Raw genomic sequence first — 72089 nt, 5'->3', positions numbered from 1 at the left:
AGGATTGTCTTATTGGTCGCCTCACGCCCGTCCGTTGCTCTGTGGGTGGCAGACGGAGGAATACGCATACTTGATGCCAAGCTCTTCTAACCGATTCATTATCGTCGCTCCAAAATTCTCGGCCGTGGTCAAATACCATGACTTGGGGCAATCCAAAACGGGTTATAACATTTTCCCGTTACCTTTCGACGGCGTGTGGTCTTTGCCGATCTGCTGCTTCAACCCATTTGGTGAAGTAATCAACGGCGACGATCAGGAACTTCCTTCCTCCGGAGGCCGTTGGAAACGGCCCTAGCATATCCATCCCCACCGTGCGAAAGGGAGGGGCTAAGCACCGGTTGTAGGTCTCGGGAAGGAGCATGTATCACCGGGCATGCATCGACGGTTCGTGCACTTCTTGGTCTTTGTTCTGAGTCTTGAAGCATGGTGGGCCATAAGTAGCCGGCTCGGAGAGCTTTGTGGGCTAGTGTTCTTGCCCCCATGTGGTGTCCGCATATGCCCTCGTGAATCTCTGTCAATATTAGCTCTGCGTCGGTCGGGCCGACACATTTCAAGAGTGGTCTTATTACGGACCTTCCATACGTTCCCCTTCGAATACCAAGTACCTGGCGGAGATCCTTTTGAGCTTAGCCGAGAGATTGCGGTTATCCCAGAACTCACTTGTGAGTTTGTATTTCATTATCGGAGTCATCCACGTCGTCTCGGTTTCCACGTCCCCTACCATGCCGATGGTCTCGGTGATGCTCTTCGCATTCCCGATGTCTACAAGCACGTTGGTGACGTTTTTGACGGTTGAGCTGGCAAGCTTTGAGAGAGCGTCGGCTCGGTTGTTCTCGGACACAGGGACACATTGGATTTGGAAAGATTTCAATTTTGCTATGTCGGTTTTTACCCTTTCCAAGTATCTCACCATCCCGTCATCCCGAGCCTCAAACTCTCCTCTGATTTGGTTAGTAACCAAAAGTGAGTCTGTCTTCAACACAATGTGTTCTGCTCCGTGCTCTTGCCATCTCGACTCCGGTTATCACGGCCCGTATTCGGACTCGTTGTTCGACGCCGAGAAGGTAAATTTCAAAGCGTACTCAAACTCGTCTCCGTTTGGGCTGATGATAAGGATGCCGGCTCCCGAGCTGTTCGTCGTGGAGGAGCCGTCGGTGTAAACCTCCCATACACCTGGGTTTGGCTCTTCTTGATATGTGCATTCGGCCAGGAAATCTGCAAGTGCTTGCCCCTTTATCGAAGGCCTTGGTTTGTACTGAATGCCGAAGCCAGAGAGTTCTACCGCCCATTTGATAAGCCTACCGGATTGTTCGAATTTCTCCAAAGCTTTTTCCAAAGGCTGGTCGGTTAGGACCGTCACGGGATGAGCGTCGAAGTAGGGTTTTAACTTCCTTGCGGCGACGACGACGGCGAAAGCTGCTTTTTCAATTAGCGGGTAATTTCTCTCGGCAGCGCGATGTATGGTGACAAAGTAGATTGGGTGTTCTTTGTTTGTCTTCTTCCCGATGATCACGGCCGACCGTGGCCGAGGTAATCGCTTATGTAAAGGTATAGCGTCTCCCCGACATCGGCCGGGACAGTTGGGAGAGTCTGAAGATGAGCTTTTAGCTGCTTGAAAGCTGTGCTTTGTTCCTCCCCCCAGCTGAAGTCTTTATTCCCTTTCAACACTTTGAAGAATGGAGTACTTTTGTCGGCTGACCGAGAGATGAAACGGGCGAGAGCCGCCATTCTCCCGGTCAGCATCATAACCTCTTTTCGATTCCTTGGTTCCGGCAGATTTAGGATTGCTTGGACTTTAACTGGATTAGCATCAATGCCTCTGGCACTGACGAGTACACCGAGGAATTTACCTGCCCGGACACCGAAGTTGCACTTCATTGGGTTGAGCTTCATCTTGTATTTCCTTAGCGAACAAAACGTTTCCCGTAAATCGGCCAGGTGCTCGCTGTCGGACTTGCTTTTCACGATAGCGTCGTCGACGTAAGCCTCAATGTTTCGCCCTTTTTGACTTTGGAATACTTTGTCCACCAGTCTGGTGTACGTTGCACCGGCGTTTTTCAAACCAAACGGCATCATTTTGTACATGTATGTGCCGTTCGCGGTGATGAATGCGCATTTAGGCATGTCCTCCTCATCCATGAATACCTGGTGATATCCTGAGAAGGCGTCTAGCAGGCTCAGCATGGTGTAGCCTGCCGTGGCGTCGATTAAGCTATCTATCCGAGGCAAAGGGTAACAATCCTTGGGGCATGCTTTATTAAGGTTGGTAAAATCTACGCACATTCTCCATGCCCCCGATGATTTCTTCACCATTACGACGTTGGCTAACCACTCAGGATAAGTACAAGGCATAATAAAGCCTGCTGCTAGTAATTTATCTACCTCGGCTTTGATGGCGTCATCTTTCTCGGCCGAGGAGTTTCTCATCCTTTGCTTGACAGGGCGAGCGGTGGGGAGTACGTTTAGCTTGTGAATGATTACCTCCCGCTCACGCCCGGCATCTCGGCCGCCGAGTAGGCGAAGACGTCTTTGTTTTCCTTCAAAAGAGATCTAGGAGAGCGGCTCACGAACTTTGGCTCCAAGTCGACACCGATAGTCACGGTGCGGCCTGGGTCAATCTCTACCTCCTCGGTCTCCGCTCCCTCTACCATGCCGACGGTGGTATCCGTGTGTTTGCCATCCTGTCGTAAGGATGGGCTCTTCCCCTTTCTCGATTTCTTCGCCGCTTTGAAGGATTGCAGGTTGCACCCCCCTGGCGGATACTTGGATATTGACCACCTCATCGGTCTCGTTCTTCGAGACGAGCTTATGCGCTTCCCCCCGGTCCGAGACATACATCAATGTCAGAGCCCGGATGGACATCACCGCGTCTACCTCACTCAGGGTGTCTCGGCCTATGAGGACGTTGTAGGCGGATGATCCGTCAATGACCACGAATTCCGACATAACGCTCTTGGCTGCACCTCGCTCTCCGAACGTTACTGGCAGCCTGATTGACCCCAGGGGTACCATGCCGGCCCCAGAGAAGCTGTACAACGGGCTGGTGCAGGGGGTCAAGTCCTCAACCTTCAGACCGAGGCTAAGAAAGCATTCCCCGTACATAATATTTGTGTAAGCGCCTGTGTCAATTAGGCACCTCTTCACCAAGTGGTTGGCTATGTCCAGGTGGACTGTCGGTGGATCGTTTGTGAGGAGCGACGACTCCTTCGTAGTCCTTCTTCCCGATTGTCATATCGGGGGCGTTGAAGCGGGGTTGCTAAGTTGGGCACAAAGTTGATGGCTTGATATAGCTCATTCAGGTGCCGTTTGTACCCACGAGTGGACTCGCCGCCCTCGTTGCCCCTGATGACGACATTAATTACTCCTTTCTGTTCTAAGACGGGTTTTTTATTTGATCCGCCGGCATCTGCTCTTCGGCCTCCGGCAATATATTTGCCTAGGCTTCCCTTCCGGATCAGTTCCTCAATGGCATTTTTCAGATGTCGGCAATCGTTTGTTAAGTGGCCGGTGTAGCCGTGGTACTCGCAATATTGGCTTGTGTCACCGTCGCCCCTTGGCTTAGGGGGCCTTTCCCACTTCTGACCTTCGCTTTGCTCGGGCGAAGACTTCTGCGGCGGATACAACCAGGGGGGTGTGATCATCGTACTGCTTTCGGTAGTGAGGTGCCGAACTCCCCCCGGCGCCCGCCGAGTTCTGTTTCCTGGCGGACTTATCGGACCGTGACCTATTGTCGCCGCGGCGTCTCTCATCCGGGCTATCATCCCGGCGGCTTTTCCTCTCTGAGGGCTCGGCGTCGCTGGGGCCTACCCAGGTCTTGTGGTAATCTTCTACCTTGATGGCCTGATCGGTCATCTTCCTGGCGGCGTCCAGGCCCAAACCCCCGTGCTTGATGAGCTCGTCTTTTAAGTTTCCCTTCGGGAGGCCCTTCATCAGTGCAAAAGCCGCAAGTTCGGGGTTGATTTCTCGAATCTGCTGGACCTTGCCGTCGAACCTCTTCATATAGCTTCGTAGAGACTCGCCCTCCTCCTGCTTGATAGTCAGGAGGTCCGACGTCTCCACGACCGTCCTTTTGTTGCAAGAGTACTGGGCTAAGAAGGCGTCTTTTAGGTCGGCGAAACAGTATACCGAACCGTCGGGAAGCCCCTTGTACCAGTTTTGAGCTATCCCATGCAGAGTCGTTGGGAAGACTCGGCACCCGGACCTCATCAGTGCTCCCATACCGACATGTAAGACTCGAAAGCCTCGGCGTGGTCGGTCGGGTCGCTGTCTCCTTTATATGTGAACGCCGACAACTTCAGCTTGGTTGGCACGGCGGTGTCTAGGACATAATCACTGAGGGGCTGTTTGACCACGTGTCGGATGACACGCGGCGACCGACTCCTCGCGTTCCTAGTCCGGCTTCTCTCCTCGTAGCGGGAAGGACTTCTTCTCCGGCTCGGGCTTCTTCTCCGGCTCTCCTGAGTCGGGCTTCGCTGTTCCCCTGGGTGTGCCTTGTCGGTGTTGCGGCGGCGATGTCCTCTCCCGAGTACGAGAAGGACTTACGTTTACCACGACCACTTTGGGCTCCTCCGGCGTCTTGGTAGGGTCCGCCTCTCCCGGTGCTCGTTCGGTTTCTTGAGTCACGCTCGAGAAATGGTGCACTCCCAATTAGGTCCAGGAGTGTCTTCAGTTTTGCTACGTCAACCACCTGTCCCATGATGGTGACCTGGTTGGCGGGCGGCGGCGTGCCCGATGTTATCGGCATTCCGAATTCCGGTTGGACTACTCCGCCGGTGGAGGGTTGCACTACTCCAGAATGGTGAAATGTATCATCTTGGTAGAATGTGGCTTCGTCGGTTGCGACTATCTCTTGTTGTTTCGACATCTTAGCTTTTTGGGTGGGTTTTTTTTGTGTTTTTGTTTTTGTTGTTTGGGAATGAATGTGACTAGCTTCTAGTGTCTTTTTCCCACAGACGGCGCCAATTGTTCCGGGTTTAATTCCAGAGCAGATGTTTGTTACCACTCGTAGCTAGTAGAATGATGTCCTTGCTTGAATCCTCCTTGCGGTCTCCTGAAACGATGAACAAACTGAGGGCTCGGCTTTGGCCGAGCGTACTCACTCCGACGCTCAAGTCAGTGAACTTGGAGAGAGGTTGTTGTAACCTGGCTAAGAGTGTATTGTAGAGAGATAAGGAAGATATTACCAGATGAATAGTGGTTATTAGGTCAATTTGTGGATCCTTTCCTCAATAAAGGTTGAGGAGTATTTATAGGCTTTCGCCTTTTGTCACGTAGTGGCCAAGTGGCTATCAGGTGAAAAGACCGTTATACCCTCGGCCGATGGACCTGTGGCAGGCTCGCCGAGGGTCTTGGATATGAGTACACGGATTTGTGTCCCGGCTGGCTAGATGTCCGGCCGAGACCAGTGTGACAGTCCGATGGGCTTCACCGGCTAGACTGTCTAAGTCGTTGACTTTGCTGTGAATACCCTTGACCTTGCTCAATGTGTTGACTTGGTCAGCGGTGCAGAATATGCCCCATCAGAAACAAACACGGGGCATGAGGTATCGAGTTCCAACCCGATATCACCTAGGTATGATTCCTGATTTCAAACTCATACCTACGCGCGAACCAAATACCCCCTAATAGTATTCCTATTAATGATTGTTGAATATCCAAATAGGTTTTTGTTGATTCATGACATGATTTTTAATTTGTAGGGATTAGTGTATCACCAGTTTTAGATTATGAATTAATACGTACTTAGATTATGTTCTTTTTGGTTGATAGAAGCTGAACTAAATTGAATGGAGTTGAACTGACCTAAACTGAATGAAGTTAAGCTAAACTGAATGAAGTTGAAATAAGGCTTTTGGACTTAATTTCAGCTAATTTCAGTTTAGCTCATCTCTTCACAAATTATCTTTTACTTTATTTCAGTTCTATTCATATCAGTTCAACTCATATCTTCACAAATTATCTCTTACTATTAAAATAATACAAGTACGTTATACGTACATATGTTTAAACGAAAGAATTTAACCGAGTTACAACATGAATTGACCCTTGACTAGAATAGCTAGCTCGAATTAAGCAAACTATATTCCTTCACTCATACAGTATAATTTTAACTATATTGATGGAAAAATTATATATTTAGAATAGAAAAACAAAAACATGGACTAATAAGTGAAGCAAAAATGAAATTAAAGGGAGGGCTTTTTGTTTTGAAGTATAGAAAGTAGTAGGACCAGTCGTATTCTTTCTCACTAAACTGGACTACTGCTGAAGGGCTTTCGGTCCCTTTGTTCTTTTAGCGACTCCGAAGTCTTGGTCATCCTGCCAAGTGCCAATAATCAATTGACCACTCACACAGTCGAATTATGCATCGGATGTATTACATCATACCCTTTTTCTGTCTGCTAAAGATCGTCAACACATTACTAATTATCGTCGATAATTATTAATGAACTTCCTAAACTACCCCCCTCTCACACTCCCCCTTATATTTTTCATATTCTCTAAAAATCACCATTTCACACTTAAAATTAAAGAAAAAAACCCGACTCACGTAACAACGAAAACACCGTCTTCAACCACATCATTTCCATCATCAAATTCAAACATTCAACAAGGTATGTGTTCTTTATTAATTTTTTTTGAATATTTTCTTAGTTTGTATGTTTGTGACGGAATTAGGATAAATGCTTTTATTGTAGACGGAATTAGGATAGATGCCTTGATTTGAGACGGATTTAGTCGTGTATTGCAACATTTGAATCAAAAAAAAAGGAAAAAAAAAACGACGAACTCGGCTTGGACGAAGAACATTTTCGTCCAAAACCAGACCCAGACGAAAATGTTCTTCGTCCAGTATGGGTCTTGGACGAAAAACATTTTCGTCTCGGCCTGGTTCTGGACGAAAATGTTCTTCGTCCAAGCCCAGTTCGTCATTTTTTTTTTGAATTTTTTCGTTTTTTTTTTTATAAAACTTATTTTTCCGTCTTGTTTTGTTTTCGTTAAAAAATAATTAATTATTAATAATAAACCCCGTACGTGCCGAATTCGTTGTATTTTATTTATTTTATTTTTTTAAACTTATTTTTCCGTCTTGTTTTGTTTTCGTAAAAAAATAATTAATTATTACTAATAAACCCAGTTTGGAGCTAATTCGTTGTATATTTATTTATTTTAATTTATTTAAACTTATTTTTCCGTTTCACGGCAAATTAAAAGAAATAGTGAAGTATAACACTATAATTAATAAATTTTTCGGTTTTATTAATTTAACTAATTAACGCCTTTTTGTTATTTTGTGAATAGATGGCCGGTGGAGGAAAAGACCGTCACGTTCGAGCTCGAAAGGGGCTCCAGTTTGAGCCTGAGGTTGGAGAGGGTAGTACCCAGTCGTGGACTGCGCAGGAGTTGGAGGAGGAGGTGGTTCGGGCTAGTGATGAGATAGGTGAGGAGGAGGCGGGTGCGGAGCGAATGCGTAGAGGGCCCCGTAGACGAGATGAGGAGGGACATTTTCACGGATGTCGGGTGGTAGTTTTAGTAGTGTTGTGGCTCCGAAGAAGAAGAAGTCGGGTAAGGATCTCTCTTGGTTGGTTTCCGATCCTGTTCCGGGTGGTCCGATGTTTCCCCACGTGATTCCCAGCTTTAGGGGCCACATTGCCCACACCTTATGGCCGACTCCTAATGAGGTCGATCGACCAGTTTTGACGGGTTACCACCGGTTTGGTAGGACGAGGTTGTTGAGTAGCTGGCGACTACCTTCGGCCGTTCGGACTATTTATGACGGTAGCGGTCTTTCCCACCTTACAGATTCCATGGCCGAGCATTTTAACATGCCCCTTATTTCCGCTTTCGTTGAGAGATGGCAACCCGACACCAACAGTTTTCACATGCCTTTTGGGGAGATGTGTAACACCCCCATACTCCAAGTGTCTTACCAGGACCACTCAAGTATAAAGATGTTACCATCCCGATTTCCCCGAGACAATGATAATCATAAGACAATAACAAAACAACATTTAAATAGTATAAGTTTAATGAATGAGTACAATCCAAACCAAATGCCCAAAATACGGGTTACAAATTCTCCAAAACAACTGTCTAATCAACTAAATGAAAATGTCTGACAAACTACTAAAGCTACAGCGGAAGACTCTATCATCTGAAGGTGACACATCCCAGCTAGCCCATGTATCTCGACTCATACTCGCTCAACAACTCGCTCACCATCCCCGAATGGATCACCACAAGTTTTAAAACAATAAACGGGGTCAGTATTAATCACACAATTTATATAACTCAACAATACAACAAACAACACAAATCAATCGTCACGGATGTACTCGAACTCCATCACCAACTCCACAATACCGACTACAAACTAAAGTGTGTAGCCTTGCCCAGTACCCATCGCAACAAAGTTACTCCTCGCCGCCGGTGGGGACCGCACCGTTCCCACCTAAGCCCCGCTCATCTCCATCGAGCGATAAACCCAAATCCATTAATGTGCACATCCCTTCTGTGGCGGGTTCCACAGAAGGCGAATAATGGGCGTGAAGCCACTCCCGCAAGTGACTCCACTCAGCTAGGGACGCACTCCGAAGAACACAGACAGATACAATCAATCACAACTACTAAACAGCAATCAAAACCAACAACCGTTACAATACTCGTATGATAACAATCAACAATCACAAATCACCACCAACACATTATGGGACTAATACTAAGTAGGGAAACCCTACCTAGATTGTAATACAGTCAGACGATCTCAACAGTTGTTATCAAAAGGCCTCCTCTACGAATCCTCCTCCTAACATAACATCACATATATCACTAACCACACAAAACTAACACAAATCCCCAATTCCCAAAATTAGGGTTTAACGAGACCTAATTAAATATAACAAATTCGGTACGTAGATCTTACCCTCGACGCAAGGATCACAAAGATGTAAAGAAAGATGAATTCCGACCTTCCAAGCTCCGAGATTTGTCAATAATGCGATGAATGCGAAGTACGTAGGTTGAAATCTCTTTTTCAAGGTAATTAGGTTTGTAAAGCGTATTATGAAAGTGACAGAAGTGTTTATATATTAATTCGCATTATTAACAAAACCCGACAAAACATTACCCGCAAACCGGGCTACTCGATCGAGTAACTGACGTACTCGATCGAGTGCCGCCTACTCGATCGAGTAACTGACGTACTCGATCGAGTGCCGCCTACTCGATCGAGTATCAAGGCTACTCGATCGAGTACTCTACAGGTCAGAAACTATTTTAAAACGCAAAACACCCTTACTCGACAGAGTAAGGCCCACTCGATAGAGTACCCAGAGACTCATAAAACCGTAGTATTACAAGATGTCCATACTCCTTCACGATGTTGCGCAGATCTTAAGTGTTCGGGTAGATGGTGACTGTTGTAAGGTGGAGAGTGCGGACGGGACGTTGGCGGATCCCCTTATGTATGTTTGTGGCTTCTTTGCGAAGTCACAAAACGAGTTGAGGTTGCCGTTAAACCCTAATAAGAAGGCCTCTATTTACAAGAGTTGGGGTATATTGGTAGATGCAGTTTGTGACATGGCGATAGCTAATTGTGATGTTGTTCATGCTCAGGGGTTCTTGGCTGCGGTGTTGGGGTCAACACTTTTCGTCGACAAATCAGGTGATAGGTTACGTCCTCAATTGTTTCCTTTAGTGACTGATACTGATTGTGTACGCCACTACGCTTGGGGAGCCGGTTCACTAGCCTTCATGTACCGACAGTTGGGTGTGGCTTCACGTGCTGGTGTGAAGACTATTGGTTTTAAGTGATTTATGTAATGTCGTTGTATTTCAAAGTAATTAAATGTTGTTGTATTTCAAAATAAGTTATATTTTAATTAAACATCGTTGTATTTCAAATTAAGGTATGTTTTAATTAAATATCGTTGTTTTTTAATTTAAGCTACTAAAATATAAAGTACAATAATCGGACAAATAAAATATAAAGAAACTATTCGATAAAAGTTCGAATAAAAAGCTAACATCCGGTCTCGAAGCTGCGCCACAAAGAAAGTTGATGTCGATACATGCCTCTATAATTAAAGCATCAGCATCATTATTTACGGGACATCTTCCACCCATCCGATAAACAAAATAATCCTGTTTCAAACTCGTGTGACGACCAACTCTCTTGTTACTTGCTCTTTTTATACCAAACCCGAGTTTAAGTCCGGTCTCAAATGCCCAAGTAAACCCTTCCATACTTGACGAAAAAAATTTTGAGGTCATAAAATGATTAAAGTAATCAATACCGTCGCCACCGATATTATCGTCATACACCTGCACACGCATTTCGATAAATTAGTTAATAATAATAATTAATTATTTTATACGAAAACAAAACGAGTCGGAAAGAATTAAAAAAAAATAAAAATAATACAACGTATGAAAACTAAAAAAGACGGAAAAAAAAATATACAAAATGGGCTGGACGAAGAACTTTTTCGTCCAAACCTGAGTTCCGACAAAAAAGTTCCTTCGTCCGATGGGTCTTGGACGGAGAACTTTTTCGTCCAGATCCATGCCCAGACGAAAAAGTTCTTCGTCCAAGACCCATACTGGACGAAGGAACTTTTTGTCCGGGTTTGGGTTTGGACGAAAAAGTTCTTCGTCCAGCCCATTTCCTATATATATATTTTTTTTCGAATCCATTTTTGACTAATTCCGTCAACAATCTAAACTAATTCCGTCTGAAATCAAGGCATCTATTCTAATTCGGGAATCGATCGCTAATAAAACATAAATTTGAAACAAAATTAAATCGTAAACTCACCTCGTTACTAGCTTCATTGTTGAAATCGTTGTTAAAATCGTTCTCGTTCATGTTGTTAAATACAAAACCCACTCTTTTTTTTTTTTTTTGAGAAACCGTCTTTTTTTTGGAGAGATTTTAGTGAGACGGAAATTGAATTGTGTTAATTGCAAAACCCGCTGTTTTTTTAGAGAGATTTTAGTGAGACGGAAATTGAGTTGTGTTATGGAGGGCAAACATGGAAATTTACATTAAATGTCGACGATAATTAGTAAAAGTGTCGACGATCTTTAGCAGCATCCTTTTTAGTAATTGAGTTTACATGTATTTTTTCTGAGTATTTAAAATTTCTAAGAGATATAATAATTTTTAATAGCAAATATCAAAATTAATTAAATTTATAAGTACTGTTTTTTAGCAATGTTATATTTTTTTAGTTTAATAGTAAACGAGCTCAAAAACATTAGAGTAATAAAACTCATATTCTTTAAAATAAAACTCGAAATGTTTATCATAAAACTCAGAATGTACACAATCAGATATATTATCTCTGATGTATAATCTATGAATAGCATTGCTTTTATGTCCTCTATAGTTTAAATTAATTAATATTAAAAATTACAAAGATCGTATTTGCATAGGAGAATTCAAATTAAACTAAACCGAAAAAAATGGATGATTAATGTTTATATTAATAGTATTTGGTTTATATGTTATTAGATATCCATTTTCCTTATTACGGTCAAATCGATATTAGTTTAGATTTGAAAGAAATACGATATTTCTACTTATATCTAAAAAACGGTTTGATTTCATTATTATTAGTAGTGAAATGTCATGATTGTTAAAAGCACCCTTCATATATTGTATTTAAACAGTTAGTAAGAAAAAATAATACCATAGTAATTTTCAAGCACGGTAATATTTCTTATTACTTATGTGTTTGCTAAAATGTTTGAAGGTTATAACTTATAAGTATTTACTAACAAGCTTATATTAAGACTTATTTTTCTCTATAATAAATGCGTTTAGATTTTGCTAGTCGGTCTTGACTCTTGAGTAGTCGCTATAATTATCCTTCTTACTTGTAAAAGGTCTTGTACGTATAAATGTGTAATAAACATTGTCTCTTTTGTAGCTTGGTAAACCCACACACGTACTTTAAACAGGTTATAAAATACGATATTGATGTATTTTTATAGTTTGTGTTGAAACTCGGTAACATTTGTGCTTAAGCCTCAACTTTAATTCTTAAATCATGTCAACACATACAAAGTGTGTGGATAAATGTTAATAGCAAATACTCCAATGGAGATTAAAAAATACACAATTTCGACATTGCATTAATTTCGACATTCAACAACAATTATAAAACCCCAATATTCCCCAATGTAGTAGTACCTCTTATTCAAGAATTAAGTTATTACTCAAAAAGTATTGCGGCAGTCAAAGGATGAGATCTATTCTAAAGCACTTTTCTATTATCGCAGACAGAATTCCATTGGTTTAATTCCAGAGCTTTCGGTTTATTTTTACTTTATCTATCCTACAACGATATCCGTAAAGAATATCGAATCAATCCTTAGATTTATTTATGGCTCTCGAGGAGCCGTATGAGGTGATTTTATTGTGTTTTGATAGGGAGAAAATAGTAGTAGGCGTTTTGCAAAGTGGGAAAAAGCAAGAGTTTATCCCACATCGGTACTATATACCAAAGCATCATCATTTATAAACAACTAAAAACTTATAGATCTTGTGTTCATAGAAAGGAGAGATGGTTGGCATCTCCCCTGACAGGGACGGGAACAGCTTTCGAGCTTACCTGTTAACACATCGGTTAAGGCTACCCACCCTTCAGGGTGGATCTAACCCAATTTTTTTTAACCTCAATGTTTCCAAGTTTTGATAATCTTTTCGGATACATGATACCAAAACCTCTATATGTTGGTTTCGACTTTCGAGTCGAGATTGCGTTCTCTAGCCATTCAAATGCTTTATGTTACTCAGATTCCGGAAAAGTGTAGTATCAAGTACATATTTAAGACTGTTAAAACTCGAAACAAGGCGAATTTTGAGACAATGTGTACCAGGTATCTGCCGACTGCCATACTGTCAAGATGGTATGGAAATATGAAAATGAGTTGGAAAATATCGAGGTTTCGCCATGAAATTTCCATGTATAAACTTTAAGCTGTATATTGCATTGATGGAAATCCACCCTTGAAATTACAGACTTTGTAAACCCCCTTTTTTTACCACCAATTTTCACTACACCTACTTTTTTTTTTCCTTTTCTTTTCCACCATTTTCTGCCTCTAAACATAAAAAAAAAAAAGGAAAATAAATAAAGATACAAAAATGAAATGAAGAGCCTCAACCTAGACTACCTAAGCAAAATCCCAAAAGGGAGAGAAGAGAAATGAAGCATAAAAGACTCTTGCTGCCCCTAAAATTACAATCCCAATCCCCTTTTTACAGAGTCTCCTACCTTCCCATTGCTTCCCTAAAACCGAGTTTTCACCAGGCCAAAAGACCGACTTCTCAGCACGAGAAAACTGCATCTGTTTCCCAGTACCAGAGCACCAGTAGATGTTAGATCAACATCAACCTAGATAATTCTCAAAGAAGCCCATCTTCACTTTGGAGCTCGGGTAGCAAATCTTTGTTATACGAACTTTTAAGGGTATTTTCCTGATGATTTCCAAATTCTACCTTCAAGAGATATCACCATGACGGTTACATCATCATGGTACTTCCGACGATCGCCTTGTGGAATATCCAACAAGTCATGAAAATCCATACCTATATGCATATTTTAAAGAATTAGTCATTTTGAAATCCAGATGTTGAGATGCAAAATCACACAACTAACTACAGAGTACATTACAAATACAAGTAGGGTAACATAAATAATGAGAAGCTGAAGTTCAGTAGCCATGGTCCATAGACTCCCAAAAATGACTCGCCAAATTGACCAAAACAGGACCTGAACCAGAAGAGAACCAAAATTGACAGATCCGAAACAACCTAGTCCAAAAATGAATCAATCTAAAGCGAGACCAAAACCACCCAAAAATGACAAGTTTGAAACAAAATCTTGAAAGTGATAGACCTGAAATTCTGAAAATGACCTGATTGACCCAACCTTTAACTACTTGCTCGAAAAATGGCCCAAAAGAATTACAACACTAAAATGTTAGAAGCAGAGGTCTAAAACTTAAATCAGGAAAAAAAAATGTGTACCTGCTTTCTTGGCAGCTCGATTGAGAAGCTCCTCAATTAAATGTTGAGCCGGATCTCCATCAGGGTACTTCTCCAAGAAGTTCTCGACAAAAGAAACCACTTCCTGATTGCTGAGATACTGGTATAACCCATCGGATGAGAGAACCAAAAATTGATCTCTAGGGCCAAGTGGATGGTGACGAAGAGACGGGATGCATGATACATATGGTGCATCACCAATGAACTCGTTTCTAAACATCTCCAGTAAGGAATCATTAAACTTAGCCTACAACATTACACAGATCATATCAGCATAAGGTCTCAATCACGTAGAAGCACAAAGCTGCATAAGCTAAACAAATAATGAGTAATCCTTTGTCTATGAATAAGCTTCTTGGTTTCTATTTACTGGGGTCAATCAGTAAACTATCAACTTGAAATCTTCATTTCTTGTAAGTTATTTGTGGTCAGTATGTGTCTGTAACCCCACAAATTCCATAAACTTGCAGTTTCATCAACATATTACTATGTTCCTTTAGCTATAAAGTCATGAGAGGTGGTACTCATGACCTGGGTTTAGATCACGTCAGTATATTAAAAAAACCTTGTGTAGCTCTCTTTTTGCTCTTAATTTTTGTGCAGAACAATCAGAAAGCTTAATCATGAACATAGGGACTATATGCAGAAGGCTTTATGGCCTGCTCTAAAATTCTTTTAGAATAAAACAGTTGCCAGAGGAAAAGGGAACTTTTTTTTAGGAATTTCCAAGAGTTTTACAACCTAAGCTTAAGAAGCACTATAAGAACACATGTAATGTGAGATCAGGAGAAGTAACATTCTAAAGAAGACTTGAGGAAACGAGGGATAATTTAAGTAGAATCATAGATCACAAACCTGTTTGAGAAATCCAGCTCCAAAAGCCCGAGTAACCTTAAGACGACCTTTTACTCTATCATTTACAATGCAATGCTTATCATCTGGATGTTCCCTTTTAATTCTTTTAACTTCCTGCAGAATGGATGAAATAATAGACTTTTAACAAAAGATTCAATAAGCCACAGAAAGAAAAGCTGCAAGCAACAACCAATCATATTTATGATAGCTGATAAATTCTTTACAGTATGACCTTACCATCACATAAAAGCCACAGTTACACGTAATATTAAAAGCCACTTCATCCCAATAGTTGAATGAACGTAAAATAGCCGGCAAGTTTTTTTTTTTTTTTAAATGTACAAATTCCTAACATGTTATAGTAACATTGGCAACAAGGCATTTACAGGAGTCACAGAAAACAAAGTTTAAAGTGTAATACTTCGTATATCATAAAAACAAGTGCTACAATAGCTAGATCTCATATGCTAGAAAGCACCAATATTATTATACAGTATATTCTTAGAAAGAATTTTATGCCAGAACACATGACTAGTTTTAATGTAACCAGAAATTACCAAAATTGCAAAAGATACTTAGCTGAACACCAAATTGTGTCTCCCTAAGAGAGGGAAAGACTAGAAGAATTGTTGTCATTAACTCAATAACCCTAGTCCACATTACATGAGGACGCAATGTTTTAACATGTTTCTAGTTTGTTGAAATTGGTCAAGCTCAAATTGGTTAGCAAGACTGTGAATTTCTTCTATTCGTGACGAATTAAGGAATTCATCCATTCTCAAGCAAGGCTCAACATGAACAGCACTTTTGGAATGTATCCCAACAGGCATGAACCACGCTTCGTTGGACTTGGACATACTCAGAGATAAAAATGTCTTACCAAGCACACCATGTTTACTAGCGAGTAGGAGGATTTTTACCACTCTTTCAAATGCACGATGAAAAGGTTCTTACAATGAAAATTTCGATAAGTCCTGCCATGCAAATTACACCACATAGTTCGCCATTTTTTTGTAAGAGGTTATGTATCTCCTTAATCATCCATATTAGGGAATAAAAAGCATCTGACGAAGAGAGATGCACACTAGACATCAGATCAAAAGTCAAAACAGTAGCCCTTACAAGGAGTTAAGTACAACCTCTGAACACCCAACAAAAGAACATCAAAGAACATCTACTTTACTCATTATGGCATATATCTGTGTCTCACTCCAACAAAAAATGCGAGCATTTCGCTCCTACTAGACATGATAAACAGCAGCTAAACCACTAGGCCTTCACCATTGATATCCACAAGTTCTTGTAATGATGATCATATCCTAAAAACAAAAAAAATTGCACCGTCGCCCGACACCTTATATTATTTACAACATTAGACAATAACATTTAAAAATAAATGTGAGATTACTTGAACTTAAAAGCCTGCCTACAACCCCCACCAATCTCATAAATCTAGTGCCACCCATATGGAAGCATACAATCAAAATTTTGTCACTTTACCTACAAATAGCATCGCGTATATACCATGTCAAGTGCCAACAACCTCTGAAGGCTCCAGCTTAATGACCATACATTACTTACAAGTTACAACAGGTCAACAGCCACCGGTGACAGAGCGAGAGAGGGCTAGTATGAGCTGACAATCCTTTGACTAATTACTATGTATGCCTAATTAGAATCACAAATGAGGCTTGTCAGAGTGGCCTTCTAACCCTTCATAAGCCCATAACCCAATACTGCTTTATGCAGGATAAGGTGGATAAAAAACGTAGCTTTTGCATACAATTAAAAAATGTGGTTTTCACCTTAACCCCTTGACTGAAGACGGGGGAACCCTCACATCCCAAAACCACAATAGCAATTTTCTACTCCATTGGGAATTTGATATGGAAATAACCAGTCAGACAATAGTGGCAGGAAAATTCTACATTGCTACCTTAAGTTAATTCCCAGAACAAGATGAGCAAGTGACAGTATGTTTCCACTTCATAAAAAGAACTCCTATCGAACAAGCATATATATATGTGGTTCCTTCTTCGTTCAAATCAAATACTCCGTAGTTAATAGGCAGGCAAGAATACTTTGCTATTCAGAGTCTAGGATCTAGCAATCGAAGCAAATGGGAGCAGAAAGTAGAGTAACAGCCCTTCACTTGACATTTTAATACTAAAAGAACTTGCTTGGTATTTGCCTAGCTCACTGGTTCTCTTTAAACTAACCTCCTCTGTCCGAGATAGTTTAAGGAAAATTAAGTGAAGTTACTCTCGAGTTCACGAGAATACCAAGTTATAAAATCAGCTTTATTTAATTTTAGAGTCTATAAAAAGTTCTTAAACGTATAGCTTGTATAGATTTTGAGCTTTTAAACATTTTTTTTATCATTAAGACAAACAGACAGCTTTCGAGCTTGTATAAATTGTTTTTGAACACGTATAGATTTTATATGAGAGATAATTATTGAGCTTCAAAGTTTAAACTTTAAACACAGTTTCTGATCTTTTTAGGAAAGATTTGAAGTTTGGACCGGCTGTTTAAATCCTTTTTTCCCTCTCAAGTAAACCAGCTGGACATTTTCTTATGGCACTATAAAGTTCACTCCATCATCCTACTTTGTTTCCATATTTAACATTTTACATAGTGCAAACCAACTACAACGACCAAATAAATTAGATTTGCTACCATATATTTCGAGCCTCGCCAAAGAAAACCATGATAATTCAGTTTTGGAAGCATCCAATTCAGAATAAAGACCAAATGCATAAAAGGCTTGAAATAAACGAAATATGGAAGGCATCAGATATAGCATGTATAATATCTTAATATGGTAAAACAACAAATAAGAGCCTTACTTCATCAATGCTTGTACTATGGTCAGTAGAGAGCTGCAAAGCCGCCAGTTTAATCGCTTCTGAAGAACACTCTTGTGCAACACTTGCCTTGTCACCTCTAGATGTGCATTCCTCGACAATGCCTTCTGTACTGGAGCCACTCTCAGTCTTCTCCTTTGATCTCACATGAGAGCAACTCTCTTCAGGCTGAAATTGTGCAACAATAGCTCTGCTATCACCCAAATTCATCACATACACATCCTCGTCTCTCATCAATACAACCAATAAACACGAACCCATGAGCGCTAGCTCAGGGTACCGATCAATAACCCTATCCGTCAAATCCAAATAAGCATTCTCCGTCTTCTCCAATGCCTGTTCCAACGCCCTCAAAACTAAATCATGGTCAACATGCCCCGTCTTCCTCCTCCTACCATTCCTACCCACTCTCCCCTCCTCATCCCCCTCCTCCTCGACCCTATGGCTATTCTCGACATCGACCTTATCCTTCTCCTCCACCCCAAACCTCCAATGAAACAACCCACCTTTACTATGCCCATCCTTACTCCTACTCCACCCTTGCTTCAACTTCGACAACAACGACCTCCTAGTCAGTGCTGAACCTACATTGCTAACATGAACTGCATCATCCACAGAAAACGCAAACCTATCCGACCCCGACAAATCAAGTCCATCATCCATCTCATCCTCAGCCAAAAACTCCCACAACTTTCTCCTCGCATCCTTCTTCTCATCCTCCTGCAAAAACGTCACTCTCTTATTTGCATTTGCCCCAACTCCACGATTTCCTTCCCCCTCAACCTCGACCTCAATTTCCTCACAACCCGCATTCCTCCCTTGCCCTTGCACCTCAACATTACAATCACCATTATCACTAGGACCAGCATTGTTACTACTAACACCCGCGGCATCATCCTCATTATCCCAAAACAAACCCTTGAGCTCATGAAACAAAGCCCGGTACAAATGACCCATCAAAAACTCCGGTGCATCGGGACCATTAAACCCGTCATAAATCCCAACAAACAACCACCCATGTTCTTCAGACACAACCACATGAACCCTATCCTCACCCGCCTTCCCCAACGCCCACTGCACATTACTCCCATCCATCTCCTCCTCCCTTCTCACCACCACCTCCCCGCCCCCGCCACCGCCTCCATCCCCTCCCCCGTCTTTCCTCCCCACCGGAACAACCCAAGGCCGCTTCTTCTCCGAAAAACTCCTCACCAAACTATTCTTAATCCCAGCAAAACTCTTCTTCCTCCTCTTCTTATAATAACCCCTACTACTACCCCCACCCCCAACCCCACCGCCTCCGACGCTTAACGGGGCGGAGAAGGGAACCCGCCCAGCGTCGGACACAAGGGCAGTCGAATCAAGCGGGCCAGACATGGCGCCCCGCTCGATAGGGCCGGACAAAAAATGTCCAGCCGTGCGGTCCCCCCGCGGCACAGGCTGCAAGGGAACCGCAGAAAACGAAGACGTACAATCAAACCCGTTAACCACTACCGACGCCGACGAATCCTCCTCATCGTACACGGTCCTCGGCGTAGCCGTATTCGCCGAAACCGCCGCACCAGAAATCGCACGAAACACGGCGGACCTCTGGACCGGCGGATCGTCGAACCGGAGTGACTCCGAAAACCGGTCCGAACCGGTCGGAGATAGAAACCTAGCCGACGAACGAACGTAGCAGAAAGAATGTCCTAGGGTTTCATCTAAGGGTTGTTCGGAAGTAAAAACGACGTCGTTATGGTGGTGATGCGGAGGCGCGTGAGGGTGTTGTTTATTAGCGCGTGGGTCCCTCAGTTCAGGGTTAAGACATGGAATGAGGTGAGAGATTGCGCCTCCCATCACATTTGACACCAATCAGCGCCGTGTACGCCGCCGTCAATACGACGTCGTTTTATGTTTTAGTTTAATTTAATTTGAATTTGTTGGGTTTTTGTAAGAAGACTATGAGTAGGAGTAGCAGTAGTTGGAAGTTTGTTTGTCTGAAATAAAACAAGCGTGTGAGTCACACTTACTTGCTTACTTACTCGTACTTGTTAGTGAGAGAGAAAAGAAGGAAAGAAAGAGATTTGTAAATAATGATTTGATGATATGATATAGCGGAAAAAAAGAGAGTCAAATTTGATTCAAAATTTCCACATTTTTACACTTCATACCTGGATTAGAGGGTTGGGTTTGAGAGGACTCACAAAGGTAGAGAGGATGGATTTAGGATTTTCATTACTTTTTGTTATGTTGTTCAAAGTAGTTGAGTGGGTGGGTTAGGGTTACTACTTACTAGACTTCCTACTTACTTGTTACTACCTTTTTTTTAAAATTAATGTATAAAAGGGGTTAAGATGCAGTTAGTCGCCGACGGCTGACTCAAGTGGCCCCTGAATCGTGCGAAATGATCGCCTATTACACGGCTCACTAACTCTGTCTGGGGTGTGGGTAGCAAAGGTTGTTTACACCTTCACTTGTCAGGTAAATTTTACAATTTTTTTACCGTATTTTTATTATAGAATCGATGAAATACGGGAAAAAGATTACTTATTTAAAGTTGATTCATGGCTTCGCAGATGTTGTTGATTTGTTTAGAGGTAAGAGAGCGAGAGAAGAGATCGATATGATAGGTATGATGGAAAAGGCCGGGTTTATGAATCTTTGAATGAGATGTGAAGAAATTTGATGGGATTTAATTCATCTTAATGTTTTAAGGTTAACTATTTTTGTTGTTGGGGGGGGGGGGGTGTGGGGGGTTATGAGTGAAATTGGAGTGAATGTTTATGGTGAAAAGATGGCAAGAATGAGACTGCATTTATAGAATGATTCTGGGAAAGTGAATGCTGAATGTTGTGACAGATGGTGATTAACGCTGAGGGTTAGAGTTCCCGTTGAGTGTAACGGCTATATGAGATTAGACATGCATGTTCATCTCGTGAGATTTGTTCTTTATTGTTGAAAAAGTGTAAAATCCTGTCAAATTTGGTTGTTTCTTACGTTTATTCAGGGTGAGATATGGAGGATTAATAAGAATGGGAGTACAACTATAGAATGATGTCGCTAAAGAGAATGATGAAAACTGTGACAACTGGAGATTAAAGTTGAGGCTATTGCGTTCCTTTTGAAAGAGTCAACTCTATGAGAGTGGACATGCATGTTGATCTCGTGAGATTTGTTCTTTTAAAAAAAATCGTTGAAAAAGTGTGAAATTTTGTCAGTTTTTCCTATAGTTTCTTACGTTTAATCAGGGTGGGTGATCAATATAATTTAGGTGAGTAGTTTAACATATGATAAGAGATGAATTGTGCTAATGCTAATGTAGGTAGTAAAGCCATATAAAAAATAATTTTATCCATGTTTCTTACCTCTTAGTACATTAGATATATGTTTAGATTTTTAATATTTATTGATGTGACTGAAACTAGAAATTAATTGATGGCTCAAACTAGAAATAAATTGGTTGTTAATATTATGTCAAACACAAGTAGAGAGGAAAGGTTATCTTTGGTAAGTTTAGAAAAAGGAAACAAAAAATTAATGAAAGTGATTTATTTAACTTAATTATTGTGTTTTGTCTTTTCTATTAAGCTTGAACATAAAATCAAAATAATAATAAATTCATAATATAGCAACTTTATGCAGGTTTCTTAATTACCTTTTACCCGTTTTTTTTTTTTTGAGGAAATTACCTTTTACCCTTAACGGTAATGTGTAAGGGTCTTGCGTAAATTTATACATAACTTTTTTTTTTATAAAAACATATATCTTAAGAAGTAAAATAAGACTAAATACCGTAAATTGTGGATATAACAGTCAAGTAATGAGCAAATATACAAACTATGCATGTTCATCTCGTGAGTATAGTTTTTTTCCGCTGAAAAAGTGTGCAATCTTGTTAGATTTTGTTTGAGTACCATTATTCTAATAAAATAATGTCTAAAATTACAAATATAAATATATCATTTATAGTAGTGGCAAAATAATAAAGGGTGAATGTAATTTATGGAGTATTAATTTGTTAAGCATTTGAAGATATTGTTAGTGAATTATTGGAACTTCGCTTCTACTATTGAATTGTTTCTCACTCTACTATATTACTCCTAGAACAATAGGTCTTGTCCAACACCGTTTTAAGTAAAAATGTCTAAAAAATCTCCTTATTGTTTGTGAGCGTCATCTTAACTTATTACGACACTCTAAACCAATAACTCGTGTTATTAGAAATGAGTTAAGAAGAGTAAAAATAGCGATTCACATTGAAGAAATCTAAATTTATAAATTAGAGGTTTAAGAGTGAAAAATAATTAAATGGGTTTGTATCCTTTAATTAAGAAGACAAATTTTCCTTTATACCCTTAGCTAGCTGTTAGTTACCCATTTTCGAAAACAAATATATATTAAAAAATTGTATTTATGCCTTTTATTTTTTGAAAGTATATTTATACCTTTTTTTAGTACAGAGTATTATTTAATGCAGTCATCTCATTTTCTTTTCATACACATCAAGCTTCATGCATTCCTAAGAACTTCTCAAACACCCATATTTATATTCTTTACATGAATTGATGGTTTAAATAAGATAAGATAGGGAAAAAAAATACATGATAAGTCTATTTTATATAGAATTTATCTCCTTATTTTGGCTCTAATTTATATGATTATTGCATTAACCTTAGTGATTTTATGAGCTAATATTATATTCTAGTTGTCTTTGCATGTTTTGTCACATTTTGTAGAAAGTTGAGCTTTTAGAAGCTTATTCCATCACTTGTGCAAGTAACTAGAATCAAGGCTAAGTGTGGAAGCAAGATGGACCATGGTAGGATATTATGGAAATGACAAGTCCAATCATGAAGAATTGTGAAGTGGGTTGATGCACAAATGAAATCACAAATGAAGTCCAAATTAAGAAGTCCACACAAACTCAACATGGGATGCTCAACTTTGGATGCTCATGGGATGCTAAATTGTGTGATTAACCGAAGATTAAAGACGTATTAAGAGCTCACAATGGATCCTCAAGCATTTTAATCAAACCTTTAATCAAATATGCCTGGATTTCCACGGCCCCGATCGGGGCTTGGGAACCCCGATCGGGGTTTCCCCTCTCTAGTTGTATACGTTACACCCCCTCTTTACTATATAAGGGAGGTGTTAGTAGGACTTTGGGGGCATCTCTCTTACACACATTTTCCACATAGAATTCTCTCTAAACTCCAGTAGTTGGATTAGCTTAGTGTAGTTTATTAGTTTTCATTAGTTTCTTATCATTTCCTTTAAGTATTACAAATTACAATTTCATTTCCAAGTTTTCCTTTTGCATTGCTCTTCAATTCCATTTCCATTTCCATTGTTGAGGTAATTTATTTCTAATATTATTTATTTATCATCTTGTTCATCATTAGCTTAATTTACATAATGCAAGAGTAGTATATCTTGTCTATGGAATAAAGGGAGTCATGCATAAAAAGTATTTGTAACATGATAAATTAGGATGCTTAGTGATCACATAATAGTTTCTATAACATGCTTTTACGTTATTGTTAATCTTTGATTATTGGCCGTTGTCTTAGATTAAATTTGTTAATTCGTTTTTATAAGTCGAGAAGCACGAAAATGAATTAGACTAAGTATGTTTTAGTAGACGACCTAGCCATATCGAGAGATCATTAGGACCCGTTATATGGTTGACACAAATATCGAGAGGTGGGTGTCTTTAAGCCTAAACAATTATCATTACTATCTAATCCGAGTTTGACATGAAGCATTTACATATATTTGCATGTGTGACCCGGCTTTCCTAGACTCTTCCTTTATTATTGTTTTTACATCTACATAAATCAAATCAATTAACCGCATCGACTCAAGATAGAATTCAATCCATAGCAACTAATTAACAACTACCGTCTCCTTGTGGATTCGACCCCTACGTACTACATTAATTTATATCTAGGGAATTTATTTTTGCATGGTGTGCGATAGCCTATCAATACAAATTAAAATCGGTTGATTTAATATGTTAAATAATTATACAGAGGAAAAATTTGAAAAACTGGAACTGAAGGATGTCTAATTTAATTCAAATAAACAAAATTAAAAACGACTTTAACATATGAAAATTTGGAGGATAATTTTGGTACAAATATTAAGCAAAGCCCAAGATATCATTTTTTCTCAAACTAGAACACGCACGTTGTAACACTCCCATCTATCAAAGTGCCTTACCAAGGCCTACCTTAGCAAATGGAAGCGCTACCATTTCGGTTGCCCGAGGTAAAGTATATCAAATGGACCATAATAGAACGTTTATTAAAAGTACAAACTGTTTAACCAAACTCAAACTGAAAACCAAACCAAAACTGTTTACAATTCCGAAAAGAAACCAAAAGAAAGGCTAATGTATAAGACAACAGCTAAAGTTAGCTAAAGAACATGTGATGACTCTGCCCCGTCCATATCCCGCGAGCTACATCCACATCCAATACCGTAAACCAATCACGCACCATCCCCGAATGGATTACCACAGTTTTAAAAATAATCAACGGGGTCAGTTAACTGCATAACCAAAATAAGAAATCATCAATACACAATCCAATACACAATCCAATCCAAACTGTAATAACCATTCTCCAAACTCCAATAGTAACCATTAACCGCCTACACACCGAAATGTGTAGCCCTGCCTGGTTTCCATCGCAACAGGAAACCCACACCGCCAGTGGGAGACCGCAACCTTGCCCACCTAATCCCCGCTCATCGCAACGAGCGAATCCAGATCATTAATATGCACATCCCCCTTGTGACGGGAGCTACAAAAGGCGAACATGGGATTGAAACCATCTCCCGAAAATGGTCCCATAACAATAACCAATCAGCAGTACAATCTCAATCACAATGATAACAATACCAAACAATCAACCACAATCATATCTTTTAATTAATTATACAACCAACTGAAAACCTTACCTTTTCGCCATCCGTTGCACTGCAGCCAATCATACAAATGCACAACGAGTACCACATCGTCACCTACAACAATGGTAAACAAACATTACTAATCATAACCAATACAATCAATCACTACCCCCAATCCAACCCAAATTAGGGTTTGCATCATCTCTAAATAACAACCATAAACTGAAATAAGAAATACTAGAGACTTACCCACGCTATCGACACGGAAACTGTGGGAAATAATCTGTATACTTCCCTTTAACATGAAGGATTATAAAGATTTAATAAAGATGATCTAAGGTCATAAAATAAAATACATAAACAAAAGTAAAAGGATTTAGAATTAACCTTAGATCCTAGCAAATATGGCCTAAGAACAATATCAAAATTGATATTCGCCTATTAGTTGCACCCAAGACGATCTGAGATATACCCTTTGATTATGCTAGAAATCAATCTAAAATTTTCTGTAAAATTTTATTGTCTTTGTGTTTTTGTGATGAGAAAGAGGAGGCTAGGTCAAGAAAAAGCATTAGGTTAGAAATAATTCTCTACCTTTCTTTTTATATAGACCGAAATCCGAAATCAATTAGGAAAGAAAATTACTTCCCTAATTTTCGGCCATCAGACCGAATTATGGAGCAAAATTCTCCTTATTTTGGTCTTTCCAAAAATATATAATATGTGTTGAATTGTCATCTAGTGAGGATCGAACACATGACCTCTTGGTATGTGTACCCTCACTATTACCACTATGACACATTCAACTTGTTGATATTAAATACAACTGATTATATTTAACTACGAATTAACAGATTAATTCGTCCAAACTAACCTTATATATATTTAATTTAAATATAACTTATTATATTTAATTTACGAATTGACAGTTAATTCGTCTCAACTTAATATTATTTAATTTTCATTAAATAATTATCTCATCAACACATTGACTAACTTTTTAGTCATTTTGGGCATCAATGTAATTATATTTCTATAATCACATTTCTCAAATATGTCCTATAGGTGTGACCTTTAGGGACCAGTTGATCACCGCCATCTGTATGATAATAACGTCAAACTTTCTAGCAAGCCAACCGTTATTAGGTAAACGTTAATCAACTGATTAAATATACGAAGTATACCTTTGTGAACCTGTAAGAGATTTACAAATGTTATCACACTAATTTGTGGAGGACACCACCTCCAACAAACTCCCACTTGTCCTCACAAGTGTATGTGCGATAACCGATTCTCATATCCTATAAAATTTCTCCCACTCAATGTAAAACAATTTGCAAATCCGAATTCACAAAGGTCGTATTTTACAAGCGATCAGTATCAAGAGTGGTTTTCCCGACTAGAGAGTAACTTAACTGATAAACGAATCAACATTCGAGCATGGCCATGCATTTCAGCTTACAACTCCTCGAGTGGCCCCGAGAAATAACTATACCGATAAGGGTTGGATATTTTCTTCAACTCGAATCCTCGCAGATGTAAGCACGCGATTATGAAATGACCCGAAAAAAATCTACTTAGCCCCATTCATTGAGACCGTGAGAAAGAAACCAAAGTCACCCAAAAACTGCCTTAATCTCAAGAGACAGTTGATAGTCAAAAGAATCGACTCTAGGAACACAATGGATGTCCTATCCACGACCTGGAACCGAATGTTTTTAAACATTTAGGACTCCATTACGTTGTCACAAAAAGTTGTCCTACGAGGTATCGTCATAATCTCGTATCTGTGATCGATTAGTCAACCGTTTAACTTATGGCTCGTTGAACCCACCATAAATCGACTGCACAATATAATAGCCGGAGTTATAAGTTCACATTGGCGATTACGGACCAAAACAAATATAATGTAATTCAGTTCACTTTGTGGCGTTCAATGTTGTCAGTACAATCCACATGAAAAAACAAAATATTATATATAAAACGATGAAATTATAGTATATGAAAAAGATAACGTATCGAATTCATAATCAACTACTATAACTCAGGTACACGTTTAATTCTCATGGAGAAAACATGCCCTCCTTGCTTATCATATTTCTATGGCTCGAGTGTAGAATCTGCTACAACTTCCTGTTTGGAACTATTCCACTGACCGCAAAGACCATTAAGAGTAAGAACGAATCTAGAATGAGATTTCTAATCATCTCGGTCCGTTTGGAAGCTAGCCTCACAGAATCGATTGCGCATAGCTTAGTATCTCCTCCATAAGTCAATACCCAATCCTTAGTCCTCCGTAGGTACTTGAGGATGTTTTTAACAGCTATCCAGTGTGTTTCACCTGGAGTCTTTTGGTACCGACTTGTCATACTCAATGCATATGGCACGTCTGGACGTGTGCATATCATGGCATACATGATCGATCCTATTGCAGATGCATAAGGAACACGACTCATGCGCTCAATCCCTTCAGGGCGTCGGGTGGGTGATCGAGACTTGCTCAACTGCATCCCAGTCGTCATAGGAAGGTTCCCCTTCTTGGAGTTGGTCATGCTGAACCTCTCAAGAACCTTATCCAAATAAGACTCCTGACTAAGTGATAACGTCCGTCGTGATCTATCTCGGTAGATACGGATTCCTAAAATGCGCTGTGCCTCACCCAGATCTTTCATCTGGAAATGGTTCTTCAACCATTCTTTAACCGAAGATAGGAGAGGAATGTCATTCCCAATCAAGAGTATGTCATCGACATACAATATTAAGAACACAATCTTGCTCCCACTCGACTTGATATATAAGCATGGTTCTTCGACTGATCGAGTGAAACCATACTCTTTTATCACTTGGTCGAAACGATGATTCCAACTCCGAGAAGCTTGCTTAAGTCCATAAATGGAACGCTTAAGCTTGCATACCTTCTTAGGATGTTTAGGATCTATGAAACCTTCGGGTTGCACCATGTACAACTCTTCCTCCAAATAACCGTTTAAGAAGGCGGTTTTCACATCCATTTGCCAAATCTCATAATCAAGAAATGCGGCAATCGCTAAGATTATCCGAATGGAACGTAGCATGACTACAGGTGCAAAAATCTCATCATAATGCAATCCTTGCACTTGAGTGAAACCTTTTGCCACAAGTCGTGCCTTATAGATATCTGGTTGCGTGTCTACAGAACGCTTTATTTTGTAAAGCTATTTGCACTGTAGAGGTTTTACCTTATTAGGTAAATCAACTAGATCCCATACGTTATTCTCATACATGGAGTCCATCTCGGATTGCATGGCTTCAAGCCATAACTTTGAGTTGGAACAGGCCATAACACCTTTATAGGTAGCGGGTTCATTACTTTCTAGAAGTAAAACGTCATTCTCCTCGACCATACCAATGTATCTGTCCGGAGGATGAGAGACTCTACCCGACCTCCTAGGTTCCTCAGGAATATTAACCGTATCATCAGTTGGAGGTACAGCTTCCTCCATCTGTTTCTCAGTTGTTGGTTCTGGAATCTCCGACAGCTCGAAGGTTCTATTACTCGACTTGTTCTCGAGAAATTTTTTCTCTAAGAACGTCGTACTAGCCGCAACTAAAACTCGATGTTCGGTAGGCGAGTAGAAGTAATGACCAAATGTTCCTTTTGGGTAACCTATAAAGTATGTCTTGACCGATCGCGGGCCGAGCTTATCCTCGTGTCTCCACTTGACATAAGCCTCGCAGCCCCAAACCCGAATAAAGGACAAGTTAGGTACCGTTCCCTTCCACATTTCATATGGAGTCTTGTCGACAGCTTTAGACGGACTTCGCTTAAGTATAAGAGCGGCTGGCAAAAGAGCATAACCCCATAATGAATCAGGCACTATGGTGTGACTCATCATGGATCGAACCATATCAAGTAAGGTTCGATTTCTCCGTTCGGACACAACATTCAATTGAGGTGTTCCAGGTGGAGTTAACTGCAAAACGATTCCACAGTCTTTTAGGTGTTGATCAAACTCATTTGAAAGATATTCGCCACCACGATCTGAACGGAGTGCTTTAATCTTTCTACCCAGTTGGTTCTGTACTGCTTCCGGTATTCCTTGAATTTCTCAAAGGACTCACTTTTATGCTTCATTAAGTAGACATATCCGTATCTACTCAAATCGTCCGTGAAAGTGATAAAATATCTATAGCCATCTCTAGCGGTAATTTACATAGGTCCACATACGTCCGTATGTATGAGTCTTAATAGGTCACTAGCGCGCATTCCAACACCTTTGAAGGAAATTCGAGTCATCTTGCCAATGAGACATGATTTACACGTGCCATATGCAGAAAATCCGAATGAGGGAATAGTCCCATTATCGACGAGTTTCTTTACGCATTTCTCATTTATGTGTCCCATTCGACAATGCCATAGATAGGTTTGATCTTTGTCACCAACCTTTAATTTCTTATTATTCATGTGTAATACTTCCGTGGTTTGATCTAAGATATAAATTCCATTCATGGAAACTGCTTTGCCATAAATCATTTCATTAAAAGAGAAAATACAACTATTATCCTTTATTGAAAATGTAAAACCGTCTTTAGCAAGTACGGAAACAGAAATAATGTTCTTAGATAAACTGGGTACATAGTAACATTTATTTAAAGATAACTCAAAACCACTAGGGAGTTGGATTACATATGTTCCCTTCGAGGCAGCAGCTACTCGTGCTCCATTCCCGACTCGCAGGTCCACATCACCTTTTTCGAGAGGTATGATGTTCTTTAGGCCCTGCAAATGATTACACAGATGAGAACCACAACCAGTATCTAGTACCCAAGTTCCGAAACTTTCATGGTAAATCTCAATCATATGAATATAAGATGACATACCAACAGGAACGACGCGGCCTGCCTTGATGTCCTCACGGTAGACGGGACAATTTCTCCTCCAATGTCCAGTCTTGTGACAATGGTGACACTCTATGTCACCGCTCTTGCTCTTTGTCTTGCCCTGTGAGCCACTAGTCTCACCAGGCGCACTCTTACCGTTTCCTGGCTTCTTAAACTTTGGCTTACCTACAGCTAGGTCGCCATGAGCCTTGCCCTTACCTTTACTCTTGTTGTGAATCGTGAGAACATCCTGCTTCATGCTCCCACTCAATTTCATATCCTTCTCGGTCTGTACGAGAAGGGAGTGTAGCTCATGAGGACTCTTTTTCAAGTCATTCATGTAGTAGTTCGCCTTGAAAAGGGCAAAACCATCGTGAATAGAATGAAGCATTCGGTCAATGACAATGCTCTCACTGATTCTACAATTCAGTGACTCCAGTTTCTCGACATTCTCAATCATGTGAAGAATGTATCGGCTAACCGGTTGGCCCTTCTGGAGTTTCGCATCAAAGAAGCGACAGGTATGCTCATATGTGATGATTCTCGGTGCCTTTGAGAACTCATTAGTGAGCGTGGTGAAAATCTTGTTTGCACCTTGGGCAATGAAGCGTCTCTGCAAATTGGTTTCCATTGCAAAGATGAGTACGTTCTTTATCGCACCCGCTTCCATAACGAAATCACTATAAGCAAGTGACTCGTTGGCTCCTGCATTTGGGCCTGGGTTGACCGGTATTGGCTCGATTAAATACCCGAGCTTACCGTCGAATGGCAAAGCATTCCGTAGTGCCGCCTCCCAGTCCGCAAAGTTGGACCCATCATTCTTCAGTCGCGTGGACTGATTCATTTGGTCCATGAATACTTTTAGCCAGGATGAACGATCTAGTGTGGCACTAGGCATTGGGATTGCGTTATTTCCAGCCATTTGTTGTAACAGTATTATTGATAATAAGCGTGTTCTACATCGAAAAGAAGAATAAAATAATAAGCATGCATCGTTTTTATTTTAAGTCTTAATGAACTAATGTCATAACGCGAAGACTCAAAAAAACATTTATACAATTGACCTTCCTCAAGAATTATATAAATGACCCCAAGACTCAATTCTCTCAAATTGATAAGCTAACCTTTGTTAGCTAATTCTACCGTTAAATTCCCGGTCGATAAATTTCTGCAAATTCTATCTTTAGTCCATCATAATCACGAGAAACTCTTCGGACTATGATGTTGAGGTAAACTAAGTCAACACAACTACTTACCCAACGTAGAAGGGGTCATATTAGGCCTACCGACGAAGAAGGGACTCATAGATGTTTGCCCTTATAAAGACTAATCTCAATTTCCGTTTTAGAGGAAGATCCCATCAACTATTTTTAATTCATTTTAAGTGAACTATAATTTAGCATGCGAGAATGATTTATTCTAAAGTGATGGCTTATAGACAGTGACATCTGCATGTTCATGAAAACTAACATACAACTATATGAGTCAATTTTCATGCATTTTAGTAGTAGGTGGTTTGGTTTTAGGCGCAATATGATGCAATTACTAGCATATGAATGAAAAGCAATAAAATGAAAAAACGTAAAAAAAACAGTAAAGATCCTAGTGTGGCCTATCCTATCAAAATGAACAATAAATACAAGTTTGGAATCCATCCTTGGACCCGAGAAGCTTGTCTTGATGTTCCATCTTGATCCATGTAGCGGGAGTGAGCTTGAATCTTCATCTTTAGTCTTCTTTGAAATTACAATAATTAAAATTACATAATTGACCTATTAATTACATTCTAATTTCAAAACCCAAAACTAAAATAAAGGAGATTCGAGATCTCATAATTACATAAAAATCATGTTTCCTTCAATACGAAAACATAATTGACGAAGGCCACACTAAGTATTACAAATTACAACCGATTGCAAAATTAAATACGTAAATAAAATTCATTCATTCGATTCATTCAACATAATTAAAAGCATCAACTAAAATAAATTAAACATACATAATACAATAAATTAATTATGTTGATTAATTTATCCAAACCACCTATTTAAATTAAATTAAGTGACAATTCCGCAATTTAATCACATTAATTTCATTTTCAATCCATATTAAACTTGTAATATGAATTCTATCCGTCAAAATTTTAAACTGCTTTAAAATAACTCGGTATCTTTAAATTGTGAACCGATTCACAATAACTAATTGGCCAAAAAAAAAAAAAAAAAAAAACCAATTAAAATTGGTTCGGCTGGAAAAATAAACAAAATTTTTTTTTATTATTTTTAACAGCTACTACACAGCTGATCATAAAAAAAAAAAAAGCAGCCCCTTCCCCCTTTTTTTTATTCGGCAATTAAGAAAAAAAACTTCCATAATTTTTTCCCGGAAAAAAATCTTTCCTTCTTTTTTTTTTGTTTTTTTTCTGATTCGGTAATAGAGAAAAAAATAACCTAAAAACGTTTTTTTTCTTTCACGGCATACCTAAAAAAAATTGAGCCGTCAAAATTATTTTCCTTTTGCGGCAAAAAGCCCTAATACAAAAATTGATGAAGAACAAAGTTTATAGTTGCTAATAGAACATGGTTTAGCAAATGAATTAACAATCATGATTAATCTTATATGCTAAAACTATATAGCAAAAACAAGTTCTTGTATCAATGACATGATGATACTATATTTATTTTAACTTAATCTGCATTAAATCAAAATCTACCAATTCTCATATGATAATTTTAACCGATTAAAACAATGATATGATCTAAAGAAATTGGATATAAATCATCAAACAAAAAGAAAAACGAAAGAAGAAAAAAACAGGCCGAAAGATAAAAAACTCGGCCAAAAATTTTTTTTTTTTTTTTTTTTTCGGCTAAAAAAAAAACGAAACCCTAATTTTTTTTCTCGAAAATTAGGTTATAGTTTACATACAAATTTTATGAAAATCATCAAAATTAAAATCGTAGCCTATTGCTCTGATACCACTTGTGGGAAATAATCTGTGTACTCCCCTTTAACATGAAGGATTATAACGATTTAATAAAGATGATCTAAGGTCATAAAATAAAATACATAAACAAAAGTAAAAGGATTTAGAATTAACCTTAGATCCTAGCAAATATGGCCTAAGAACAATATCAAAATTGATATTCGCCTATTAGTTGCACCCAAGACGATCTGAGATATACCATTTGATTATGCTAGAAATCAATCTAAAATTTTCTATAAAATTTTATTGTCTTTGTGTTTTTGTGATGAGAAAGAGGAGGCTAGGTCAAGAAAAAACATTAGGTTAGAAATAATTCTCTACCTTTCTTTTTATATAGACCGAAATCCGAAATCAATTAGGAAAGAAAATTACTTCCCTAATTTTCGGCCATGACCTCTTGGTATGTGTACCCTCACTATTACCACTATGACACATTCAACTTGTTGATATTAAATACAACTGATTATATTTAACTACGAATTAACAGATTAATTCGTCCAAACTAACCTTATATATATTTAATTTAAATATAACTTATTATATTTAATTTACGAATTGACAGTTAATTCGTCTCAACTTAATATTATTTAATTTTCATTAAATAATTATCTCATCAACACATTGACTAACTTTTTAGTCATTTTGGGCATCAATGTAATTATATTTCTATAATCACATTTCTCAAATAAGTCCTATAGGTGTGACCTTTAGGGACCAGTTGATCACCGCCATCTGTATGATAATAACGTCAAACTTTCTAGCAAGCCAACCGTTATTAGGTAAACGTTAATCAACTGATTAAATATACGAAGTATACCCTTGTGAACCTGTAAGAGATTTACAAATGTTATCACACTAATTTGTGGAGGACACCAGCTCCAACAGAAACGAGATGAAAGAACCCACAATTGATCAATCTAGGCTTAGGAGATGATGAGGATAATTAGAGAAGAATGAAACGTAGCTTAGGCTTGTGAAAAAAGATTTTAGAAACTGATTACACTATATTTATACTTCTCTAATCACCTTGACCAAGACCGCGGAAAATAACGTAACCGAATCGAGCACTCGATCGAGTACCTGACATACTCGACTGAGTACGTCATACTCGACCGAGTACCAACAAGCTCGATCGAGTGCTAATACTCCAGAAGCCAAACTTTAATCACCCGATGACCTACTCGGTCGAGTATCCCCCACTCGACCGAGTTCCCTACTCAGAAACCTGTGGTATTACACACGTCATTCTTAAATTTGTAACTAACCCTAAAATATTTGGACGCATAAAAATTGAGTATTCCTACCACCAATGACATCGCTTCTCATATGCGACGAGATTTTCACAAATTTTTCATGTCATGTAACGGCCTTTGTGTGTCGAAGTAGCTAAATGGAAGTGATATAAAATAACCACGAGTTTTACCAAATTGATGTAAAACTACTCGATTATTTATGTTTGTTTTAGTTTAATGAAAATACACAGTGAAAATAAAGTGTTTATTTTTTTCTTTATATGTGAATAACGAAAATAACAAGATATGAAGCGAATTGTTCTCCTTCCTCGCAAGAAATTCGATTCAACTCACAACTAGCACTCAATCTCGCAAGACTGAATGTGTATTATCTCACCCTCAGAGGAACGAAATAATAAATCTAATAACTCGCAAGCAATTAGAACTAACAAGAACTTCTTGTATTAATCTCTCAACTTCAATGAATAAAACTGAATACAATGACCCCTATTGATACTAATTAAATAGACCGACTTCTAGCAGCTCTAAAGCCGTCCTAAAACGTCCTAAACTGATTAGGAAAGATGAAAAAACGTCCTAAAACAGTTCTAAGAGATTTGGCAAAAATTGCCTTATTACAACTTGCTAGGATTAGGAAATAAAACAATACTACCTTAAATTTATTAGCTAAATAAAATAAGGAAACTAAGTTTAGGAAACTAAGATGATCATATAAGCACCACCAACTATTACATGGTTTTGGAAACCGTAAGCAACAGCTCCAATTCCTTGCGCTCCAAGTAACTTGATGACTAAGTAATAGTAGCGTGTTGACCATTCTTGGAAACCGTGTTGCCAACTCCTAATCATTATTCTTCCATGTTATCATTTCAGTAAACTAGAGCTCATTTTAAACCTTCAAAATATTTGGGACACATTTCGACTTCATTTTCATTGTACTCTAATGCTCCCGCATCAGGAAGGTATGGTTGTCAATTGCGATAAATTTAATAGCAATATACGTTTTTCCTTGTGCGATGCTTGTGCTAACGCAGAAGAAACCTCACTTTAGATAATATGGGATTTTCTTAAACTTTGGAAAGTGCGGAAAAACTTTTTGATGTCTTATGGCTTCTATAATGTTTAAAACTAATGATTAACTAATAACAATTAGAGCGAGAAGAGATATAGTGTGGAAATGTAGTATTTGGTTTACACAGTTTGCGCTAGAGCGAACGAGGTCTCCACACACCTTTCTTTTTTCGCAAGAAACAAAAGATGTACAGTCCGTTTTTCTTAAGACCATTGCTTTTGGTCTGAAATAAGACGGGTAACATGTCATCATTTTACAATAAAATAATGTTGTTATTTTTGATAAAATGTTACCATTATTGTTCACATCATTTTCAGGGTAAAAAATGACACTTCTAGTCATAACATTTTGTGAATTAATTGGTTACATTTTCTTAAAAAATGGCAACATTTTATTCGTCTGACAAATAAGACCAAAAGTGTCGGTCTGAAACAAGAATTTGTGAAAGATGTAAAATAGCAAGAGATGGAGAAGGGCTATTATAAGGTACTTCTTCCAACACATTTGTCCTTCCTATTTGCTTTTACATGGTCTTAAAGACTAGTTTGACCGCATTTTTTGACATGTATACATATATATAAGTTTTTTTGTTGAAAAATATATTTTGTGAATTTTTTTTTATGACTAATCTAAATATATTTCAACTTATTTATGGTCAAAGTATGATAACTTTAACCCTAAAAATAGAAGTGGGAAGAACATTAAAGATGGAAGGGAGTAACAAAAAGCATAAGAAGACATTGGCTAACGCTTTTATGTTTGTTGACCCCTCTAACAAACTGGTTTTCACTAAACGTAATTGGGGATCTTGTAGCGAACTGAGCTAGTCGATTTTCCAAGACTTGTTAGAAATGTTATAGTTCAGTTGGTTGTTGAGCTTTTGATTATTTTTCTTTTTAGAATTGGGCATTCTAACTGTTATGAGAGTTGGTCTAATAACTTTAAATTGGAATTTAATTGTAGCACAAGATCAATTCATCTCCAATTTGAAATATCAATTGGATTCTCATGTGTTGAATATTGAATTGGTAGATCTCTTGAAAGGTTAAACACAATACGTTGCTCGTTTCAAAGATTATATCTGGTACTTTGTGGTTCGACAAAATGTTCACTATCGATACATAAAGAAGCACATTGTGTATCGCTTTATTGTAAAAAAAATAAAGAAGCACTGTAATACCCAAGATGTTTTAGGACTCTTGTGACCGACCCTTTGACCAAGAAAGACCTTAGGAAGGAATAGGTGAGAGACTAGGTTGGAATAGGTACCTTACCAGAGTGTTTACTCGACCTAGCAGAGGCTACTCGGCCGAGTATTGTTTATACTCGACCGAGTAGAGCCTACTCGGCCGACTATGCCAGTACTCGACCGAGTATGGCTGTTGTTGACGTGTTAATATAAAAATGCAAGTTCGCGAGACTCATTTCATTTCTCATTTTCTCGACAGTTCCTCTTTCTCAAACCTTAACCTACCACTCTCTTCTATCACCCTTACCTCCACACACTCTCATGTTTATAACCTACACCTCAACCACGGGAAGGTCGGGATTTGCTTAGGAAGGATGCGTGTGTGGTCATCGTCCGTGTCACCGTCAATTCGCGTTATTAGGATGCATGGCGGAGTCTTGCTTGGCTATATGTGGATGCTTTTCGTGGTTGTTCAATGAGGTAGAGTTTCCCTACTCAGTTACTGTTAATTGATTTAAGATTGTGTTTGTATTGTAATTGTTGTTATCTGCTGATCATCGGAGTATGGGTGTGTGGTGATGATGGTGATGTGGTTGTGTTGTGACGGTGGTGGTGTTGTGACAGCTGTGATGCTGTGGTACTGTGATATGTGTGTTAATTGTGGTGAAGTCATTTGCGGGAGTGGCTTCACACTCTAGTTCGCCCTCCGTGGAACCCGTCACGGGAGGGGATGTGCACATTAAGGGACAAGGTTGTCGCTCGTTGATGAGCGGGATTTAGGTGGGGATGGGCTGTGGTCCCCCACCGGCGGAGTGGATTACCTGTTGCGATGGGTAATCCGGCAGGGCTGCACACTTCGGTGTGTAGTCAGTTACTATGGAGGATGATCAGCCGATTACATTGTTTGTTTGTCTTATCTTGATTAGACAGTTCTGACCCCGTGGTTGTTGTTTTGTGGTATCTGTTGTGATCCATTCGGGGATGGTGAGCAGTTGGCTTAGTAGGTACTGTTGGTTTGTGGCTGCTGGGTTTGGAGGGATCGAGTCATCACGCTACCGGTTTAAAAGTACAGAATCACGAGCTATAGTAGTTTCTATCATCATATGTAATTAGATTTGTACCGAGTTGTAAAGAGTATGGTAATGTATTATAAATGTTCTTTCATTGTCTATTTGATCTACTACCTCGGGTAACCGAGATGGTAACACTTTCATATACTGGGACGGTCCTTGGTAAGGCATCCTGGTGTACGGGGGTGTGTATGGTAATGTATTATAAATGTTCTTTCATTGTCTATTTGATCTACTATCTCGGGTAACCGAGATGGTAACACCTTCATATACTGGGACGGTACTTGGTAAGACATCCTGGTGTATGGGAGTGTTACAAGCACACTGTGCGTGGATTGGCTATCGAACTTGGGAGTATATCACTACTTTCATGCGTGTCCATTTTATCTCATATAACAAGATATGCTCCCTTGGTCCCGGTTATTTGTTATCTTTACTTTTGGCACAAAGATTAAGGAGAGAAGAAAGCTCTATTTGTGGTTGTGAATGATGGATGACAAGTGGAAAATGGTATAATTGGATTATTAAATTATCCATGAAAATCTTCCTGATATAGGTAACAAATGTCGGGATGGAGGGAGTATTGTCAACACTTGATATGGAAATATGTGTATATCTATTTTATAGTTACTTTAGTTATGTTTTATTTTTGGTTATTAAAAACATATATTGAAATTGAAAGTTAATCAATTTGGGCCTTATTTTTTTTTTTAATTTCAATTATTATAAGTTCAGTTCATCTAAAGTTCATTAACTTTAGTTCAGTTTTCACTAATTTTAGTTCAGTTCACCTTAGACAATTCGAGTTCAAAGATAGGCGTTAAACATGCATATAATTTAGACTATCATGTTGCCAATTAAAAAATCTATGAAATTGTGTTGTAATATAAACTGCACAAATTTTCAATTTAGACAGACATTATTCGTCTAAAATTGTAGATGGATAGTGTCACTCTTACAAAATGAGAGTGGATAGTGCAAGTGGGTGGAAAACAGATATCCCCACTTGCCTTCCCACTTCCATTTTGTAAAAGGGCCATTATCCATATAGAGTTTTAAACGGATAGTATCCGTCTACAATGACACGGGTTGTATAACAAAATTGCTAAATGCCGCCCCTATTTTACTCATGTCGCCCCTAATTTCATTTCCATCTTGACAACTTTGCCCTTCTCTCTCTAAAAAATATTCTTTACATTTTTTTTCGATAAGTCGGAAATGGGTGACGATAACCCATTTTTCCGATACATGTGTGAATCGTATACTAATGAAATTTCGTACAATTACGACGCAAAGCAATTCGAAAATGATTGGAATGTCGAAAAACATTATCGATATTACAATGAGTATGATAGTTATGATCAAGGCGAGGGAAGCGGTTATGGTTACGATGACAACAACACGGGTAACACGGAAAAGGGAAGCAGTTTTGAAATGCCGAACAACATTATCGAAATTAGATATGAATTATCGTATTAATTACCGATGAATTAACAAAAAAAATATTGAACTAATGGATTAATGAACTTTTTGCCTATGTTAGACGATGATTGATAACATAAACGATAAATAATGACGATTTAAATTGGATAAAAATTGACTATTAAGAGCGAAAAACTTTAATCGGCCATAACTTTATGCTCTGGTGTCCGATTTTGCCGATTTTTTTTTTCAAATCGCATAACTTTTCGATACGAACACAATGGTAAAAAAATAATAATAATAATAATTGGAAAGTGGCCCATTCGTGTGAAAAACACGAATTGGCCTGAGCTTGTTCATGTGATTTACACGAATCGACCTAGGCCAGTCCATGTGGATTACACGAACTGGCCTAGGCTTGTTCGTGTAAATCACATAAAACGGCCCAGGTCAGTTCGTGTTTTTCACACGAATGAGCCACTTTCCAAATTTTTTTATATACCATTGTGTTTGTCTCGAAAAGTTATGCGATTTAAAAAAAATCGTCAAAATCGGACTCCTGAGCATAAAGTTATGGCCGTTTGAAATTCTGTTCTTTTCTAATCGTCAATTTTGTTTTTAATTTAATCGTTTTTGGTTATTAATTATCGTTGTTATTTAATTATCATTTATTAATACATGAAAATCAACGCTACTAAAATATGTAAAAAAACGAAAAGTGATATGTGGTGTTTTTATTTTTTTAAGCGGTTTTGATTTTGTTAATTTTTGAAGCGGGTTTATTAAATTTTGAAATCGGAATTCGAAAATGAGAAAAAAAACAAGGACATAGTGTATAAAAGAGTTTTAATAACTCAAGGACAATATTAGGGACGATATGAGTAAAACTAGAGGCATCATTTAGTAAATTCTGGCTAACACAATTTGTTAAATGTTGGAAATGGATACACCAACAATGGTGGGCCATGATAGTTGACTTGACAGGACCCAAAAGCAGCATTGAAAAACAAGAGTAAACAATTTGAAACAAATAAATAATCAGTGAAAATACCAAAACATTCAAATCACAGGACTTTCACGGATCACGGTCAGGTTTCTTTTCCGCTTTAATTTTGAACCTTTTCCTTTCTAAAATCTACTCCGTATGTATGTGGCCTCATCATTCCAACAACCGATCCAAAATACCACAAATTCTCGTTGAATACATGACATATCCGTCACAAGCTTATGATGGATACCACTTTACCTCATAATGTACCCACTTTTTCTCTCTCTGCAACACTATTCATGTGGTCCCATTTCTCCACTAATCCATTTTGTTACCATTTTATCTCACAAAATATCCGCCACAAATGGTAACCCATCACAAGGGAGACCAATTGCCAAAATTCCCACAAATCATACATCAACTTTTTTTTTTAATTCTTACTTAGTCTCTTCCAATTATTTATTCACCTATTTTAATTTGGATGTCTTATTTATTTATTTGTTTATCTTTTTTATATTAAGAATGTTTATTTTTCGCATCATTTATTGTCCACTTATCATTCTCTAACAATATCCACAAATGGTCAACTCTTCTTTCTTTTGTCTTTGTGTCAAAATAAAAGGTAAATAAGTGACCGGGACAAAGTGAGTATTTCATACTACCTCATTTCCACTTTTTTGTTTACCATTTTATTTTATTTTTATAAAAAATATTTTAATCAAAGTTAAATAAACGAATGTGATAGAAGGAGTATCCATTACTTATTGTTATTCTCTACTTGGGATATATATTCTCGATCTATCTTTCAGATTCCATGAAACAACAAGCGTTTCTTTGGAAAAAAAAAATTAATTATGGTCTAAATTTGGGGTAATATGTGATCTAAAACTTAGAATGTTACTTTTTTTAATAAAAAAATAATGAAATTTAGTAATTTGGAACCGTGTGATTTTATGGGCCCCGGTTCTGAGAACCTCCCGGAATCTCCCTTTAGACGGCCCTGAAAACACGGTAATCTTATCTGGAGTAGTCAAAATAGTGAATGAAGGCACAAAATTTGCAATTTTAATCTCATTATTTTTCTCCCCATTTACTCTCTAATACGCTCATATTTTAAACTGTCTTTGTTTGTCGAGTCCACCCAAGCAAAAAAAAAGCATTGCCCATATTCTACGTTATGTGGTTTATTCTTAGGATCAGTAATATTTTTTTATTCATGCTGTTTCATGAAGCATATGTGTTTAAGGGTAAAGGAATTTACAAGAATATTAAAATATTCGTCTAGAAAAGAATACGGAGTATAAAAGTATTGCATAGCTTTATTAGTGATTCATTGTTAGTGTACAGTTGTTAGTAACATCATGGTCTATTTCCTCTTTTTTTTAGTCTTTGACTTGAGTATCCCTCCGACAAGCAATTTGAGGCAATCTCCTTCGAGTGTCTTCAAGGCAATTTAATGGGTTGATCCCTCCCAAGTTTGGCTTTTTCATTCGCAAGAGTCAGGAATCGAACCCCTGACCACTTGTTTAAGAGATGAGAGTCCTTACCACTCACGCCAGCCAACTTTGGTACTTTAGAACGTATTTATCATGTTTATACTTCATATATTTGGATTATTTATTCTAAATACTCAACTTTAGATATATCATGTCTTTGACTTTCTATTTTGAAAATGTTTTTAATATATAATTTGATCATGTATATAGAATTAGTTCAAAATTGTTGAGTATAACTGACTTGAATGGATCTAAGTTGAATTGAATTGAACTGAGTAAAATTGCGCTGAACTTAATGGAGCTGAATTAAGTAAAAAAGTTAATTTGAATAGAGCTGAGTTGAATTAAATAAAATTGAGTTGAACTAAACTGAACTGAATGAAGGAGCCTAGTAGAATTAAAATGAGCTGAAATTAAGCAACAGAAAACACGGCCTAAAGCTCCTACAAGACAGTCTCATATTAAGTGTATTGTGAGATAAACATAAGAGTAATAAGACACACTAATAAGTACTCCATAGTAACTATAAGAGTAATAAGACACACTAATAAAGACAGTCTCACTATTAGAGTTAATGGGAAATTAACGGAGGAGTTCAAGCCGAGCAGGGGTCTTCGCCAGGGTGATCCATTATCACCGTATCTTTTCATCTTGTGTGCTGAGGTGCTCTCGGGTTTAGTGAGGAAAGCTATGGAGGATGGGGCTATACGGGGTGTTAGGGTGGCAGCCGACTCACCAATGGTATCGCATCTTTTGTTCGTTGACGATAGCATTCTCTTCGTGCGTGCTAGGGAGGCCGAGGTTCGAAAAGTGAAGGAAATATTGTCTTGTTACGAGAAAGCTTCGGGCCAATTGGTCAATTACAGCAAGACAACGGTTTCTTTTAGTCGGAGTACAAAGCCGACAAGAAGAGCCCAGATTGAGGAATGGTTAGGGGTTAGTGTTGTAGACGAACAAGAAAAATACCTTGGTTTGCCGACCATTGTAGGTCATTCGAAACAGGTGATTGCGAAGGTGATCCGTGACAAGTTGAATAGGAAATTACAAGGATGGCGAGGCATGCTCTTATCGAAGGCAAGGAGGGAAGTATTGATAAAGGCCGTGGCCCAATCTATTCCCACCTACGCTATGAGTGTCTTCAAGCTCCCCGCTAATTTTTGTGACGAACTTCACTCTCTTGTTTCTCGGTTTTGGTGGGGATCTGAGAATGGTAAGAGGAAAATATCTTGGATTTCGTGGGCAAATTTGTGTAAACCTAAAAGCTTGTGAAGGCTGGGTTTCCGTAATTTCACTGAGTTCAATATCGCCCTCCTAGGGAAGCAAGCTTGGAGAATGATCACGGATCGGGACTGTTTGATGGTGCGGGTTTTGGGAGGCAAATATTTTCCAAATAGGTCCTTTATGTCTGCGGCATTAGGCTCAAATCCAAGTTACACCTGGCGCGGAATTTTCGAAGCTAGGACGGTCCTTTTGCAGGGTATGAGACGAAGGATAGGCAATGGGTTAAGCACTAAGGTGTGACACGACCCCTGGATTGCGGGCTCGCCGTCGAGGAGAGTGATCACGTCCCATTGTACCAATGAGGAGGATATGGTGGTAGCGGATTTGTTAGCAGCTGGCGGAGGTGGATGGGACAATAGCAAGGTACGCTCTATTTTCTTACCTATCGACCAACAAAGAATCTTGAATATGCGGGTTGGACGAGCTGAGACAGAGGATATATGGCTTTGGGATCTTGAAAGAAACGGAGAGTACTCGGTAAAATCCGCCTATAAGGCTCTTGTTGGTCTTGGGGAAGGGGACGAAGGTTCGTCAGATAGAACGACGGAGAAGCGGCTTTGGAATCAGATATGGAGTATGCGAATCCTTCCATGTGTGAAAATCTTCTTTTGGCAATTCTGTTGTGAAGCTATCGCTGTAAGGCGGAATTTAGCATCCCGAGTAAGGTCCATTAATGTGACCTACCCGGTTTGCTTATGCGAGGTGGAGACTTGTCTCCATCTTGTACGAGGTTGCGGGTGGGTGGCCGGGTTATGGGTGGGGTTGGGTCTGGAGATAAGATCGCACCTGGGGTTTGAGAGGGTGAGGGAGTGAGTGGAAGCGGTTTGCCGGAGCTAGATAACAGGGAGGCAGAGAAGTTCGTAGTTGGCATATGGGCGGTGTGGGAGGCGCGTAATGAGGCAGTTTTTGAGGGGAAGGAGGTGCACGTGGGTAAGGTAGTGGCGAGAGTGCTTTACTTGCTGAAGGAAATGGAGGAGAGCGAAGTGGTTGTGGTTGGAAAGGGGGACAAGCAAGATGAGAGGACGGGATTTAGGAGGGATGGTAAGGAGGCTAAATGGCAGAAACCGAGGCAAGGGATAGTTAAAATCAATGTTGATGCCGGGGTCAAGGAGGGAGAAGGGATGGGGATTGGTGTCATTTGCCGGGACGAGGAGGGAGTTATCAAATGGGGATGGGCAGAGCGGCGGAGGGGCGAGTTTGATGCACAAGTAGCGGAAGTAGAGGCCATGCTAATTGGCCTGCAATGGGCAAAGAGGAGGTTAGTGCGAGAGGTATGCATGGAGGGAGATTGCAAAGCTCTTATTGAAGCTCTCAAACACCGTCAGGCCCTACGAAGCGAGTTCCACGCAATTATCGAAGAAATTCTATCTTTATGTCACTTTTTTAAATCTTGTACTTGGTCGTCTAGCAGTAGAAAGTCTAATACTGTTGCTCATGAACTAGCACACTTATGTAAGGTTGGAGGCAGTCTGCTCTTCGACGATTAGACGGTTTTGGGTCGTATCGCTGAGTTAACCGCTGCTGATTTATATGATAGTCGATAAACCCGCTCTAGGTCTTTTCAAAAAAAAAAAAAAAAAAGGAAAAAATGAAATCGAAAAATTAACTAACTCATATATGGGAGATCTCAGAAAATAATTATTGTGAGACCGTCTCAAGAATTAATGATTAAGAAAGTAGGCAGGTGTATAAGGGAAGAAAATCCTCTCCAATAGGCAGCTCTCTCCAGTACTGATGTCCAATACTTTTTGAGGGTCCGGATGTTTTTCGGAACGATCTAATAGTTAACTGTTTTGAAGAGGTAGAAAGGTAATAATGATTTTATATTGTTGTATTAGAGGTAATGTAGATGATTCATCCCCGTGTATAAGGATTAAGAATAAACATGTACTTGAGGACCGTTGAGGTGATATTGTTCACTAATTCAGTAACTAGTGTTATGTAATTTATGTTCATAGGTTCAATTGTTATCAAATGTGAAATGTAGTACTCCGTAACAATGATCGACTCAAAGGCTACTTCACGTAGTTAACTAGTCATACACATATATATTTGATGAAGTTAATTTAGAAAAGCATATCTCAATAACTAACTAGTCATATAAATAAGGTGACTTGCATATTAGCGTCGCAGAATTTAATTAAAATTGGGTGATAACTTGAAATTAATGTGAAGAGCACCCTTGATTTTACAAGGATTTACTTAGATTGATTAATATGAGTGTTGAGTTGGTCAAATTGGCCGGTCTAGTACAACGAGATGGGTACCACGATAAGAATCGGGCTTACGTGGTCGATTGATCAAGCACGTGGATGTCGGTGAGTAGTAACGAAGTCTAGAATGTAAGAGAGAAGAGAAGAGGAGGAAAATCAACTCTAGATATGTCAAAATATGGAGACCTAAGGTCTTTAGTTATAGCAAAAGAAGGGAAGAAATGGAGACAAACACGCAATAACGAGTTCTAAGCCACTTAGAAGAGGAGCATCACTATATGCATCTCTTTAAAACGGCGATGCGTTTCTTTGTTGGAGGTTTCCTTGTGACACAAATAAATGTCGATTCGGGGGGGGGGGGGGGGATAGGCTTCTATCTTATTTGATAGACTTTGGGTATACGACCTAAACACTGATATCTCAAATAAAATATTTTGACAGATTCTAGAATATTCCGTCTCGGACGAGATGGGATATGAAAATGGAGACGAATTGACACACACTCTAAATCGACTCTAATTACTGTTAAAACGACCGTATTGACAAGTACATGAGGGCTTAGGGGTTGCCCAAGATGTTCAAGTAACCTTTCATTAACCGATTTACGAAATGTCATAAAATCACGATATAAGCTGAACATGTCGTCCGATCATCATCGGGTTAATCTCAATAGAGTTTTATTTCATTATAGTGTTATATATTTATGAAACTCTTTAACGAAATAGTGTTTGTTTCAAACTGATTAATCCCAATAGGTCCGTGTTAACTTTTGTTTTTCTTTCTGTAATTTTATAAGTTGTTATCCCACAGCTCTGGTGTTTGTGTTATGTCAGAACATGCCAATAAAGAAGATATAAAAGAAAGATATATAACACTATAACGAAATAAATTCTAAATATATAAGAAGATATTAGTTTAAACTAAAGTTAAATAAAATGATTTACTCCGTAACAATTATAACCCATTTATAGTAAAAGAATATGTGATTATGTTGTTTGCCATTTACTAGGTGTGGAAGAAGTCTTAGCATATCATCTTAAGGTTCTGCTTGGTAAAACTAGCTGAAAAGGTACCTGAAACCTGAAAAGATAGCTGAAAACTGAAAAGCTAACTGAAACGTGAAAAAGTATTCGATAAGATAGCTGAAACCTAAGAGCTTATAATGTATCTGATTATATAAAAAACTAGCTTAAAACCCGTACAAAGTTGTACGGACATGTATAAAAAATATATAAATAGTCATTTAAATTTTATAGTTAGAATATTATTCAATATTAGTATGAATGTACAATATCTTACACATACAAATTAAAGTACAATATTGAATCGAGATTGAACATTTATAATACCCCTAACAATCAGACCAAATGACATATAATTCGTATAATAATCGATGAAAACTTATTTATGTTCGTGTCTCATATATTCACGTAATCATTCATAGCTCAGAAGCCATCGTACTTCTATTTCATTTCTTATCGATGATAACTTCGAATGTAAGCTAATTACACCCGTCCCATAAGTTTTAAAAAATATTAACTAGTTTTGTGACCCGCGAAACTCGCGGGTGTGGTCTATCAAACTAATTATACTCTCACTAAGTTACTCAGTAACAATAAGTTTTCCATCAACACCGGACCATTATGGGGAAAAATGTAAAGTTCACACGATTTGATTTTTAAAAATTGGTGCAGACATATATATCTACATCTTAAACACCCGACACATCTTTTCTTCTTTCACCGTTCTTGAATAACGGAAAACAAAAAGATGAAACAAACAAAACATGCGCTTTAGATTCAACTAACTATGCGAATATCGGAAGATTTGCTATTTCGATCAAAAGTTCTAAACTATTATAATAGTGGCATAAAGATAGGCGTCATTCATCATTTATCTTACAATGGGAGAGCAGGCAAAGTATTACGTAATAGTACTATCTTAACTCTTAAGACACAATATATACCATAATTATGTTCCCAAATGAGACATGAATACACCATGTTAAAAGAAAGGGTTTTTCTAACGTGTGTCCTTATGACACACATTAAGAGTATAAATAAAGAAACAAACAAAAGGAATATAACATGAGAATTGTAAATATCAATTCATTTTTTCCATATTTAGTAAAATATTCCTCTGATCCTTTCTTTATTTAGGATCTTAATGTGCGTGTATGCCCTTAGGATACACGTTAGAAAAACCTTTTTTTCCTCGAAAATTGCAATAGCTTAGGAAGAATGAATGGGAGTGAAATCCTGAATTGAAGTTATCATAAGATAAAATTATATAGAAGTTGAAACTATCTGTTTCTAAAGAGTAATCGAGTTTTCTTATTCCATATACATGAAGGACATAAATTCACTTGAAATAAGCATAAATTAAAAAATTAAAAAATATAAAAATAAAAATAGTAATATCTAAACTGAAATATGACGACTTTATTGACTTAAGACATTAAAATAGTGAGAGAGCAAGTAGAAGAGGATTGTATGAGGTCACAACTCACAAGCTTGTGGTCGTCACAAATAAGACTAACTAAAAATAGATTCAATCTGCTACACTTCTCAAAAGTACTTCAAGTACTTCATAGTTTGTTATGTTTCTCTCATGTCCCGTCTCGTTAATTATTTGATTCACATTTGGTTTGTTCATAGTAGAAACAATATAAGAATGGAATACGTCCTGCAATAGCAATATTAACCTTTTAGGATCCTTACTAAAAAGAAAACCAAGCAAGGTGCATGCATGTAAAAGGATAAAATATGGTGGAAAAATGAAATTAACCTCCAATTTATTGACTTTTAAAAGCTCGAGTTCAAATTGACCATAAACATCCTCCTATTCTCCAATCTCAATTGGTTACATGCAAACATGAAAACAAAAAACATAGCTCATCAAATGTGTGAAAATAAATACCACTCTCTTCATCCGATCTTTTGTTTATCTATTTTATTTTTGTTTGTCTCAGTCAATTGTTTACCTTTCTATTTTGGAAATCCCTTTGATGAGCAATTTGATCCTCTACACTCAATTTAGTCCAATTAGCCCTTTCCTCTTTCTTTGGTCTTTGTGCCAAAATCAAAGGTAAATAAATGACCGAAACGGAAAAAGTAACTATTTGACAAAATTGTAAGAGTAAAATAATTGCAAGGTCTAAGATGTACCTCGTTCCTCGTCTAACCGAGTTAAGAAATCTGCAATAAAGCCAAATGAACACCCATAAACAAATTAAAAATATAGTAACAAATTAATAACCCCACCATATAACATTTTCACAGGTATAATGAATGACTAATAGTACACAATTAGGGTAAATATGCAATTGGAATAACATTCCATGAGACGATGGTTTAGTGACCTTAATCATAATCTATAACCTCTTAAAATGCATCAACATCTAAAAATCATTCCTTAGGAATAGTGGTAGACTATTCAAAAGCATGCCTTGCACATGACTCCTAAAATTTTCTTTAAAAAATGCCTTCTACCGTGTTCTCCTCTCCGCTCATTCTCATCTCTTCATTTTTCGTGTAAGACCTTTGCTCTCCCTTCCTCCTCTCTTCAATTGTTTACCCTTTCGATTATTCTATCTGTTTTCGATGTCCCGCCGACTCTCAAGCAACCCGGTTTGGCAATTTAGGGGTTCTTTGCTAGAGTGTTTCTATTTTCGATGATAATTTTGGGGTTGAATTTGTTGATTCGGGTCATGATTTGTTTCTGCTTGCTGTACAATAACACCCCCGATAAACCGTAAAGGGTGTATTATTGGTTGTGAACTGGTGAGTTTGGGGTTGATAATTGATTATTTGCCCAGGGTCGACATACCTCCATAAGCTTTCCGTACTTCGACACTTTAGAAATCCAAGCAAATCATAGATGAAAATGCAAACTAATTAGCCCAGGTCAAACGAAATTCGATGAATTAAGGAAAGAAACAAAGCTTCGATAACCGAACTTGTTATGCTAAGCCTCGATATGGACAATGCTTTTTTTTGTGTTTTATTTTTTGTTTTTTACAGGTCTATTTGTATTTAAAGACTGTAGCTTATTGATCTGTCTACCTTTACTTATAACTGGTTGTGGGCTGGTACATTTGTAGTTGATGATTGGTAATTTTGCAGAGGTAAACAACTAATCGAGATTAATTGGTTAGTTTGAACTAATATACAGTGTGGCTCGCGAACTTTGTTATTTGGTTAATTTGGGTGCTCCATACTTTTGTTGGCTCCGGCTTTTAGTTAGTTGGTTAATTGTAGTTTTTCCTCTATCTACCTCTGATTATATCATGGTTTCTTTGAGCTGCCTCATCTCATGATTGCTCCGTGCTTTCATAGGAATTCCCAACTGTTGACGACCCCCCCAACCTCTCCAGCTTTAGGGTTGTCCTACCCTTTTCCTTTATCTGGCTTGCTTGTTCTTGCTATTGCTCCCGGGCTTTGTATGTGAAAGCATCTTCTGCTTGCCCTGTACCAGTTGATATCGATTAGACTCTGCAGATCAACTTTTGAACTTGGTAGGTGGCGCCCCTAGCTGTTTTAATGGTGCTAACTACCGTTACGCTTTATAATGCTCGTATGCCTTTTATAATGTGTGCTCTAATTACCGTGTTAACTTGTAGTAATTGTATCCACCTGATGTGCGTCTTTTGAGTTTTATGTTTTACTAAGACAACCCTATGACCTATGCTTAGTGGTTATGGTTTTGTGGGTTTGTACCAGTACGTATGGTTTTGTGATGAATCAGTCCTAATTCGTGGTGCTTCCCATATGATATTACAGACGTTCGCCTAGGATCTAAGCCAAGTGATTATGGTTGTTCGTTTCTCAGGGCTGGTTTATGCTTGTTGCTTAGAGAGATAGCCGGTCTAAGCTGTGGGCAATTAATTTTATGTGACTGTTTGCTTCCCGCGGCTGGTTTATGCTTGCTCCTTAGGGAGATCGCTGGTCTAAGTTGTGGGCAATTAATTTTATGCTTATCTTAGATTAACCTTTGACCTTGCATTTAACTTACTTCAGGACACTTAGGTGCTTTCACATGCCACCTCGCTAGATAGTGTCTTGCCTATAAATATTGGCGTAGTTTGCATTGGACCACCCAATCATAGCTCAACCTTCATACCCTATGTTCCCATCTAATCAATACAAAAAAAAAAGGAAAGAGCACCATACATATCATAATCGACTTTACTAATGGCTACTAGATTTGCCAAGACCTACACCTGTGTCATCATGCACGTGCCCATCCAAACTGTTGTGAAATAGAACTAAAAGCTTAAGCTAACAAGGTAAGACGAGAAATTACGGACCTTGTAGATTAGCGCCCACGTATGGATTTTGTGGGGGCGACTGGTTATTGTATGTCTCAGAACTGACGATGGAACACAGTAATTGAAGTCGATTAGATATTATGTTATTAGGTTTTTAAATAAGGGGGAGGGGGAGGTTATTAGACGTAGAGAATATGTAAAATCAAAGACAACTCTTAGAGAAATAAGAGAAAGATTCGTGTTTTCGAATTAAGGAATGCAAACGTTGATACATTTATTCAGTTCTTGTATTGTATTGTATTGTATTGTATTGTGTTGTTTAATTACCGAGGTTATTTAACATGATGATTTGGTAATTGAGGAGTCCAGTATGACAAAATTGACCATTCAGGAACGCTTAATAGTGGAAGTTAGTTTGGAATTTAAGTTTACAATGGATTATGTAGATCTCTACTGTAGGTCGTGTAATACTGAAAAAAGAGTTTATTTACTATTTTTAGGCAACCTTTTCATTTTGCAGTAATTTGCCTATCAATGAAAATTGATGCGGTCTTTTAAAGTACAAAGGAATCTAGGCGAAAACTGCATTCTTGTGATGTTCACCAACTATGTGGCCAGACTAAACAGAAATTTGATAGCTTTTCCAGTCATATTTATTGTTGTTTGTATTGATTCCGTAGATTTAGTTTTCATGTTAAAATCTCTGCTAAAGGAATAGTTTAACCTGAGTCTAATTGACAAATATCATCAGTATTATTGTTTTTTCCCCTGCTGTCTGGCTGCAGAGGCTAGAAGAAACAATGGACATCAACAACTCTGTTCCCCAGGGATTTAGTGCACATGAAGAACTCGTAGCTTAAGAGCAACGATGGTCTCAAGATACAATACAGCAACTGCAATTGAGGAGCCTATCGCTCAACCCATGAAAGTTGAATATACAAGCTTCTTATATATCAATGGGACAAGCGGAGGGATTTAGAGTCACGTGAGTTTAGAAATAAGAGTTCAGAGTAGGAGAAGAAACGAAATATGGGTCATGTATCAGACTCTTTGTTGTCTTCATAGTGATTCTCATAACCAAGGTTGGAACAATCAGGCATCGGGATTAAAATTACCCTTCTACTCCATGTACAACAACAACAACAACAACAACAACAACAACAACAACAACAACAACAACAACAACAACAACAACAACAACAACAACAACAACAACAACAACAACAACAACAAAACCGCCGAAGTCAAACCCATAATACGGGACCTTAAACCTTAGACAAAGCGAAGGGACCTCGAATCGGCTTAGGAAAAGCTTATTAGCAGTGCATTATTTCAGGTAAAAAGTTGAAAATATTTGACACGAGACTCACCCGACAACTTAATTTGAAGGTGATGCAAGGATATCAATTAAGCAGTAGCTCGTTCGACACTCAATGAGGGCCTTGGCCAAAGATGATTGCTCACCTAACTAACTAACTGCCTGCTTTTAGATGCATTTCATTCTACAAGTTTCTTCTGTTGTTCCTCAAAAGTCTTGTCCGTAATTTCTAATTTCATAACTTTGTGCTTACCTCTTGTTCAATAGGAAAGATATACCTCGTATCTGAACTATGTTTAAATTAGTGATACACATGCGTAATATTTATTGTTGATTTTCTGACAAAATTTTGTACTTTCATGATTCATGGACTAATTGCACTCTCTGATGGACCATGTCATATGCAAACAGTCCATGAACCCATTGGTGTTGTCGGGCAACAATCCCATGGAATTTTCCTATCCTCACTTTTAATGGCAACTTGTGAGAGCTAAATCTACAATGCCATGAATGAAATAGTTGGACATGTCAAACCAATGTCTTTTGTTATCACCAGAGGTAATCTACTTGTGAATCTTCTTAAAAATGCCTCTGGACTCGGGAGTCTTAATTGTGAAACTTAAAAAATTGAATTTACTAGACGAAAAAATAAAATTTACTAAACTTGTTGAACATCTTTCTCAATGAAAAGCAACGACGCTTTCCCAAGCTTATGCTAATGTCGAGAACTCCTTTTGCGCACTTTGCCCATAAATTGTTTACGAGACATGTCGGGCAGCAGCGCATAAGATTATGTCTTCTCGTATTGTTAACGGGTTCTTTAGGTTGGTTTGCCCAAAAGAAACTGCCTATGCTTTAGTGGCGCTGTCATTTGCCTTCTATCCGACGATTATTCTCTAATAGCTGGCACAAGACAACGTATTTTCAAAAAAATCCGCCAGTTATGTAATACTCCTACTTACGCTTAACATTTCGACAAATTGGGGCACCGCGCCCAATAGGGCGTGGTGCAACAACTAGTTAAGATTAATATGTAAACATTGTTTATGCTTAACCAACCACAATTATGAAGCAAAATAAAATAGAAATTTTGAGTAAAAAAAAAGCTAAAATTGCTCACCTTCCACCAGAATCAGCAAAATTTGCAATCTTGGTTCCACTAAAAGTCAATCTCAGCCCTACAATTAGTGAAACCAATAACCCATTGTGCTCAATTAACCCGTCAAGTGTATAGTGAATCATGATCACGTAAATAACTACAGTTCATCACCATTATTAAACAATTAACGAACGTAATTGAAAGAATTCTCTTGTATAATTAGACTTCAGACCACATAAAGTTTTGGCAATTTTAAAACTAATATGACTAATGAGAGCTAAGAATGTCTAATAATAAAGAATAAAGAAAGATTCATACTTTTGAACAAAATTATGTGCCAATCATTTTCATCTTGCAGGTGCGTATTTCATCATGTAGAATTAGACGACTTGCTCCATGTTGAGTGTTGAGATGACTGTCAGAAACAATTAAGCAAAAAATCAGAGCTATCCAACAATACCCACATAAACCTTACATGAGTCTAGTTTACTAAACTCAAGATCTAAAATTACAGCCGCTAGAAAAACAATAAATCGAAAAAATCAGAAATCACCAAAAAAAAAAACAATGTTTCGTATGAAGATTATCGTTGTTGGTACATACAATCAATCAAACAATAATTATTCAATGACGCATGAACATGAGATGAATCAAATCAAATGAATAGAGGCATACCTGTTTGTTAACCTTGACAATAAAATAATATCAGAACATGAGACAGATTTTGTCAAATTATTATAGACACTGGTTGCGGACTTTAGGAGAAGAGTGTATGTTATCATTAAGAGCAAAAACCGTCAATTATATTGATTGTTGGAAGATAAATTGTACTGAGAGTAATGATGTGACACGATTGAATGTTGATTAATGGTGGTGGCGGTTTTTAAAGGTGAAGATGATAAGTATTCGATTAATGGTAGTGACGGTTTTTTCTGTAAGATTAAAGCGAGTCTTCAATTGGAAAAATTGAGTATTCAATAAGGGGAAACCAAAAGGTTGTTACTGTTTTATCAATAATAAGGTGTAGAGCCGTAGAGGTATAATATACTCATATACTCATGTGTACGTATTGATATAGACTTTGGACGCTGACACGTGGCAATCTAACACTATTCAAATTACGCTTTGTATAAATTTTATAGATTAGAGTGACACGCGGATTAAGAAGTGGCATCGCAAATACATACGTGGCTTTTTCTTATCCTACTTGGCATTGTCTGCGTGACATTTTAAGGCTAGTCTTTTAATAAGATTTTATAGATTAGGGTGGGCGATATTAAGTTGGCTTTTATTGTGAGCATTAACAGATAATTTGTGGGAGATGAAAAGGAAGAAACAAAGAAAGGAAGAAACAAATGGACGGTGTCAATGATATAATTGATTGCAAATTTAATTGAGATGTTTGGTTAAGGCTGAACTGATTTGTAGATAAAATTTCAAACATGACAAACGTGGCATTTCTAAATCCTGCGTGACATTTCTAAATCCTATGTGGATTTGTCTACATGGAGTTTATGGATCATTAGGCTTTTAATAGTATTTTATAGATTAGAAAATATCAGCAAAATTCTTAAATAATGAAACCTTGAAACATATTTGGTGTAGGCGGGCATTAGGTGAGTATGCCGTAAACTCTACCCCCGTCCCACGACCCATCACTGGTGGAATTTTTGTACTCGTACCCCTTCGTGAATGCTCTCTCCATACCCACCCCCAACAGGAGCAGGTGTAGTGCGACACCCATTGTACCCGTCCCACTAAGATCCTTAATTACTTATTCTTCACCAATAATCACAGTTGCAAAATAAGTATCGTATTGCTTAAGGCCTGTACACCTTCACGATTTTTTCCATATGTTTTTAACACAAATACACAATAATCTTCTTGCAATTTTTAAAAGCGATAAGGACCATATGAAGTTAAGTTATTAAAGACGTAGTACGAATGGACCATATGAAAGGATTTTTTTTTAAAATTTAAAATTTAATCGTCATGTAATCTGCTAATTATTAAACGTTTTTTTTCTAGTTCTACTGATTTAGTTTGATATTAGATCTTGCTAATTATGACATTCAGAACTGCTAATATATACCCTCGTAAAAAAAAAAAAAAACATAAAGTTACTAATGTGGGAAGACCTAGTATAATAGTAGAAGTTACTATTAATTCAAATTAAAAGTACAAAAACATGTGAGTTATTCCTTTTCACTTATTGTTATTGTAAGACAGTCTTGTACATACAGAGAAAAATAATTTGTATGGTCAATATTAATTTATGTCATATATAAGGAACTTTTAATAACTTCTAAGCTAACATAGATAAATTAGAATATTAGGTCTTACTTAAAACCGTCTTAAATTAAGACCTTTCACATCCTACCTTTTAATTTTGTCTTATTTAAACCGGTTGTGAGTGTCGACGGTCTTTATTAAGAATTTGTGAAATAAGAAACTCGTTTATGAAAGGTTTGCAATTTGTGAAGTTAATCAATGCTTCAGGTAAAAGTAATATATTAAAAAAAAAAGAAATGATTGTAAAAAATTTAAGTGCATCTTATAATGTAATTCTTTTTTTAGGTAAATTAAAAGGGTAGTATTATTTGATAGTGTTAATAGATTATTTGGCTTGTGTTATTTCTTTGATCATATCGTGATTTGTGCATTCAGCCATTATTTTTTTGCTCAAGTAGTTTTTTCTTTTTCCCAAATGATTGTAATGTGTAAATGGTAGTATTATTTATGAGTGCTTTGTAATATCTCAATTGGTGGTAAAAGTAAAACATTTGCCGTTTGGCAGTGTATTTCAAGATAGGGGCGGACCTAGGAGTTATATTTTGGTGTAGCAAAAAAATATTGTGCTAAAAAACGATTAATATGTCCCGATTTTATGTATGCTTTATATATACTATCCATTAAATTTTAGGTTCCTTGAGATTTATTTCAAGTAAAAACTTTGCCATTGTTATTCATATTACTTGTAAATTTATGATGTTTTAGTAGAAAATTAACATTATCTCAAACTCGATACTCCCTCTGTCTCAATCGTTTGTTTGCCTTTGATTCAAATATCCTTCACAAAGAGCAAAAAAGCAAACAAATAATTAGGACAAAGAGATTACAAAACAATTTAAGTTTATGAAGAAAAAAAAGAAGCAAACAAACAATAACTATTAGAAATCACTTATTAATCACAAATCAACTAATAAACCATAGAGTAATAATTAGAATACTTACATATGACTACTATTTATCATTTTCTTTCCTTATAATTTGTAAGTATGGAGTAATTAAGATGGTGACATTTTGTGAAGATTAATGAAGAAATAATTGAGATATGAAAAGGATGACATTAATAGTAATAATTAATACGGAGTACTCAGTAATATCCTATGGGATTTGAGATTTAGATTAAATGAGAATATGGTGAGAAAAAAAGAAGGATTACGGAAATTTAACGTTATTTATTGACTAATAAATACATAATTTTTGGTGTAGCAATATTTTTTCTCTCACTAATTTCTTGGGCTTTGGTGTAGCAATTGCTACACTATCCATGTATGTGAGTCCGCCCCTGTTTCAAGATCGTTTAAGGAAACAAATATTCATTGTCATGTCATATTGGCAATTAGAATATTAAGTGGGCATGTTACATGTATATGGATATGAATGTAACGTATAATCTTTATGATTTTTTGTTTGTATTCAATATAATTTTTTTAGGGTGTTTATTTCCGCAGTACACATTTTACTCTTTACAGTACGCTTATGACCGATATACCCCTTCCCTTCCCTTATTTTCATCTCCCTCCCCTTTCCCCTCTATGACTAAATGTATTGTGCATACCGTAAGAGAACAATTTGATTAATTGCGTAACTGAAAATTTGATGTGTTGCATACAGTAACGAGAACTTATTCTACGTACTTGATACTATGATGATATTCTTATGTTCTATTTACTGCAACATCTAACGACAATTTAATGTGCTTTTTTTAATACGTACGAAAAGTTAAATCAATTGTACTGCAATTACAAAAATTACATCTCCCCTGACCACCGACTAACAAACACAACAACCACCGCTTCCCTGACCACCTACTGTCCTACTGATATCCTCGACGATCGCCAATACCCACCACCTTCCATTAAACGCCTGCTCGCCTTGATGCCACATGACCCTCCTGTCGAGCCACCCCCTTACCACCATCCAACCGCTAATCCAAATTATAATAACCCTAAAACAATTATAAAACACTAATTTGTTCGATAAATTTACAATTAACGAAATCTATATCTATTCTACGGTTCTACCTTCAATTTAGGTTTATAATTGATAGAATTTGATTTATTTATAAGGTTGAATTATTATGAAAGAAGAAAATGAGATTTAGAGTTTTTTTGAGTTAAGGGTATAATATGGAAAATATTGCGCAAAAAGTACTGTGATGAGTAAAAAAATGTACTGCGAAAATAAATTACGTTTTTTACGAGTATTCTTTTTTTTATATAAGTGATGTTATCTTGTAGTAGAAGATTGATTTTTATATATGACAAAGATTATCGAAAGATAATCGAAATGTAGTAATTTTTATGACAGTGATTTTTTCGGACAAGTATCTTATCATAATTATTTAGTTGGGTTATTTTATGCTTAAATTTTCCAAAATAGTTTGGATTATTTTTGGGTAGTACTATAAGATAATCAATAATTGCCAATTGCCTTATATGTCGTTGATAGTGATAATTTAGTATACTATAATCAAATCAATCATTGCCAATTGTCTTATATAAATATATATATATATATATATATATATATATATATATATATATATATATATATATATATATATATATATATGTTGTTGATAGTGTAAATTATATAGATTTTCTTCTTCTTATGTTTACTTAGGCGAGAAAAACATATGTGAGAGTGAATATGGGATTGCCACGTGTCAAGTGGTTCCTGTATTATACTTTTATATATATAAACTTTTATATAGATATAGATATATAGATGTTTGCCAAACTAGCAGAAAAACTAGCTGTTTTTTTTGGGTGAAATAAGTAAAAGGATAAAATAATTATTCAATATTACAGATTGAAAGAATAAAAAAGGAAGATAAAATAAGATCACGTACCTTATTTCACAAACACAAATTCTTACTTTAGACGGACATTATTCGTCTAAAGCTGTAGACAGATAGTGTCTCTCTCACAAAATGAGAGTGGATAATGCAAGTGGGTGGGAAATGGATACCCCCACTTACCCTCTCACTTGCATTTTGTGAGAGGGCCACTATCCGTCTACAGCTTTAGACGGATAATGTCCGTTTACAATGAGACGAATTATTTCTCAAATGCTATCCTAGCCCCTAAGTAGCGTTACATAAACTACTTGACAAACACTTGCAAAAAAATAAGGTAGCTGAAATTTTGGTCAAATAAGTTACCTAAAATGTCCTATCAATCTTAGGCTCTGTTTGGCAAAACTAGGTGAAAAGATATCTGAAACCTGAAAAAGTAGCTGAAACTTAGGAGATGATAAGGTAGCTGATTTTTATTAAAAGTGTTTGGAAACTAGCCGAAAAGTTAGCTGATATTTGATCAAATGACGTAAACGGGCATGGTTATTATTGTTATCGTTTATGTTTTTGTAATAAAGTCATAATGTAATTTTTTCAATATATTTGAGCAAGTTTCCAACATGTTTCAAAGAGAATGAGAACAATAATTAATATATCACGATTAGGTAAAGAAAATAAATCAAACAATAATATATCATCGAAAAATGTATTCTATAAATACAAAATTAGTTCTCTATTAAACTCATACACCAAAAAAAAAAATCAATTTTTTTCGGGAAAAATATTAATTTTTCGATTTTGTTCGGTGAAGTGTATTGAAGAATTTTATTTAATGGTTGTTTGTGTTATTTGGGAGAAGTATTAAATGAGGTTTTAATTGACAACTTAAAAAATAAATAAGGGTAAAATAGATAGACAAAAAAGAATTAGGTACCTGATTTTTCAAATGGTGCATGAGGTAGCATTTCATTTTAGGTACTTTTTTTTGGTAAAAAAAGGTAGTTGCCAAACACCCTAAAAAAAATAAGGTACCTGATTTTTTTGACAAAAAAACTACTTAAGGCAAATCAAATACCTGAAGTGTATTGTCAAATGGAGCCTTAATAATTTATGAAACAATTGCATTATATAGGATTACTGACCCGACTTGACAAGTATTGAACTAGATAGATCTGAATTTGACACAAAGACAAGTTGTTCCACCCCATATGCATTATTTGAACTAAATGTTTCTTGCGTCATATGAACCCGTATTATTGAATAACTTAATAACAACACATCTAAATATACTTAAACTTCTACTGTTTCAACCTAACTAATATGTGCATTTTATAAAGTCTTTTTAGTCTTATTTTGCACGTATTTCTATGCACTTTTATACTGTTTTGTATTGCAATATGCCCCGAATTGGCTACTTTGGGTTGTTTTGTCTATTTTGTAGGAATGAGCCTGAAAGTGGTGAAACCGTACACTTTTCGTCCTGTTTTGCATGCATTTTGAGGAGACAGGAATGTTAGAGCGAGACTTATGCATTGGGATGCGTGAAGGATGGTTAACGAAGCAGTCAACGACGAGTTTGAAGCTGACTTGGAGGAAGAACACTCGATCGAATGGTTTATTTGGTCGATCGAGTGGTTTGAAGTGCTGAAGAGTTCAATCGAAGGCTTTGCCATACTCGATCGAAATGCTGTTTTCTGGGTTTCCTCGATCGAGTGGAATTATTGCTCGATTAAGAGGATTAGCTGCTGAAGTCCTCGATCGAGTGGTTTTACATTGCTCGATCGAGAGGTTTTGAGTTTTCACGGGCTTAATTAACCCGTGTTGCCTTTTTTCGTTGATGGAGTTTGTTTTTCTATTTAAGCATTCATAATTAGGTTATTAATGACGTTTTGACTCATCTTAGAACGCCACTCATTACTTTTAATCTCCCCCTTAAACTTTTCTACTGTAACTTTGCTCTCAGATTTATTTGCTTGGATCTTGGTTGTTCTTTACTCCGGAATTCTTGTGATTGTAATCTCTCTTCTCTTTATTAATCTAAATCTCGTTTTTATTGCTTTAATCTCTTGTTTCTCTCATCATTAATTTCTGCCCTAATTTCATTTATGCAATTTTATTGTTATTCCATCATGTTTTCTATTAGTTCATTCATTATTGTTATTATTGACATCATTAACGATATGAGTAGCTAAATTCATTCATGTTGGGATTAGGGAATCCATGGTAGGATTGTGACGATGTAGCGAATAGGCTAGATGATTTATTTGTGAGAATCTGTATCCATGGCAATTTAATTATAATACCGACTTAGTTGAGTGCACGCTTCTAAGTTACTTTTAATCTGGTTAAATTTACTCCTGGATCGGAATATTGCACTAAATAGACCTGCTACGAACAGTACACTACCCTGACGAGGACGGAAGTTAAGTTAGTGGACATATAGGATATAAAGTGGACCGGAAGGACCTTTCCTGTATCCGTCTCACAGTAAATTATCTAGGCTATTTGCAGTTGAGTCGCTAGACTACCATGGTGAACCGAAATCCTGACATGTTCTCTCTCATTTGATCACCTGTATTATATTTTCTGTCTTTTATTGCTCTCTCTTTACTGCTCTTTCCTTTAAGCTTTTATTAGTTTAGAAACAAAATTCAAACCCCCATTTAGTGACTTAAATAGACGGACCTTAACAGATATTTTGCCTCCCTGTGGAGATCAACCCGACTCCCCTAACTATATTAGTTAGTGCCAGTTGGTTATTTTTGGTAGGTACGCGACTAGCCTGTCAAATTTTGGCGCCGTTGCCGGGGAGGCAATTGGCCTATTTATCTGTTTATTTTAGTCTGTCTTCCGCCTCAAGGGATTTATTCCTTGAGGCATTTTTTATCTTTTTCCTTCAGTGTTGTTTTGATAAGTCCTACAGGTCCTACCTAGACAGGATTCTAGGAGAAAGATCGTCAAAGGGAAGGCTTGAGTACCTTTGACCCTTCTACCAAGATGTCTAGTGTCTCCCGAATTATAGCACAGTTTGAAGCTCAGAATGCAAGATCTGGCAAGCTGGAGAGTAGACAGTCTTGGAGTGGTTCACCTCAGCTCCATACTACGACACAACAGGTGGTCCACTGTAAGAGATGTGGTACTGCGGGGCACGAATCTGTCATTTGTCTAGCAGATTATGATGTAGTCTATGCGTTTAGGCGGCGTAGACAGGCCAGTCATTCTTCTGCACATGTGCCGCCACATCCATTTCAGCAACGAGGCTACCAAGAGTCTCCATTTGTTTGGCCGACGTCACAACAAACTCCTCCTAATAAACAGAAAGAAGAAATTGCTGAGTTGACGTCTATAGTGAAGTCACTTGCTCTTCAATTGAAATAAGTTATGCAGACTAAAGACGCCACTATCAAGTAACTTCAAGCTCAGTTGGCTCAAGTATTGTCGAGAAAATTTCTAGGCGGCCCGAGACTGTCTGTGCTGTCCACGCCCGGACTGAGACTCCCTGCAAAGGGCCGGTTTTGCATACTAATGTTGCAAACACTGTTCAAGAGGAAGGATACAAAGCAGTCTCGCCTGCCACTGTTAAAACACTCGATCGAGAGCTTTACTCTACTCGATCGAGTGAAATGCCTGAGGAAGTATTTGATCGAGAGGATAAAAGCTTTCGATCGAGCAATGAGGAAAACAGGGCCTTCGATCGAGTGACATAAGTTGCTCGATCGAGTAAAATTGTTGAAGAAATGCCTCGATCGAGTAACTTAAGTGCTCGATCGAGTAATTTCTTTGCTGATAATAATAAATGGTCGTCTAAATTTATTTCGGACGATGATTATGCAATTAAGGTTAAATCCTTTGTTACTTCTTCTGCAGGTAGTGATGGGTTGACAGATCCAGAAGCTGGGCATCATGCGTTGATTTTGGAGACTGGAATAGTGTGGATTGATGACCCGGGCGGGGGGAATGGATGAGGCTAGGCCGTACAAGAAGAAAGCGCGCAAGAGGGTCAAAAGTGGAGGCCAATATGCTGCGATAAGTTGTTGTTCTCCTGTTGATGCGATGATATGGAGGCCTAAAGTCAAGCTGATGGATGCTGAGGGAACCTCATTCAGTCAACAGCCTTGTCGTGGGCCGCTGATTTGCGTGGGTGGATGAAGAAAAGAAGGTACCGCTCGATCGAGTGGTTTCTCTCCCTTCGTTCGACCACTTTCGCAGCTTCTGTTCCTCGATCGAGCGCTATATCTTCTCGATCAAGTTTCCCTGCTTTGATTTGTTTCCTGTAACGCTGTTATGGAGTTTTTAGCGACCTCCCATGTTGCTGGCTGGTTTGGGGAGGTCCTTGCTTCGCGTTATCTTGTAAGTTTTACGCATCTACACTCTCTCTCCTTTTTAGTTTGCATTTCTTTCCTTATTTTTAGGTACAATGAGGGTATTGTACGGTTTGGTTTGGGGAGGTTATGCATCCATATCTGTGTCTGCATCTTGTTTTTATTTGCATTTCTGTTATCACGTTTAATTTCTGTATGTAATTGCTTGTTTATTTCCATAAAAATCAAAATCCCATAAAAATTAAAAAATTTCAAAAAATTAATAAAATATTCACGTTTCATTTTGCATATAGGTTGAGTCGGAACGGTAGATTTCCGTGATGAAACTGCACTTTAACTTGTCATTTTTACTTGATCCTTGCATCTAATTGACAGTTATTAGTTTAGCCATGCGCATATCTACGAGTTTTTGTTCAAATTTAGTTGACCGTGTAGACTTGACCTGAGAAATTGGCAACCTACTTTACAATTTTTGAGATTTAGAGCCATATAACTGGTGACATTCATGACCGGTTTACATAGGAATTGAGAGTAGTACTCCTTGCATAGCATGTTCATCTTTTTGCACATTTATGACATTCGATTTCTTGTCAAATGCATACATTCGGGTTTGTGGTCGGTGTCACATGCAGGGAGGTGCTTGCAAATTTCCCCTTCTTTCATTTTACCCATTTAGCTCCACTTTAGCCAAATATAGCCTGCCCTGTCAAGCTAGTTTAGTGTGACTTTTATGGTATGTTCATCCTTGTGCAAGTTTGGCTCATTTTTATTGTTTGGAGTTGTGGAAATGAGAAGGAATGAGAAAAAGAATAAGAAAAGAAACGTGAAAGAAAGAAAAAAAAATGAAAAAAAGAAGAAGTGAATTTCACGTGAAACAGGAAGAAGAAAAGAAAGAAAAAAAAGAAAAAAATTGAGTTGTTTGAATAAAAGAGACCGACTGTGTATATTTCTACCTTGTGACGGTCTTACTCCTCTATTTTATTTACATCTTTTTGAGGAGATAGTGTTTTGGGTAGTGAGATTTGTGCCAATGAAGGGCACTTGTGATTCATTTTCTAGTCAGTTGAGATTCGGATGATTTTACATGGTCCTGTTTAGGAGCTAGCTTGACGCTTTACCTCTACATTTCCATAATCTGTTTTGCCTTTCTCACCTGTAACCTCACTTTCCCATATCTTTTGTAAGCCCTCGGCTGTGACGGACATTGTTGGTTGAAATGTGTGCATAGTACTTGAATCGTCTTTCATTTTTATTGCATGCATGCTATGTAGGTCGCAGTTTAGGTGACCGACTGTTTCTCTTTCTCTCTTATACACATATAATTCACCCTTTGCCTCATGAGAGAAGAGTGACCACGTGAGAGTCCGATTTTGTTGGTCTTGCAAGGTCGATAGGTCAGCTTTATTTCTGGACATCTTATAATTCGTTTGCGTATTGACTGCTGTAGCTGTAACTGTTGATTTCTGTTGCATTAAATTGGTTCAAGTAGACAAGTTATAGCTAGCTCTGAGTTTTCATTTCCGTATTAATTTGCATTTATCTTACTCGAGGACGAGTAAAGGTTTGGTTTAGGAAGATTTGATACGTGCATTTTATATAGTCTTTTTAGTCTTATTTTGCACATATTTCTATGCACTTTTATACTGTTTTGTATTGCAATATGCCCCGAATTGGCTACTTTGGGTTATTTTGTCTATTTTGTAGGAATGAGCCTGAAAGTGGTGAAACCGTACTCTTTTCGTCCTGTTTTGCATGCATTTTGAGGAGACGGGAATATTAGAGCGAGACTTATGCATTGGGATGCGTGAAGGATGGTCAACGAAGCAGTCAACGACGAGTTTGAAGCTGACTTGGAGGAAGAACACTTGATCGAATGGTTTATTTGGTCGATCGAGTGGTTTGAAGTGCTGAAGAGTTCGATCGAAGGCTTTGCCATACTCGATCGAAATGCTGTTTTCTGGGTTTCCTCGATTGAGTGGAATTATTGCTCGATCGAGAGGATTAGCTGCTGAAGTCCTCGATCGAGTGGTTTTACACTGTTCGATCGAGAGGTTTTGAGTTTTCACGGGCTTAATTAACCTGTGTTGCCTTTTTTCGTTGATGGACTTTGTTTTTCTATTTAAGCATTCATAATTAGGTTATTAATGACGTTTTGACTCATCTTAGAACGCCACTCATTACTCTTAATCTCCCCCTTAAACTTTTCTACTGTAACTTTGCTCTCAGATTTATTTACTTGGATCTTGGTTGTTCTTTACGCCGGAATTCTTGTGATTGTAATCTCTCTTCTCTTTATTAATCTTAATCTCGTTTTTATTGCTTTAATCTCTTGTTTCTCTCATCATTAATTTCTGTCCTAATTTCATTTATGCAATTTTATTGTTATTCCATCATGTTTTCTATTAGTTCATTCATTATTGTTATTATTGACATCATTAACGATATGAGTAGCTAAATCCATTCATGTTGGGATTAGGGAATCCATGGTAGGATTGTGACGATGTAGCGAATAGGCTAGATGATTTATTTGTGAGAATCTGTACCCATGGCAATTTAATTATAATACCGACTTAGTTGAGTGCACGCTTCTAAGTTACTTTTAGTCTGGTTAAATTTACTCCTGGATCGAAAGATTGGACTAAATAGACCTTCTATGAACATTAGATTACCCTGACGAGGACGAAAGTTAAGTTAGTGGAAATCTAGGATAGAAAGTGGACCGGAAGGACCTTTCCTGTATCCGTCTCACAGTAAATTATCTAGGCTATTTGCAGTCGAGTCGCTAGACTACCATGGTGAACCGAAATCCTGACATGTTCTCTCTCATTTGATCACCTCTATTATATTTCTATCTTTTATTGCTCTCTCTTTACTGCTCTTTCCTTTAAGCTTTTATTAGTTTAGAAACCAAATTCAAACCCCCATTTAGTGACTTAAATAGACGGACCTTAACAGATATCTTGCCTCCCTGTGGAGATCGACCCGACTTCACTAGCTATATTAGTTAGTACCAGTTGGTTATTTTTGGTAGGTACACGACTAGTCTGTCACTAACTGCATGCATAATCGAAACGACTCTATCTATACGCAACCTATATATCTAATTGTGACAACTGATCAAATATCGATGCTACAAGCCTATAATCCATGATTCCATGGTGTATCTATATTCAATATTGCTAATAATATACATCAGTAAAATTTTCGAGCCTAAGGCCCTGTTCTTTTGGACTGAATTTGTCTGAACTGAACTTAATGGAGCTGACTAAACTTAATGGATCTGAACTGAACTTTGATAATGATAATGATAATGATAATGATAATGATAATGATAATAATAATAATGATAATGATAATGATAATGATAATGATATTAATAATAATAATAATAATAAATATTATAATAATATATTCATTAATAATAATATAATAATAATCTAATTAGATATATATAATTAATAAAATAATATCATAATAATAATAAAGATACTACTACTACTACTACTACTAATAATAATAATAATAATAATAATAATAACAATAATGATAAAATAGATTTATTAATATAAACGATAACATTATAAATCATAATATAATATAATAATAATGCCAATAACAATAACAATAACAATAATAATAATAATAATAATAATAATAATAATAATAATAATAATAATATCATTTAAATATCATTTAAATATTATAAATAATAATAATAATAATAATAATAATATAATTTAAATATTATAAATAATAATAATAATAATAATAATAATAATAAGAATAATAAGAGGAAGAAGAATAAGAATAAATATATTATTAATAATATGAATAAAATAATAATTATAATATAACAATATAATAATAATAATAATAATAAATATTAATACTACTAATATTATTATTAATCATAATAATAAATAAATATATTAAATATAAATATAAATATAATAACAATAATATGTATAATAATATAATAAATATATACTAATATTATACTAACTATAATAATAATAAAAATTATTATAATAATAAAAATAAAAATAAGAGTAATAATTTATAATGTTGAACTGAACTGAACTGAACTGAATGGAGCTGAACTGAACTGAACTTAATAGAGCAGGGCAGAACTGAACTGAACTTATTAGAGCTGAACTGAACTTATTAAAACTGAAATTAAGTCCAAAAGAAGAGGGCCTAATTAATTAATTAAGTAAGTTTCTTAAGACGAAGTATCCATTGTGTTTGTTAAATAGATCCAAGTATTACCACATGATGGTAATAAGGACAAAACTTTTGATATTTGCTAGACAACCTTTCATATAATTTAGTATTTATTTACCCCGTCTTAAATAAAACTTTGTTAATTTTAATGTTACTGGTATAACACACAACTAGACTAGGAGTAGATATATAGAGCAATATTAAAAGGGTTGACTTATAAACAGATTCCTCGTATAAATCATTGTCAACGATAATTGCACGCAAAAAGATCATATGAATAATTGAGGGACTAATTATAATCTTAGTAATCATGCGTACATGCCTTTGATTGCATTTATGCCTCCATCAAAGCCCCACTAACATAGATTAGTTTCGTGCATATGCATGATTTGGATGACTATTCTTGTTATATGTGTTTATAAAACAAACTAAACCGTACTTATATAATAACATTATTATTAAAAATAACATCACCAAAAAGTCAACCTTAATGACTTAATCATTGTACAATCAAAGTCAACTATATAATCAATCTTGATCTAATAAATTATGCTTCTTTTGCAACCAAATTTTGTTGTTAAGCTAATTTGTTTGCATTAAAGAGATGTCTTCTTGATCGTCAAGTGGAACTCTTTTGACAAAAGTCGAGTTTTAGTGAACCACTATATAAAGGGAGTTACAAGGGCGATTTTGATACTGACAGAGTTTGAACCCATGTCATGAGTATCACCGCTCATGACTTTACCAACTAAGTTAGTTAACATCTGCTACAAATATGTGATGTTCCAGCATTGGACCAGTATGGCTCACACTTTAGTGATTAGTGAATAGTGCGTGAAATGTTAAGTGAGACGTCTTATGTAAAACCTAATTTTCAATCAATTGTTTCTAAAGAGACATTGACGTGTCCATAATATGTTTTATTTGAAAATTAATTGGCGGTACTTTAAAGTAGTTCATTAATTTATAAAGTAATCGAAAGTGAAAAATTTACGTATGATATATATATATTTTTTTGTTTCTAAAATTTCTGGTGACATTCCATGTACCATTGACCTTAAGATTGATTCCAACATTGCACAAGAGCGACCTTTTTGCATACTTTCCAAAAGTTGCAAAACACTGAAAAAGTCTTGTTAGGAATATGCCAAAACATGTATGGCAAATGAAACAATAATGAAGACATCACCAATTATTTGAAATTTTTAGTTTAAGGACAAAAGGTATAGAATGTGATGGTTTCTTAACTTATGGTCTATCACTAAATCTTGATTACAACTATCTAACACATTAATTATTCTATTACGTATGACTTGTATAGCTTGATAATGCAAAAGTCAACTTTGAATGATATATATACTCTATGCTTATTTATTTACCTATTTTATATCAGTTGAGATCACATGTCCCATTTTATGTCTCATCATGTATCCCAACACCTTAAGATTTTAACACATCACACATAAGATAGTAGAAATGGTAATAACATATATCAAAGTGCTTATGTGTCAATAGGAGAAGTGATGAGACACAAGACGAGACACGAAATGGGACAGAGGATCTACACTGGTTTTATATAAGGTGTCACATTCATCTGTTTATCTTTTTAAGGAAAGTTTTTTTATGAGTAATTTGATCCCTCAATGGGACTATTGTCCACTTGTCAACCATTAATTACCGTAGCTGCTCATTCATGTACGAGTTTTACTCATTCATGAACTTTTTTTCATTATTTTCCATAGTATGCCCTTTGCCTAATTCTCTCAAATTCCTCCCTAACAAAATTAATTAAATTTTACAAAATTAATACAAAATTAATCAAATCCGTTAAATTACACAATTATGGATGCTAATTCTCATATCCACCAAGTAATAATTGTAATTCTTAATTTTATTAATTATATCATATCAAATTAAGAAATTGATTTACACTAATTAAATTATGGTTCGTTTAAACCGTTGCCGACGTTGGGGTAAGGGATGGCCGCCGTCGTCGACGTTGGAGAGAGGCACGGTGTCCATCGTTTGTTGTGGCGGTGACGACGAAACGAGTGCTTTCTTCGACATTGGGTTTCTTGTCATCGAGTGACGAAGGCTAGGGGGCTTTCTGATACGTGCGTGGTGTACGTTCGGCTGAAGAAAGATACGGAATCTCGTTTATGTAGACAAGCTGGAAAACTAATTTCAAGGCTTAAAATTGTTATGATATTCATCTGCTTATGGTTTTGTTGGAGGGACGGGAATTTGAATGGAGTTTGTTCGACTTAGGAACACCAGGCTTTGTTTAATGCTGTATTTGGTGTATATTTTCTCCATGTTTTATCTTTTTTTTGCTAGAAATTCTGTAAATTTGTAGAGATGCAACCTGATCACCCGAATTGTTCTTCGGCCTTTTCTTAATGTTAACGAGTCTTCTGGGTTTTCTCCTGGATTTTGTTTTTGTTTTTGTTTTGTTTCATGCTGCATTGCCGAGTTCGCCTCTCCTTTTCATGGTTTTAACTGGTTGTATGTAGCGTGCTTTACATATTCCCTATGTTTCGTTCAATGGGAATGTTCAACTTCATGATTAGTAAATCTTGGTATGATTTAGTCTACTCTAATCTGGGTATGATATACTCCTCCTCTTCATTTTTTTTATTTTTTTTTTTTTTTTTTTTTTACTTTTATAAATGTTTGGGATATTCTCTCGTGTGCCCCTGAAATTTTTCGTTTTCTAAGGTGTACTCATTTTTCACAAATAAACTTTTACCGACAATAATTCTTTGTTACGAGTTCAGAAAACGTTATTTTTTTTTCAAACCAATTATCTCGTCAAGGCCTTGAATTTGAAAAAAATAATTTACCGCCTTTTGAACTCGTAGCCGGTACTTATGGTTGTCAAAGCTTTTTTAACGAATAAACTTTGACCGACCTTAATTCCCGACTACGAGTTGAGACGTCGTTGAATTCTTTTTCAAAATGAAGAGTTCTTCAAAACGGTCAATTTGAAAAAAAAGTTTATCGTATTCTGAACTTGTAGCTAAGAGTTATTGACGGTCAAAATTTTTTTGCAAGAAAAGAGGGATACATCTTAGAAAATGAAAAAGTTGAGAGGTATACGAGAGAATATCCCTAAATGTTTTGTATTTATTTTATGTTTTTGCTATTTTAGTGTGGGGGCGTCGTTGGTCAAAGGAAGTGAAGGAAGGAGGCGGGATTGGCGACTAGCTGAGGCTGGGAAGGGCAGTGGCAAGGTGGTAGCATGAGTGAGATAGGGAGGCGGTGGAATTCAAGGAGAATTGAATATAGAGAGAGAAAATTGAAATTTGGGGTAATGAAATAAGAGGGTAATTTAAAAATTTTCTCTCTCTAAAATTTCTCTCTCTTTTTTCGCAAACTTTTAACAAACTTTTTAACAAACTTTTCTTCAACTGTTTTTCCGGATTTCATGGAAACTCTGTTTTTCGCCTGATTTCTTAAGCTTTAATGGCGCGAACTAGGGGAAATCTCGCTAAATCTAGAGGAGTTTCAACTTCTACTGTGATTAAGGATTCTCAGGATGCAATTTTGGGGAAAAATGGAGCTCAAGCTATGGTGGAATCTCCGGTGTCGCACAATCTGGGTACTGTGAATGCGCGAATCGATTCTGCCATAGCAACGGCTGGTATAACTCCAATTTCTTCTCCTATTACTATTCTTCGTTCTCCTAGAGTAATTCGATCGCCAATTGTTGATGCGTCAAACCCTAAAGTAGATCATAATCTGAATTCCGTGAATAAAACTCCACAGAATTTGGTTGTTCCTGTTGTGTTTGATTCCGTAGAGGTTAATTCTGATGATCTTTCTAACCCCTCTAATGCTGCTAAATCAATTGAACAAAAATCTTGTTTGAATCCGAAAATGGCGAAACCTTAGTCTCACGTTGTCAAAGCACCTCAAAATGTTAGCATGAGTTTGCATTACTGTCAGTCTAGTGTTGAAACTCTAGAAGTTGTGATTGAGCCTCAGGACTTTGAACACGAGCTGAAAATTTGGGAATTCACTCTAATGGGGCATGTAATAGGGGCTAAGCCTAAACTCAAAGAGGTTCAAGATTTTGTTGCTAAACTTTGGGCTAACATTGTTGTTCCAATTGTTCAGTATTACAAAAAAAGGGTGGTTTGCTTTTAGATTTTCATCTCAGGAAGCTATGACTAATGTTCTCAGATTAGGGCCTTGAAAAATAGGTAATAACTCCCTTATCTTGAAACAATGGACTCCTAGTTTTTCTGGAGAAATGGAAAAGGTTGCCAAAATCCCTTTCTGGTCCTCTTTCATGGCTAGTAAGGTGGGCAAACCCTTATTTGTTGATCCTGCAACAACCAATAAGGATAAGCTCTCTTTTGCTAGAGTTCTAGTGGAAATTGATCTATCTCAGGACTTTGTTGATTCTGTTGTCATTAATACTCCATTCTTGGGTCAAATTACTCAGCAAGTTGTGTATGAGTGGGTGCCCTTCTATTGCTCTGGCTGTGGCAAAATGGGGCATAAAATTGGCACCTGTAATTGGCATAACAAGTCTCAAAAGGAACCTGAGACTGTTGTTCCCTCTACTGTCTCTAAGGAAGAAACTGTTGTTGATCCACCAATAGTGGAATCTGATTCCTATGATGCTGATCCTTTTCTGGATGGCACTTTTACCGAGTTCCCTGGTCCCTCTGAGGGGGCAAGTATCTCCTCTCCTTCAAAGGATCTTCTCTTAGAGGATTTGCGTTTGGTAAATCAATTTCAACTCCTAGAACAAGATGAAGTTCAGCAGAATTCTCAAGAACTAGGTGATGGCTTAGGTGTGAACCAAGAGGTTGGAGGTACTACTGTGGTGGGCCTGAGCTCAGGATGCTCAAAGTTAGGCCAGGTTTCCCCCTCTGTAGTTGGTTCTCCCACTGTTTCTACTTTTGAGCAACACTCAGAATGTTCCCCTGAAACAATAGTGGTTCCAATAGTGATTGTGGTTCCTCCTGATAAATTACCATGAAGATAGCTTCTTGGAATATTTGAGGTTTTAATTGCCCAATAAAACATAGTGAGGTTCGTGATTATCTCAAAGATAATAATATTGACATCTTGGCTCTTTTGGAAACTAGGGTTAAAGTGACTAAGGCTTTTAAAATCCAAAAAAAGTTTCAGAATTGGAGTATTATGTGCAACTATAATCAACACTACAATGGTAGGATTTGGGTCTTCTAGAACCCTAGCACTGTTGCCATTGTTAATAGTAGGATTGAGGATCAATTTATTGATCTCAATGTTCATCATTGATATTGCTAAAGTCGTATTACCAAATCAAAGTAAAACTATCTCAAAACTAACAAGAATAGCTAGTGGTAAGACAGGTATCGAATCCACAGGGAGGCGGTAATAGTTAAGTCTGTAAATATTTAAATTGTCTAAAGGTAACCGTTTTCTGGGGTTTGTTTGTTTGTTATCTAACCAACTAATTGTGAGTAATAAAAAGAGGTTTAAACAATGATATTAAAAGTCTAGGATTGCCGGTTCACTAGGTCAATTATATGAGGTCTATTAATCAATTGTTAGATCTACCAAGTTGTCTAAGGTCATAAGATCGGTCGACTCTATTATGCCCTTTAGATCGATTCTAACATGCGGTCGCTATAATTAGATACAATCTATTTGATTATCGCAGCCTATATTAATTCTAACCCGGTCGGTGAAAGGATTAATTCGCTACACTAATTAACAACTCAGGCCTAAGTTAATTAACTAGAATAAGAACAATAATCAAATGACAACTTAAACGATTTCACTGGCAATTAATCAATTTCCCCTTTTCAATTAACCTAGATCCCCTTCATCCTAGATGAGGAATTTAGCTACTCATGACTAAAGCAATAACAACAATAATAATAATTGAAGACATGATTAAGAGCATGAAATAAGAACGATAATTGAATAACATAAACTTGAATGATTAATTGTTGAAGAAAGATTAGTACCGTAACAAGGAAAGATTGAAGCTAGAGAGAGTATTCAGCCGTATGAAAGTAAAATAAAGCGTAACGTAATAAAAACGTACGAGTTCCTAAATTATAATACAAATATCTGTTTTAGGAAAATCCGGAAAATAATCTGCCAGAGAGGTTCCTCGATCGAGCCTGAGGTGACTCGATTGAGGACGATTGCTCAATCGAGCCTGAGGTGACTCGATCGAGGAACCAGCTTCACAGACGGTTTCCTTGTTTCTTTCGCTTCTAGCCTTCATGCTTCCTCGTTCCTTGTGCCATGATTCG

General features: G+C 37.2%; 2 protein-coding genes, 1 long non-coding RNA gene and 1 other non-coding gene across 4 annotated transcripts; 2 read left to right on the top strand and 2 right to left on the bottom strand.

The window, feature by feature from the left end:
• The first annotated feature begins 12550 nt into the window (after window positions 1–12550).
• On the top strand, window positions 12551–12676 carry LOC141654113 (U6atac minor spliceosomal RNA). Its single transcript, XR_012547685.1, has one exon. It is a non-coding gene; the product is annotated as a U6atac minor spliceosomal RNA (small nuclear RNA).
• Window positions 12677–12965: 289 nt separating this feature from the next.
• Window positions 12966–19769, bottom strand: LOC141653840 (protein phosphatase 2C 29-like). The gene is made up of 4 exons (XM_074461704.1): window positions 17761–19769; window positions 14912–15025; window positions 14039–14303; window positions 12966–13597 (listed from the first exon to the last, which is right to left on the bottom strand). The coding sequence occupies exons 1-4, from the start codon at window positions 19615–19617 to the stop codon at window positions 13473–13475; spliced, it is 2361 nt and encodes a 786-aa protein (XP_074317805.1). The 5' UTR covers window positions 19618–19769; the 3' UTR covers window positions 12966–13472.
• Window positions 19770–42601: 22832 nt separating this feature from the next.
• LOC141651944 (uncharacterized) lies at window positions 42602–43779 on the top strand. Its single transcript, XM_074459633.1, has 2 exons — window positions 42602–42928; window positions 43093–43779. Exons 1-2 carry the CDS (start codon window positions 42602–42604, stop codon window positions 43777–43779), a joined length of 1014 nt encoding a protein of 337 aa, XP_074315734.1.
• A 3247-nt stretch (window positions 43780–47026) lies between these two features.
• LOC141652411 (uncharacterized) lies at window positions 47027–52457 on the bottom strand. Its single transcript, XR_012547199.1, has 3 exons — window positions 52213–52457; window positions 47673–47702; window positions 47027–47190 (listed from the first exon to the last, which is right to left on the bottom strand). It is a non-coding gene; the product is annotated as an uncharacterized LOC141652411 (long non-coding RNA).
• Between the last annotated feature and the right edge of the window lie 19632 nt (window positions 52458–72089).

This window comes from Silene latifolia, chromosome 4 (genome assembly GCF_048544455.1).
Source record: "Silene latifolia isolate original U9 population chromosome 4, ASM4854445v1, whole genome shotgun sequence".
NCBI classification, from domain to species: Eukaryota; Viridiplantae; Streptophyta; class Magnoliopsida; order Caryophyllales; family Caryophyllaceae; genus Silene; species Silene latifolia.
The sequence above is the reverse complement of the archived record's forward strand: the minus strand, read 5'-3'. Positions and strand labels throughout refer to the sequence as shown.

What these genes read in the sequence shown, in the direction of transcription:
- LOC141653840 (XM_074461704.1), bottom strand. Translation starts at nt 19,617, where the DNA reads ATGGGAGGCGCAATCTCTCACCTCATTCCATGTCTTAACCCTGAACTG. An exon ending in ATAGTACAAGCATTGATGAA is followed by an intron (nt 15,026 to 17,760) that starts GTAAGGCTCTTA and finishes TCCATTCTGCAG; the next exon opens with GAAGTTAAAAGAATTAAAAG. An exon ending in TCGAGCTGCCAAGAAAGCAG is followed by an intron (nt 13,598 to 14,038) that starts GTACACATTTTT and finishes ATATGCATATAG; the next exon opens with GTATGGATTTTCATGACTTG.
- LOC141651944 (XM_074459633.1), top strand. Translation starts at nt 42,602, where the DNA reads ATGGTGGTAGCGGATTTGTTAGCAGCTGGCGGAGGTGGATGGGACAAT. An exon ending in TCTGTTGTGAAGCTATCGCT is followed by an intron (nt 42,929 to 43,092) that starts GTAAGGCGGAAT and finishes GGGGTTTGAGAG; the next exon opens with GGTGAGGGAGTGAGTGGAAG.